Genomic DNA, 72,089 nt, shown 5'->3' with positions numbered 1-72,089 from the left:
AGTGAAAAACGTCTCACAGAAATATGGAACGGAGGCAGCTGTTTGGGTAGTAAAAAGGGCAGTGGGTTGGAAATCAGATGAACCAGATTTTTGCCTCAAGCTTTTTGACTATGACAAAGTTACCTCTCTTTGGGTCTTAGAGAAAGCCGATTGAGGTACATGCTCTGTATGGACTCTTCCACTTCAAATACGCTGTGTTCCAAAGCCCCTTGCCAGCTTTGACATTTTAGATTCCAAATTTCCTTCCAGCTCTGACATTTTATGTTGCAAGATCCCTTTTCTCCATCGGCGACATCCTATGTGCTAAAGGCTGTTCCTACTGTAACATTCTATATTCCGTAGTTCTTCGAACTCAAACATTCTATGCTCCTTCCATTTCTGACATTTTTTATTCTAAATTTCCTTCTGGGTTTGACATTCTATGTCATATGATCTAAAATCACTTGCAGTTCTAAAATTCTATGTTCTGTGCTATAAGGGCCATTTCAGATCTAAAATTCTAGATTCTAGCATCCCTTCCAGACCCAATATTTTATTTTTTATGTTTTAAAGGTCATTTTTCTCTCCCAAGGTCTTAATCCAATATTTCTTCTCGACATGGAAGTCACCGGGTTTCTCAAAGCCTATGCCAGCAGATTCAAATCAAGTTAACAATCATTTATTAAGCATTTATTCCATGCCAGGAACTTTTCTAAGTGTTAGGAATACAAATATAAGCAAAAAGAAAGATAGTCTCTTGCCCTCCAGGAGTTTATATATGTTTTCCTATATAAAGCCATTCATTTCCATTATGGATAGCTTTAAATTTAAAAAAAAATTGAAATAGTATTTTATTTTCCAAATATATGCAAAAATAGTTTCCAATATCCATCTTTGCAAAAAACCTTGTGTTCCAAATTTTTCTCCCTCCCCAAGACTGCAAACAATTGGATGTAGGCTAACAATGTGCGATTCTTCCGAAGGTAATTTCCATATTCCTCATTGTGTGCAAGAAAAACCAGATCAAAAGGGAAAAACAGGAGAAAGGGGAAAAAACCCCAAGCAAACAAACAACAATAACAACAACAGCAAGGTGAAAATGCCATGCTTTGATCCACATTTGGTCTCCATAGTTGGCTCTCTGCATGTGGATGGATGCTTTCCATCACAAGTCTATTGGAATTGCTTGAATCACCCAGGAGTTTATCTTTTAATGAAAGAAAATAAAACATAAAAGCAGGATACAAAATGGCATTTTCTTCCAAACTAGAAAGATTTTGAGGATATTTCTGATGACAGACTGAGGATGAGCCTAAGTAAGTTCATCACTCGTAGGCTGGCCAGTGATTAATGAATTCTTTGATCACAGCCACTCAAGAAGCAAAGAAAACTACAAAATGGCTCTCATTCCGGTGTAATCCCTTTCTATGGAGAGAAGTTATGAGAGGAGAAAGGGTCCTAAAAACGTACTGCTTTAAGACCATCTATAATATACTTAAGTTTTGCTGTTGTTACTCTCAATCTAAGATTGCCTAAATGTTGGCTACCAACAACAACAAATTGACATACAACTGGGGAGCTTGAAACACATCATTATTGATACTCATAAATGAAATCAAACAGCTTCTCCTTGGACAGACACGTGAGTTGGCAGATTTCAAGCCAAGGCGCCCAGCATTTAAGTGCCTATGGTGTGCCAGATATTATGCTAAGGAGTTGGCTGCATCGTGAGATCAAAGGCAACAAGAAGCATCATTTCAGGGAACACTTAGCCATATTGTCTTGTAGGACTCAAGAAGGGAAGATGCAAGGAGACCTTCACGAAGGTAATGATGGTTTCTGTGTGTCAATGCCTATTGCAAAGCATGAAGGGCTAGTAGGTAAATGCTTTAAAGATGAGAAAAATCCCTCAGTCCCATTCAACAAGCACTTATTAAGCACCTGTTATATACAAAGCATTGCATTCAGTGCTCAGGAGACAAAGGCACAATAAAAAGCCATCCCGATCCTCGAAATGCTTATGTTCGATTGAGGGATACAACACATACGGAGCTAAGTATGTACATGTTTATTTGAGGAGGGCTACCAGGGTGAGAGGAAGGGTCCCTGGAGCGAGTCTTTTTTTTTTTTTTTTAATTTTTTTTATTTAATAGCCTTTTATTTACAGGATATATACATGGGTAACTTTACAGCATTAACAATTGCCAAACCTCTTGTTCCAATTTTTCACCTCTTACCCCCCCACCCCCTCCCCTAAATGTCAGGATGACCAGTAGATGTTAAAATATATTAAAATATAACTTAGATACACAATAAGTATACATGACCAAAACATTATTTTGCTGTACAAAAATAATCAGACTCTGAAATATTGTACAATTAGCTTGTGAAGGAAATCAAAAATGCAGGTGTACATAACTATAGGGATTGGGAATTCAATGTAATGGTTTTTAGTCATCTCCCAGAGTTCTTTTTCTGGGTATAGCTAGTTCAGTTCATTACTGCTCCATTAGAAATGATTTGGTTGATCTCGTTGCTGAGGATGGCCTGATCCATCAGAACTGGTCATCATCTAGTATTGTTGTTGAAGTATATAATGATCTCCTGGTCCTGCTCATTTCACTCAGCATCAGTTCGTGTAAGTCTCTCCAGGCCTTTCTGAAATCATCCTGTTGGTCATTTCTTACAGAACAGTAATATTCCATAATTTTCATATACCACAATTTATTCAGCCATTCTCCAACTGATGGACATCCATTCAGTTTCCTGGAGCTGAGTCTTGAAGGAAGCCAGAGACTTTAGGAGGCAACCGGGAGAAGAGAGTACATTACAGCTACCGGCGATAGTCCATATGTAGCCATGTAGGCAGAAGAGAGAATGCACAGTTCAGGTAACAGCAAGTAAGCCAATTTGTCTGCAAAGTTGATGAGGTGAAAGGGAGGAATGTGCATTAAACCCAGAAAGGTCAGCTGAAGTCAGATTGAAAAGGCCTTTAAATTCTCCAAACTAAGTCAACACAGAGCTAAATATCAGCAACTTCAGTGAAAAGGTAAACAAAGGGGAGAAGGGTGAAAATGTTTTAGAAAATACTGTTCTCTTTGAAAAGAATCAAAGAGGCTAAAAACTTGCCAGCTTCCCAGAAACCTCATACTTATGTAACATGAATACTTTCTTTAAGAAGTGATTCAGATAGTGTTGGGCATGGTGAGTACAGAACATCACAAAAAATTAAATTATCTCAACAGGCAGGAAGCAATCAGTTACTAATGTGGGAGTAATTTCTGAATCAGCTGTCTATATGAAGTCAAAGCATTGGACTAGTTAGAGGAAATGTAAAAGCTAACACTAAATTAGAAAGGCTAAAGATGACAAGATACAGTATACAATTAGGATAGTTTCAGCTTGATCCATTCAAACAATGAAACTAAAACACTAAAAGTTAAATCCATAAATAGGACCTGGATAAAGGGAAAAAAGGTTAACATATACTGAAACTATAAATTTAGGCAATGTAAAGTGATTGACACAACAAGGAGGCCAAAAGAGCCCAGAAGCCTCCGAAAACAAATATTTGATCTCTTTGCATGGAAGGGGGCATGGAAGCTAGGGGTAACATGGCTTTAAAATTAAAGGAATTTGTAGAAGTTTTGGGAGGGGAATTAGTTGAAAATTGTGATCGATGTCACTAATCAGTAAGGGGGAAAGATCTGAGGAAAGCTTGGTACAAGAGCCAATTAAGCCAGGTTGCCTTTTTTTTTCCTGAGGCAATTGGGGTTAAGTGACTTGCCCAGGGTCACACAGCTAGGAAGTGGTATGTGTCTGAGGCCAGATTTGAACTCAGGTCCTCCTGAGTTCAGGGAAAAAAAATTTAAAGTTGAAATTAGAAGGAAGCAATTGACCAAAAAAATAAAAATAGACTTGTTAGAATTTCTATTGTGAACTCTTTTTTTGTTATTGTTTTTTCTCCTTAATAGTATTTTATTTTCCAGTCACATGTAAAGATAAATTTCAACATTTATCTTTGTAAGATTTTGAGTTCCAATTTTTTCTCCCTCCCTATCCCCTCCCCAAGAAAGCGAGCAAACTGATATAGGTCATACATGTATAATCACAGTAAACATATTTTCACATATAACAAACTTTTGAAACAATTGTGGAATCACTGTATTTCAATATAAGATCTCAGACATTGATGCCCTATGTGAGGAAATGGGAATAATAGTAATGAAAAGAGGACAGAAGAGCAGCTGGGTCAAACCAAATATACATAGAGGGGCTCCCTCTTCGTTCCCATCCTCTCTGTCCTCTGTTCTAAGGGAGCTCCCATCTCTGACGTCTTGGGTTCTAAGATCTCTTCCAGCTCTGATATCCTTTGGTTCTATGTCCAAATCATACCTCAGATATTTATTAGCTGTGAGCAAATCACTTAATCTCTTGTAGCTTCTCTTTCCTCATTTGTAAAATGTGAATAATAAGAGTCGCTACCTCACAAGGTTGCTAAGAAAATGAAATGAGATAATTTATGTAAAGCACTTTGGAAATCTTAAGGGGCTGAATACAGACTTGTGACAATAATGGTCCTCCCCAGTTCTCACTTTTTCCCTTTTCTATTCAAAAGATACCTCCAAGCTTTGACATTCTCTGTTTCAATGAGAAGAGGTCTGGTGCGGTACATGGATGGGTAGAGCTTTAAGTCACCTCAAACACTGAAACTCTTACCGCTTTGGCTGCTTTCATTTCCCTCAACCACCCCTGCCCCCTTCTTCCCAACATTCCTTTGTACTCTGGGCTCTTTTTGTCAGGCCATGCATGGTGGCTTTCTGTGTCTGGATTTCCAGCACTCATTTCATTTTCAGGAAGCAATGTTATTTTTTACAGCAGCCTATTTATTTCTTACTACCTTTCAGGGGAGGGAGCGGAGGCTGAGGGGGGCCAGTACTCAGAAATGTTTTCTTTGTAATTTATCGCCACTATCCATCTGGATTCCGTTGAATCCTGGAAACTATTAGCCTTCAGTGTGTGACACCCCGTAAAACGTCCGCATCCGTGGGTTGGCTCCACAACACCATTTGCTGTTCTCCTTGGGTTCTGTAGACATGCAGAGAAAATAGCAAGATGAGGCCAAGTTGATAATTTGGAATACCAAATGTGACTGAGGCAGCATTGCCTCACCAGGGAACACACAGCCTGACATTTGCATTGGAAAGCAACAGGCTAGAGGTACCATGACTGTATCTCTTTCTGGCAAAGAATCTTGAAATTTCTCCCGAGTTCTGTTCTAGTCTCTTTGGGGCTACGCTGATCCAGCTCCTGCAAGGCCTACAGGACTGGCACCAGAATGTCGATCTCCAGTGGACAGAAGATGGCCGTCCCGGGCTGAATCGTAGCTTGACCAAAGGGTAGGCATGGGATGGAAATCAAAAGTCATGACAGCGGGGGTGAAGACCGGCCAACCTCCTTCTCTGTGCTGCCTCTGCTTGTTATTTGCTGAGGCTCAGGCAGCCAGTAGCTGACTGTTCCCAAAGGTTTTTGGTGGTGTCCCGCTGTGGCTGACGCCATTCCTGGATTGTATTTGCAACCTACCACTGTTTGGACCTGAGAATGCCACTGTATTAAGTGCATATGTTTTGTGGGTGTTTCTATTTAATTTAGTTTTTAATTTTTATTTTTGGCTGTTTTCCTACCAACTTGTTGTAATTGTAATCTCATTAAGTTCTTATTTTTTGCTGGGGATGAGGCTTGATGGAGTGATTTCCCAGGGTGTACTTCCTACTGGGCTGATGGGGATGGCACTGTCGGATATCCTCTGTACTTGCTCGCCTGTGACCGGGTGACTCAGCAGAGTGGGAAGGAATTAGACTGGCAGACAAACCCTTCCTATGCCACCCAAGGAACTCACTAGAACAGGGGGGCTGTGTGAGCACGGTGACAAAACAAGACAGCAAAAACCAGTCCAGCCAGTTAGTAAAGTATTGGGCAGATCAAGACAAAACCGCACCAAAGGTTGTTGGGGAGCTGGAGGCCCCACTAGTAGGCTTGGGAACCTGCTAATCCAGAGTTGGACTGGCTTATACCATCTAGGTTCTCAAAGATTGGGGCCTGGGGGACTGAAAAGTTCCCAAATTCTAAAACCTTACCTGATATTATGCAAGGGGAAACATTGGGCTGCCTGTTAGAAGACCAAGGTTCTAATCCAACTAATTGAGCTATGTAATCTTATTCAAGTCACCTAAACTCTCTGATCTTTGATGTCTTTTTCTATAAAATTAGGGCCTTTGACTATCAATCAGTCAACAAGTATTCATTTTTGTTGTTCCGTCATGTCCAACATTTCCCATTTGGGGTTTCCTTGGCAAAGATGTTGCAGTGGTTTGCCATTTCCTTTCCCACTTCATTTTACAGATGAGGGAACTGAGGCAAACAGGACTTGCCGAGGGTCACACAGTTAGCAAATATCTGAAGCTAGCCTGGAACTAAGGAAAATGAGTCTTACCGATTCTAAGTCTAATGTTCTATCCACTGCAGCGCCACCTAATTGCCTGTAGATTTTCATTAAGGCTCTGTTATTTCCCAGGTGGGGCAGCTGGGAGGCAAGATGGATAGAGCACAAGGTCTGGAGTCCGAAAGATCTTGGTGGTAACCATCTGGAGTTAAGAGGACAAAAATAAAACATCATTTTAGCTTAAGCTATTTACATTCTAATGGAGTCACTAATCTCGAAGCTCACCTCCCAATTCATTGAGTCTAGAAAGGTAAAAGATTTGTCTCCCTACTACTCTACCTTCCACCATTTTGGGAATACAGAAATCTAGGCCTCTTCTATAGTACGTTATTTTTTCACATTAAACTTGCAAACTTATTGCTTTAGGGAACTCCTAATAGGGAAACTACCTCCAATAAGTCAGATACGCAATCTGTTAGTTGCCTAGGGCACTGAGAGTTGTCTTGGTAAGGATTACACAGCCAGCAGTTGTCACAGGCAGGACTTGTGCCCAGGACTTCCAGAATTCAAGGCAAACTAAATGCCAGGCACCGGGCTGCCTTTGAACTATTAGAAATCTCCCGATTCACTCTATCTTGGATTTCTGATCCTTAACTTACAACATCATAGCTGTAGAACTAAAAGGGAGAACATAGAGGCCACCTAGTCCAAACTCCTTCTTTTACAGATCCTTAACTTATAGCATCATAGATTTAATACTAAAAGGGAAAACTTAGAGGCCAACTAGTCCAAACTTCTTATTTTACAGATACTCAACTTATAGCATCATAGATTTAGAACTAAGAAGGAGAACTTAGAAGCCATGTAGTCTAAATTACTTATTTAACAGATAATAAATTATAGTATAATAGATTTAGAACTAAAAGGGACAACGTAGAGGCCCTCTAGTCCAATCTTCTTATTTTACAGATTTTTTATTTACAGCATCATAGCTGTAGAACTAAAAGGGAGAACACAAAGGCCACCTAGGCAAACTTCTTATTTTACAGATACTCAGCTTAAAGCATCATAGATTTAGAACTAAAAGGGAGAACTTAGAGGCCAACTGGTCCAAACTTTTTATTTTACAGATCCTCAACTTATAGCATCACAGATTTAGAACTAAGAGGGAGAATGTAGAAGCCATGTAATCTAAATTTCTTATTTTCCAGATAATAAATTAGAGTATCATATATTTAGAAGTAAAAGGGAGAACTTAGAGGCCATGTAGTCCAAACTTCTCATTTTATAAATCTTCAACTTATACCATCATAGATTTAGAACTAAAAGGGAGAACTTAGAAGCATCTACTCTAAACTTCCACATAATTAAATTGTAGCATCATCGATTTAGAACTAAATTGGAGAACATTGAGGCATCTAACCTAAACTTTTCTTTTTCTAGATCCTTAAGGTATAGCATCCTAGATTTAAAACTAAGAGGTAAAACTTAAAAGTCATGTAGTCTAAACTTCTTGTTTTCCAGATAATTAAATTATAGCATCATAGATGTAGAACTAAAAAGGGAACGTAGAGGTATTTAGTCTAAACTTCTCATTTTCCAGATGGTTAAGTTATGGCATCGTAGATTTAGAACTAAAAGGGAGAACTTAGAGTCTACCAAGTCCAAACTTCTTATTTTATAGATCCTTAACTTATAGCATAATAGACGTAGAATTAAAGGGAGAACTTAGAGGCCCTCTTGTCCAATCTTCTTATTTTACAGATCTTTTATTTACAGCATCATAGCTGTGGAACTAAAAGGGAGAACTTTGAGGCCCTCTAGTCAAAACTTCTTTAAAAATCCTTAACTTACAGCATCATAGGTTTAGAATTAAAAGGGAAAACTTAGAGGCCCCCTAGACCAAACATCTTTTATTATAGATCCTCAACTTATAACATCATAGATTTAGAACTAAAAGGCAGACCTTAGAGGCCCTGTAGTCTAATCTTCTTAATTTACAGATTTTTTTTATTTATACCATCACAGGTTTATAACTAAAAGGGAGAACTTAGAAATCACCTTGTCCAAATTTCTTATTTTTCCAGATCCTTAAATTATAGCATCATAGATTTAGAACTAAAAGTGATAACTTAGAGGCGCTCCAGTCCAATCTTCTTATTTTACTGAATTTTTTTTATTTACAACATAATAGCTTAAGAATTAAAGGGAGAATTTAGAGGCCCCTCTAGTCCAATCTTATTATTTTACACATTTTTTATTTACAACATCATAGCTTTAGAACTAAAAGGGAGAACTTTTCGGTCATCTAGTCTAAACTTCTTCTTTTAGAGATCCTCAACTTATAGCACCATAGATTTAGAACTAAAAGGGAGAACTTAGAGGCCCTCTAGTCTAATCTTCTTATTTTACAGATTTTTTATTTACACCATCATAAATTTAGAAACAAAGGGAGAACTTAGAGGCTATCTAATGTAAACTTCTTATTTTCCAGATCCTTAACTTACAGCATCATAGACTTAGAACTAAAAGGGAGAACTTGGAAGCCATCTAGTCTAAACTTCTTATTTTAAAGATCCTTAACTTGTAGCATCAGAGACTTAGAATTAAAAGGGAGTACTTAGAGGCCCTCTTGTCCAATCTTCTTATTTTCCAGATTTTTTATTTACAGCATTATAGCTGTGGAAGTAAATGGGAGAATTTGAGGCCCTTTAGTCGAAATTTCTTTTTCCAAAATCCTTAACTTACAGCATCATAGATTTAGAACTAAAAGGGAGAACTTAGAGGCCACCTATTCCACACTTCTTATTTTACACATCTCAAACTTATAGCATCTTATTGTATTATAAATCAGTTCCAATTGATCAATGATGGACAGAAGTAGCTACACCCAAAGAAAGAAGACTGGGAAATGAATGCAAACTGTATTTTTGTTTTTCTTCCCGGGTTATTTTTTACCTTCTGAATCCAATTCTCCCTGTGCAACAAGAGAACTGTTTGGTTCTGCACACATATATCGTACCTAGGATATACTGTGCCATATTTAACATGTATAGGACTGCCTGCCTTCTGGGGCAGGGGGTAGAGGGAGGGAGGGAGGGGAAAAGTCAGAACAGAAGTGAGTGCAAGGGATAATGTTGCATAAAATTACCCAGGCATGGGCTCTGTCTATAAAAAGTTATAATTATTAAAAAAAAGAATTTAAAAAATTATAGCATCATAGATTTAGAACTAAAAGAAAAAATTTAGAGGCATCTAGTCTAAACTTCTCATTTTCCAGATCCTTAAGATGTAGCATCAGAGATTTAGAACTAAGAGGGAGAACTTAGAAGTCATGTAGTTTAAATTTCTTATTTTCCAGGTAATAAATTAGACCATCATAGATTTAGAACTAAAAAGGGAGAACTGAGAGGCCACCTAGTCCAGACTTCTTCTTTTACAGATCCTTAAGGTATACCATCATAGATTTACAACTAAAAGGGAGAACTTAGAGGCCATGTAGTCTAAACTTCTTAATTTCCAAATAATTAAATTATAGCATCATAAATTTAGAACTAAGAGGGAGAACTTAGAAGCCATGTAGTCTAAATGTTTTATTTTCCAGGTAACAAATTGTAGTGTCGAAATTTTAGAAGTAAAATGGTGAACTTAGAAGCCATCTAGTCCAAACTTCTTCTTTTATAGATCCTCAACTTATAGTATCATAGATTTAGAAATAAAAGGCAGAACTTAGAGGCCCTCTAGTCTAATCTTCTTATTTTACAGATTTTTTTATTTACACTATCATAGATTTAGAATTAAAAGGGAGAACTTACAGGCCACCTCTTCCAGACTTCTTATTTTAGAGATCCTTAAATTACAGCATCATAGATTTAGAACTAAAAGGGAGAACTTAAAGGCCATGTAGTCCAAACTTCTTATTGTACAGATCCTCAACTTATACCATCATAGATTAAGAACTAAGAAAGAGAACTTAGAGGCCATCTAGTACAAACTTCTTCTTATATAAATCCTTAAATTATAGCATCATAGATTTATAACTAAAAGGGGAAAACTTAGAGACCCTCCAATCAAATCTTCTTATTTTACAGATTTTTTATTTACACCATCATAGCTTTAGAACTAAAAGGGAGAACTTAGAGGCCATCTAGTGCAAACTTCTTATTTTACATATCCTTACCTTATAACGTCATAGATTCAGAACTAAATGTGAGAACTTATTGGCCATGTAGTCCAAAATTCTTATTTTATAGATTCTTACCTCAAAGCATCATAGATTTAGAACTAAGAGGGAGAACTTAGAGGCCACCTAGTCCAAACTTTCTATTTTCCAAATCCTCAACTTATAGCATCATAGATTTACAACTACAAGGAACAACTTAGAAGCCATGTAGTCTAAACTTCTCATTTTCCAGATCCTTACCTTAAAGCATCAGAGCTTTAAAACTAGCCCTAGTTTAAAACTAATTAGATTTAAAATTAAATCTAAAATAGATTTAGAACTAAATGGGGGACCTCAGAGGCCACCTAGTCCAAACTTCTTATTTTACAGATCCTCATCTTATAGCATCATAGATTTAGAACTAAAAAGGAGAACTTTGAAGCCACCTAGTCCAAACTTCTTATTTTTATCGATCCTCAACTTATAGCATCCTAGATTTAGAACTAAAAGGGGGAACTTAAAGGCCCAGTAGTGAAAACTTCTTATTTTACAGATCCTCAACTTACACCATCATCGGTTTAGAATTAAAAAGATGAACTTTGAAGCCACCTAGTCCAAACTTTTTACTTTATAGATCCTTAACTTATAACATCATATATTTACAACTAAAAGGGAGAACCTAGAGGCCATCTAGTAGACACTTCTTATTTTACAGCTTTAAATTGAGACCCTGAAATTTTCACTGACTTTTGCACAAGTAATGAATAAAAAAAAATCTACCATACCGCATCCTATCATGGACTTTGGACACTAGAGATGATTTTTCTTTTTTCTCCCTCCCACTCATGTCTGTCTTTAAATTGAATAACTCCTGAGGGGATCTTGCAGGGGATGAGATAACAATTTTTCTTTCAGAGACAGGCAGCAAGATTTCAACAAAACCATCCACTGAGCACATATCTATCTGAAATGCTATTTCACTCTTCAGTGACTGATTTTTATTTAACTTTCAAAGTCTAGCAGTGATCCCTTCAGGCTATCTCCTCCAAGACGTCTTCCCAGACTTCACATTTTGACTTTTAGGCAAAGGGTCTCCCTTCTTCAGACTACTGGCTTTTGATTCTTTTATTAGTGTAATGAGATAATCAGCGTGACTCCTCTGATTTGCTGAACTATGACACTTCTTATGGAGTTAATCACATGTCCTGGATCCATGCTAAAGAATATTCATTTTGGACCATGCCCAAAGGGTATAAACTTGTGTATACCCTTTGATCCAGCAATGACTCTATTGGGTCTACATCCCAAAGAGATCATAAAAGAGGGAAAATGCCCCACATGTGCAAAAATATTTGCAGTGACTTTTTGTAGTGGCAATAGAAACTCAGTGGCTGCCCATCAGTTGGGGAATGGCTGAATAAGTTATGGTATATGATGGTTATGGAATATTATTGTTTTGTAAGAAATGACCAGCAGGATGATTTCAGAAATTCCTAGAAAGACCTTCATGAACTGATGCTGAGTAAAGTGAGCAGAACCAAGGGAATATTATATACAGCAAGAAGATTATATGATGATCAACTCTGATGGACGCCACTCTTTTCAACAGGTGATTCAAGGCAATTCCAATAAATTTAGGATGGACAGTGCCATCTGTATCCAGAGAGAGAACTATGAGCTGAATGTGTATCAAAGCACAGTATTTTCACCTTTTGTTGTTGTTGTTTGTGTTTTTTCTTTCTTTCTTTTTTGATCTGATTTTTCTTGTGCAGCATGACGAATATGAAAATATGTTTGGAAGAATTGCATGTTGTACATATTTAATGTATATCGGGTTGCTTGCTGTCTTGGGGAAAGGGAAGGGGAGGGAGGGAAAGGGAGAAATATTTAGAACAGAAGGTTTTGCAAAGGTGAATGCTGCAAACTATCATTGCATGTATTTGGAAAAAATACTATTTTTTAAAATAAAAGTTTTCTATCTTCAAAACATATGCAAAAACAGTTTTTAACATTCACCCTGGCAAAACCCTATTCCAAATTTTTCTGCCTCCCTTCCCTCCACTCCCTCCCCTAGACAGCAAGCAAGATGATACAGATATTAAACATGTACAATTCTTCTATACCTATTTCCACAGTTATCCTGCTGCATAAGAAAAATCAGATCAAAAAGAAAAAAAATGAGAAAACAAAAGTAAGCAAACAACAACAAAAAGGTAAAAATTCTGTGTTGTGTTCCACATTCAGTCCCGATGGAATAAACTACTATTTAAAAAAATAAAATTGAGGGGCAGCTAGGTGGTGCCATGAATAGAGCACCAGCCCTGGAGTCAGGAGGACCTGAGTTTAAGTAGGGTCTCAGACACTTAACACTTCCTAGCTGTGTGATGCTGGGTAAGTCACTTAACTCCAACTTCATCAAGAAAAAAAATAAAAATAAAATAATTGAAAAAAAAGATTATTCATTTTGGGATGATGAAGCAGTATGTGATTGGTTCCCAAGTGTCCTCTTAGCTGTGATTTGTATTAAATTTATCTGAGCCTGTGTTTCTTGATAGGAATAAGAAGAGGGCCAAAAATCAATAAGGTCTCATCACCTATAATTTTGAGTGGACATTAATCCATAGAATTCCCAAATTCCTAAGGGAATTTGGGAAACTTCCTAGAGATTCCTATGTGTATGGGGGGGCAGGAACTGTAGTTGTTTGGACCTAGAAGGCATTATAGGGAGGAAACTCAATGGTTTCTACTGATATAGAATAACTTGTACTTAAAAACTATGACAGAACTATGATATCATCAATATGGATCACTCCCTCTGCTAGTACAACTCAAGATCCCTCCGTTCCTTCTCATCCTGTGTTGTTTTTGTCTGTGTCACTCGAGAAACTTTGTTAGAGGGTCCATCCAACGTGCCAAAGGCTCCCCTCTGCTTTTCTTGGATATCTTTTGGATCTCAACATGCTACTGAAGCTTGCCATCTGTTATCCTCCCTACTTACGTCATGACCAGTCACCCTTCTTTTTACTCACATGTGTCTCGGATGCTGGTTTTAATGCCACTTGTAGTACACAAACTATAAACAACAGATTAGAGTCTCCATGAGTCAATTCAGGAAGCTATTGTAATAAATTGTTCAGACCTGGGTTAATAAAAGTAGGAACTAGGGTAGCAACAGCAAAGATCAAGAGGAAGGACAAATGGGAAGGAGACCGTGAGGGTAGAATTGAAAAGAGAGGAGAAAAGAGAGCCTTTTTGTTGTTGCTCAATTGTTTTTCAGTTGTAGCCTTACTCTGTTACTCCATTTATGGTTTTCTTGGCAAAGAGGCTGTAATGGTTTGCCATTTCCTTCTCCAGCTCATTTTACAGGTTAGGAAACTGAGGCAGAGTGAAGCGATTTCCCTGGAGTCACGCAGCATAGTCAGTTTCCTAGGTAGGATTTGAACTTAGATCTTCCTGATTCAAGGTATGGTGCTCTATCCACTGCAGCGCCCCCCCCAGCTATCCTAAAATAGTGACCTTAGCACTGAGAGGCAGACATCGATGAGCTAGTGAAGGAAATAATGGGATTCAGTGAAGAGAGTCCTGGCTTTGGAGTCAGTTCCAATCCTGACTCTTCCTTTCACTCTGGGTGTGACTTTGGGCAAATGACTTTGCCTATCTGGGTTTTGTTATGTCCATCTTTATAGTGAGGAAGCCAGACTTGCCCGTCTCTAAGATCCCTTCCAGATCTAGCAGGGAGGAAGGAAGCAAGCCAGGGAATCTCCAAATGGGGCCCCAGAGAGGCAGACCCAACTGGAAATGACTGAACAAGAACACAACTCCTTGAAACTGACTTCTCATTTTCTATCTCTCCTGAAGTGATTTTCTGTCACAAAATCGGATGTCCTTTTTTAGTCTTCATCATCCTGAAACACAGTGATATCGTAGATACTTCTGATCTGCAAGGTATGCTGCCCTTTCCTCCTGACCCGTCCCCTAGGATCCCGTGTGTGCGTACGTGCGTGTGTGTGTGTGTGGGCATGTGTGTGTGTGGTTTAGAGTATGTGAGGGAGGGGGAGAAAGGCAGAACAACTATATGACACTCTGAGAAGAAGATACATGTCGCTGGAGGCACACACTCTGAGAAATAGTCTTGACACTTGACAATTGATACAGGTTTGCTTTCTATGGAAACAGGTTTAGTCTCAGAACACTCAGAGGAGAAGATCCTTATGGTGGGATACATCGTCTCTGAGAACATTTCAATTTCTTCAAGCCGGATCTAAGCTAATCTTGTTTGAGAAAACACAGACCTCTCATCTTGATCACGTTCCACGAAAAATAAAAGTAAACTGAGGCACAAAAAGAGGCACATATGAATTCATAGAGATAATTCATGGCCCATTCATTTACAAAGTTGAACATTCATTGAAGAATGGCAGAAACCTTCGAGATCATCTCCTCTACCCCCTTGTACATATGAGGAAACTGAGGCCTAGAGAAGTCCAAGGACTTGCTCAAAGTCATACGGTCATTAAAATGGGATCCAGATTAAAAAATTAAAAATGGGATTCAAATACAGGCCCACTACCTTCAAACCCAGTGCTTTCTTTCATTGCCTTTCTGGCTGTTTCTTATAGATGATGCTCTCTGACTTCCATACCTTTGCCCAATGCCTCAAATGGACCGACTCCTCACTTTCCCCTCTTTTAAAGCTCAGGTCAACTATCATCATGCGGCCTTTCCTCATCCCTCTAACTCTTAGTATCTCCCACCATTCACAAAATGATTTTGTAAAATTACTTTGGTAGAGGCAGCATGCCATGGGGAATAGATAGCCAGCCTTGGATCCTGAAGGCTGCAGGTTCAAGTCCTATCTCTGAAACCTTCTTTCTGTGAGACCTTAACAAAGTCCTTAACCTCTCAGTGCTCCAGCTAACTCTAAGATTATAAACTGCAGAGAAAGTACTGACTTAGCTTTTTTTTTTTTTTGCTGAGGCAATGGGGGTTAAGTGACTTGCCCAGGGTCACACAGCTGGGACGTGTTAAGTGGCTGAGATCAGATTTGAACTCAGGTCCTCCTGACTTCAGGGTTGGTGCTCTAGCCCCTGTGCCACCTAGCTGCCTCCTGAGTTACTTTAGAAGATGGAATTTTCTCAACTGGAAGTTCCCTATACCAACAAAATAACAAGTGGAATTCTCACCCTTGATTTACTTTTATATATTTTGTCTCTGCTCATATGAAAATAACGTTTTCCCCAGACAGAATTAAAATCCTGAAGGGCAGGGACAGTTTTCAATTTGTCTTTCTATCTCTAATACCTAGTACAGAACTTGACACACAATAGGCACTTAATAAATGCTTCCTGACCGAGTGGTTAGCTGTTATATCACAACTGTCTACGTCAGGCCCAAAACAATATAGGTGCGGCCGAATGGTGGTGTGGCTGGCAGGAAGAATGTAGGGAGCATAGTTTTGCTCTTCAGCTTAAGTTTCTGCTTCCCAGGAATCAACATTCCCTAACTACAGTCTCCTCTCTTTTCTGCAGATGTTACATACAAAGTCAAGCCAAGGAAGATGTCATCTGGAAGCAGAGATAACAGGGCCCTAGAAGAGACACAAGCTGTTTTCTCTCCCTTGCAGGAGCTAGCTGGCCTCATTGAACAAAGGGCCAAGTGTGTTAGTGCTTGGCTTTGTTTCTTTTTTTTAATAGTATTCTATTTCTTCCAAATACATGTAAAGATAGTTTTTAACATCCATTTTCATAAAACTTTGTGTTCTAAATTTTTCTCCTTCCCTCCCTTCCCTCCTGCCTCCCCAAGACAGGAAGCAATCGGTTATGGATTAAATATGTACAATTCTTTTAAATATATTTCCATATTTGTTATATTGTGCAAGAAAAATCAGATCAAAAGAAAAAAACATGAAAAAGCAAAAAAAAAAAAAACAACAACCAAAAAACCCCCAAGAGAATAAAAAGGTCAAACTATGATGTTTCAATCCACATTCAGTCTCCCTAGTTCTCACTCTGGATGAGACTGGTTCTTTCCATTCCAAGTCCATTGGAATTGCCTTGAATCACCACATTGTTGAGAAGAGTCAAGTTCATCAGAGTTGATCATCACCTAATCTTGTTATTCCTGTGTACAAAGTTCTCTTGGTTCTGCTCACTTCACTCAGCATCAGTTCATGCAAGTCCTCTCTGAAATCACCCTCCTGGTCATTTCTTACAGAACAATAATATTCCATCACATTCATATACCACAATTTATCCAACCATTCCCCAACTGATGGGCATTCCCTCAGTTTCCTGCCACTACGCAAAGGGCTGCCACGAGCATTTTGACACATATGGGTCCCTTCCCTTCTTTAAGATCTCTTTGGGGTACAGACCCAGTAGAGTGTGTCAATGCTATTCATCCTAAGGAGTATAAAATAACCTTTGGGTTCATTCAAGGAAGGAGTGGGTTCTATCCCCAGACTGATGCAGACCACCGTACTCCAAAATCCAGAAGCTGGGGCCTGCGATGAACTACAAGACCATTGTGGCTATCCTTATCTAAACTGGCAGTGATTGTACTCACTTTCCAAAAATCAGCTGATTGACACTAGTCCCTTCAAGTCCTTGTAAGTAACCCTCACTCATTCTGTCACTGTCACAGTATCATAAAATCAGATCTGAAAATCTGGAACGGACTTTAGCAGCCCTCAATCCAACCTATGCAAAAAACAAAAATGAAAACAAAACAAAATAAATAAATAAAAATAGCTTATAGGATTCTTCCTACAAGTCAGGTCCCTGTAGTAATTTCTTGCACCCTGTGATTCAATCCCCAAACAGTGGCCAGCTTGTCTGATCAGGCCGTCACAGAGTCTCATTCCATAGTGTAGGAAAATATGACCCATCAACCTAATACTGACTGACAACTGGATCAGAGATAAGGGTCCCTCTTTCCTCTACTGACCTGATACAAATAGAAGTGATAGGTAGTAGCCCAGCATGCAAAGGGTCTCCTACTACTTTGGAAACTCCCAAACAACAGCAGCCTCAAGGGAATATCGACATGCCAGCTCCATTCTCCCCAAACACCTCAGAAATAATGAATCAGTGAATTTTAGCTGATCCCTAGGTCCTATGGCCCTGGTCAAGATATATTTTGCAAATATCTTCAAGATAGAAGCCTCCCACTGGAAAGCACATGAAAGAAAAGGCTGAAAATTCCCATGCAGATGAAACCCAAACTTTCCAATTGTTTTGCTGAAGTTTAGAATACAAAAATCTTGGTTTTTCAATGCCAAAAAATAAAGGCTTTGCTGATTTGGGTAGGGACATTATTGGAGATAATGAATCCAATTTATTCTTCTCAGTGCTGCCAAAATAACCTTTCTTTCCCATAAATCTGGCAGTCTCACTCATCCTTCGGTACAGACCCTTCAATGGTTCCCTAATGTCAACTGGGTAAAGTTCATGTCAATGAAACCCCGGGCAGTATTAAGAAGCGAAGTGTCTGGGAGAACAAGACAGCGTGGGGTGATGGATTGCAAGCTGACCTCAGAGTCAGGACAATATGGGGTCAAGCTGGGCATTTCACATGTAATGGTTGTGTGACCCTGGGCAAGTCAGTTAATCTCTCACTGCTCCAGGCAATTCTCAAGATCGTAAACTCTTAAAAGGGCCCTTTATGTGTGCAAACTCCAGGTCCAAAGCAAAAAGGAAGTGTCCAGGACTACGGAAGCATGGGGTCACCTCCGGTATCCCGAGTTCAGTTTTGGGTGTCACAATTTAGGAAGAGGTTCATTGATAAACTAGAGAATAACCAGAACGAGGTAACTAGGATGGGGAAAGACCTCGGGATCATATCCTTTAATGATACATTGAAAGAATTAGGAGAAAAAAGAAGAAATTGGGGATATTTAGCCTGGAGGATGAAAGATGAGGATGAAAGTTTCAACTTATTCTATTTGGTTGTAAAGGGCAGAACTAGGAACAATGGGCAGAAGTTGGCAGGTAGAGGTAATGGATTTCCTTTCATTGGAGGCCCTCAGGTAAGGTCGGAATGATCCCACTTGTTAGATATCTTGTAGATGGGATTTTTGTTCATGTAGAGGCTGGGTCTTGAAGTCCAACTGGACTGGATGGGCAGTATTTCAGGCCCTTCACAACTTGGCCCAATCACAGCTTTTCTTTCTTACCTTGTAATTGTCTCTTCCACATGCTTGACATGCTAGTGAAAGCGGTCTACTCTCTACCCCTATAATACGCTCTGCCCTGATATATCTGTGCCTCTGTTTACCATGCTCCCTGTGCCTAGAATATCATCAGCCCTCTTCAATTCCTGTCTGTTCTTTAAAGTGCAATTCAAATGTCACCTCTTCCATCAAGCTTTTCCTGTTCCCCTTGATTAGTAATTACCGTCCTCCTTGGATCTTACAAAGTTCATTTGTACATTTCTCTAACAAACGTGGACTGTTAGATGGCACAGAGGTGGATAGAGCCCTGGGTCTGGAGTCAAGAAGATTCATTTCCCTGTGTTCCAATCTGGCCTCAGATACTAGCTATGTGATCTTGGTCAAGTTGCTTCACATTGTCTCAGTTTCCTCATCTGTCAAATGATTTGGAGAAGGAAAGAGCAAACGACTCCAGTAGCTTTACCAAGAAAATTCCAAATGAGAAGGGGCAGCTAGGTGGTGCAGTGGATAGAGCTCCAGCCCTAAAGTCAGGAGGACCTGAGTTCAAATGTGGCCTCAGACACTTAACATTTCCAAGCTGTGTGACCCTGGGCAAGTCACTTAACCCAGATTGACAGCAAAAAAAAGAAAGAAAGAAAGAAAGAAAATTCCAAATGAGATCATGAATAACAACTAATATGCTTAATTAATATAGTGTATTATTATTATCTATGTTTGTGTGGCATCCCCAAATTAGACTAGAAGTTCCATGAAAACAGCAACCATGTCTTAACTGATCACCCTAATGCCTAGAAAGATTTGCAAATCTAATGTAATCCTAGGCTGTGTTTGGAGAGCCAAAATGCTGTGGTTTTTTTAAAACAAGTGCAGCAGTGAAGCTACTGTTTCTTCCCTGGTCCCAATATATGTGGATTATTAGGCGTGCTTTTGGGGACCGTAGTTTAGGTAGATCAACAACCAGGAGCACATCCCAAGGAAAGCAGTTCCAGAGACAGGGTGAACACATTGGAGACTGTATCACACAAGGAGTTTTTGAAAGAACTGAAGAGGCTTAAGCTTAGCAAAGATTTAAGGAACATTTGATTGCTGCTCTCAGATAGTTGAAAGGCCGCCATTTGGAAAAGGGAATAGACTTTTCCTGGTCTTCAAAAGCATAAGGAGGAGCAGGGAGTCAAATTTGCCAAGAGGCAGGTTTTAGGTCTACATAAGGAAGAGTTTCTTAACAGTTAGATCTATCCCAAAATGGGCAACTCCATTATCAATGAGTGGATGAAAAAGCATTTGTTAAGCAATTACTACTTGCAAAACACTGTGCTAAGTTGTAGAGATACAAATAGATAGGAAGGAACGCTTCTCCCCAGCTTTTATTCCTGGCAGCCAGCTTGGGTTCTGCTTTAGGAATTTTCAAGACTAACTCATCTCATTCAATGACTATTTTTATTTGAATTTTTCTTGTCCCCAGTGCCTGCCACAGAACCTCATGCTTAGTGGTTACTTGCTGAATTGGATTGCCTTGACCTGGCTCCCCAACAAGTGACTCTGTCTGGGTAAAAGGATCACAATTTGCCTCCTATCAAGTCAAAACTTTTGGGCATTATCATCCATTCCTGGAAAGAACACGAGGATTTCCAAACTTCTGAACAGAGCGCAGTTATTTACAATGGTGATCAACAAAGCAGCATGACTTCAAAGAAGCTACAAGACCTAGAAGGGGATAGAATTCCAGCCTCTCTGAGAGAGCGTAATGGTGCTTAGCGATCCCAGTCCCACTGAGGGCTAGTTCTTACTCTCGTTCCTCCCAGAATGGTTCAGTCTCGGGTTCCCAAAACTCATGCCCCCAATAGGGAAAGTCCCAACAGCCTGAGCACCCTGCAATTGCTGGTCCTGTGCTAAGTAGCATAAGAATCATTTGGTGAATATTTTTTCTTTCTTTGATTTTTCAAATATAGTCTCTGCAGGGCCAGGAGATTCTTATATACTTCAACAACAATACTATATGATGACCAGTTCTGATGGACCAGGCCATCCTCAGCAACGAGATCAACCAAATCATTTCCAATGGAGCAGTAATGAACTGAACCAGCTATGCCCAGAGAAAGAACTCTGGGTGATGACTAAAAACCATTACATAGAATTCCCAATCCCTCTATTTATGCCCACCTGCATTTCGGATTTCCTTCATAGGCTAATTGTACAATATTTCAGAGTCCGATTCTTTTTGTACAGCAAAATAACGGTTTGGTCATGCATACTTATTGTGTATCTAATTTATACTTTAATATATTTAACATCTACTGGTCATCCTGCTATCTGGGGGAGGGGGTGGGTGGAAGGAGGGGAAAAATTGGAACAAGAGGTTTGACAATTGGCAACGCTGAAAAGTTACCATGGGTAACATATAACCTGTAAATAAAAGGTTATTAAAATTTAAAAAAATAAATATAGGCTCTGCATTCCTGCCTGCTCTCTCCTTGACATCCTTCCCCTCCCATCAGCCCTTTCTACTACTGCAGTCACCATGGTCTTCCTCAGCTCTTAGTGACAGCTATTGCTGCCTGAATTCTCTAGTTTCATGCTACTTCCTTTGGCCAGGTCTGTGTGTGAAATAATGTGGAAGCTCTGATCGCTTACATTTTTTGGTTCTCTTCCCTTCCTCCATTTTCCTTTTTTTCAACAAAACTTTTCGTCCTAGCCATGCTATTCGATGTTTTCTGTCACGTACCTTTGGCCCACAGTATTCTAAGAAGGTCACATTTCTCCTGTTGGCAACATATGACCCGGGTCTCCTGATTTACTCTTTCTTCCGTGAACCCCAAAAGGACGGGGAAAAGGGAAAAAAATGTAGAGAAAATTCTTGCAGCTACCTGCTATAAGGACTATCTGGGGAGGTAGTTGATTTTGGGGGGGCAGTTAGGTGGCACAGTGGATAGACTATGGGTTTGGAATCAGGAGGACCTAAGTTCCAATCTGCCTTCATACATTTATTAGCATGTGACTCTGGGCAAGTCACTTCACTCTGCCTCAGTTTCCTCATCTGGAAAATGAGCTGAAGAAGGAAATGGAAAAGCACTCCAGTATCTCTGCCAAGAAAACCCCGAATGGGGTCGACAAAGATCTAGACGGAACCGAAATTATTGAACAGTGGACTTTCCATGCCTGAAGTTCTTATCAGGGATACGGTAGAGGAGATTCCTGCTGAAGTCCAGATCATACTGTGTGGCAACTTTCAGATTAAGCCCACATTGATCAGAGACTGTTAGCTAAAGTAGATCAGGCCCATAGACCCCAGTGATTTTAGATAAGGCCTGGACTGCATTCCATTGTCCAAAGAAGGGATTATGGGCAGAAGCTGTATATCACCTTGTCTACTGCATTCCACTCACCAAATAGGGGAAGAAAGGTTTATGTGACCAATCACAACATACAGAGGATGGGATTTTGGAGGTTCTTTGTCTGAAATGTATAAAAGCTGTGGACATTTTCAAGGCAGTGGCCCTCTCCTGCTGTGAATTTGGCTCCCAGACCAAGATGGGGTCCGCTTCTCGAGAGTCTAATAAATAATTCTGATTTCCATGAGTGATCTCTGCAGTAGTCACTTTGGGTAGGCCTTTTTGTCCCAAAAAATACTAAATGACCCCTAAGGAGCCTGCCTATTCCCAGATCCCAGATTCAGAGCTTGAAGGGACCTCATTCCCCTCATTTAGACATGGAAAACCTGAGGCTAGACAGAGAAAACAACTTACAAAAGACCATAGCTCAAGAGCTGAAAGGGACCTCAGAGACCATCTCGTACTCGTACAACCTCCTCATTTTACAGAGGAGGCAACTGAGGCCCAAGGAAGTAAAGTGATGTGTTCAAGGTCACAAAGATAGGGGGCATCAGAGCTATGGATTGGAATCCAGATTCCTTCTACTGCTTCTAACAGTGATTTGGGGAAAGGAAATGGCTAATTACAACAGTGGATTGGAAAACCATCCAATGAAAATTAATGAAGATACCAAGCTACCTAGAGCAGGCCATTCCACTCCACTGCAGCACAGCAGAGCCGGCCCGACCCAGTCCCTTTCCTTTAAAGGACATTTCCTCTGAAATGACAAATAATCAATCCCTGACGCAGGCCATTGGGCCCTGAGTTCATTCAAATGGCAATTTGCTATTTTCTCCCCATTCCTTTCCCGAGCCCATTGTTCATTAGTCTTCCACCATGCTGTGATTGGAACAATTTGTATCTGTCCCTCCTACATTGTTGTGCATCAGCGGAGTGTTTTCCATTTTTGCCTCACAGTGTAATTTCCTCCACGGGGTCATTTTTATCGTTCCCGAGCGAAGGGGGATCTAATTTGAGCGTTTAGTTGCATCTGTCGGCAGCTAAGGGGCATGTTTGCCTCTTGCCACCTGTGGCTGGGGGAGAGTTAAGATGATAAGAAGACTACTCGCTATCCTTCAGCTGAGTCAATCAAAAACTCATACAACTACCTTCCCTAGGAGGGACAGAGGAGAGAGGGGGGCTGCTTCGTTTGTTTGAACTCTCTGTTTAGAAGCTGGGCAAGAGCTCATCTAACCCAGCATGTCACACACGGGACCCCACAGAATGTTGGCAGTTTGTGCTACTTGAACGGGGAACCATGAATGTTGATGAGCCGTCTTTTCCCCTTGGAAACGTTGATGTGAAATTAGGTCTGTGAATCAAGAGAGATCTTACACATCACTTGGTCTGACATCCTTACTTTACAGGTGAGAAAACTGAGAACCGGAAAGGAAAAGAGAATTGCTCTGGGTCACCCATCTGGGAAGCAACAGTCAAGATTTTTCCAACTCCAAACTCAATTCTCATTGTGTGACAATGCATCTTGTGATCACGGATATAGAGGTGGGAGGAACCACGGAGGCCATCAATTATCTAATCCAGTTCTTTCATTTTACAAAAGAGGAATTGGAAAGAGCACTTAGTTTCATAGATATTGAACTGGAAGAGAGCTCAGGGTCTTGTTCCACCCTCCTCATTTTATAGAGTAAGAGACTGAGGCGCAGAGAAGTTCATAGATTTGACCCAAGTTATACAGGAAGAAGTAGCAGAGTCAAGTTTCCAACTCAAATGGTCTCACGCTAAATTTAGAGGCAACTAATAGTTTAGTGAATAGAGCACTGGTCTGGAGTTCGGATGTGAGTTCTGATCTTGCCCAGACATTTAATCTCTGTGTGATCCTGAGCAATTCGGTTAACCTCTCAACCTCAATTTCTTCACCTGCCAAAATGAGGAGTTGTACTTAGTGACTTCTAAGGTCCCTTCTAGCTCTAAAGCTACAATCCTCTGAAATCCAGTGTCCATAATAAAGGCCTCATTGCTAAAATATATAGAGAATTGACTCAAATTTATAAGACTACAACCCATTCTCCAATTGATAGAGGATTTGAAGACAATTTTCAGATGAAGAAATTCAAACCATTTCTAGTCATATGAAAAAAATGCTCTAAATCACTATTGATCAGAGAAATGCAAATTAAGACAGCTCTGACAGACCATTACACACCTCTCAGACTGGCTAAGATGACAAGAAAAAATAACAACGAATGTTGGAGGGGATGTAAGAAAATTGGGACACTAATACATTGTTAGTGAAGTTGTGAACTGATCCAATTATTCTGGAGAGCAATATGGAACTATGCCTAAAAGGCTATCAAACTGTGCACATCCTTTGACCCAGCAGTGTCTCTAATGAGCTTATATCCCAAAGAGATCAAAAGGAGGGAAAGGGAGCCACATGTACAAAAATGTTTGTGGCAGCTCTCTTTGCAGTGGCCAGAAACTGGGAATGGAATGGATGCCCATCAGTTGGGGAATGGCTGAATGAGTTATGGTATAGGAACGTTATGGAATATTATTGTTCTACAAGAAACAATCAGCAGGATGATTTCAGAAAGGCCTGGAGAGACTTACATGAACTGATGCTGAGTGAAGTGAGAAGAACCACGAGAACATGATACACAGCAACAACAAGATTATGAGATGATCAGTTCTGATGAACATGGCTCCTTTCATCAATGAGGTGATTTCAGGCCAATTCCAATAGACTTGTAATGGAGCCATCTACACCCAGGAAGAGGACTGTGGGAACTGAGTGTGGCTCACAACATGGTATTTTCACCTTTTTTGTTATTTGCTTCCTTTTTTCTTTCTCATTTTCTATCCTTTTTGATCTAATTTTGCTTGTGCGGCATGATAAATGTAGAAATACATATAAAAGAGTTGCACATGTTTAACATATACTGGATTAATTTCTCTCTAGGGGAGAGGGTAGGGGAAGAGAGGGAGAGAAAAAAATTGGAACACAAGATTTTGCAAGGTGAATATTGAAAACTATCTTTGCATATATTTTGAAAATAAAAAACTATTATTTTTTAAAAATAAAGTGATAGAGAAAACGTTAATGATAATAATGTAGATTAAACTTAAAAAAAGAAATCCAGTATCCAGAGGATTATAAGATCTAGAGCTCGAAGGTCTAATTCAGAACATTCATCTTATAGATAAGAAAATGAAGCTCATAGAGATTAAATGACTACTTGCTCCAAATTACACTGTAGTATCAGAGGCAAGATTTGAGACTGATTTAAATTTCCATACTATATCCATTAGAGTATGTGTAGAGCTGGTTTCTTAAATATTCTCCTCATTCTACAAATTCCTCTTTATACTGGAGGTATTCCATAAGCTAGACATAGGGGTCCTCAAACTACAGCCTGTGGGCCAGATGCGGCAGCTGAGGACGTTTATCCCCCTCACCCAGGGCTAGGAATTTTCTTTATTTAAAGGCCTACAAAACAAAGTTTTTGTTTTTCCTATAATCTGGCCCTCCAACAGTCTGAGGGACAGTGAGCTGGCCCCCTATTTAAAAAGTTTGAGGACCCCTGAGCTAGAGGCTCTTAGAGCTGTCAATAAATTGCAAGTGCCAGAATGGTGCATTATTATTGATGTCATTGTTGTTATTCTTTAATATTTTTGTTATTCTGAAATCAATAAGCAACAAATATTGTTAATCATTTCCACATACAGAGAGGAATAAGAAAAGAGTATTAAATGTGAAACCATGACTATCTATGAACTTTAACTTGGGTTTTTTATAATATAAAAGAAATTCAACACAGTTTCAAAGTCATCCTTCTTGTCTATGTCTTCTTCTGAAATACTTTCTATTCTTTTCTATGCATTTAAAAATGCTTCACTCATGCTCTTTTCTTTTTGGGGAGTAGGGGATTACCTTATCATTCCCTCTCCCCATTCTTCCACATTGTTATTATAAGCTCCCATTTCTATCATGCTCAAAAGGCTTACAAATGGCTTCCCCCACAACTCGGGGAACAAAGTTTCTCGGACATGTTTGCCATCCTGAGGCCTAGAGAAAAGAAGATTTGACCATGGTCATAGTGTAATTGAATAACAGTCAGGTTTCCTAAAGGCTAGTACCCTTCAGGCCTCAGTTAGTATGGACATGTTCATGGATATGCTAGTAAATGTTTCATAACGGCTCTCCGAAAGAAAATATATTCACAACACATTTGTAAGTTTAATATGTATTAAGATTTCCCCCACCACTTTCTTAAGTCTAGACAATCAACAGAGCAATAAATCAAGTCCTGATTTGTAGCATTTGCTAATTTCCGAGGTTTAAATTTTCACTTGGAAAATTTAACAATTGGTTATTATATCCAGCTCTTGGATCTGAGCTGGCTCCATAGTATGCTGCGGAACAGATTCAAATAAAGGTAAATTCACAGAGGGGTAAGAGGGTCCCCAGTTAGGGAGAAAGATGATTAGAATATAAGCATGATAAAGATACCAAAGAGATGGAAGAGATTTTCCTGGTTGGCAAAGCCATTAAAAAGATAAATGCTGGGCTTTCCAGTGATTGTGTAGAAATGTCAGAGTTGGGATTTTAGTTCATTCTGTTTTATTGCTGCAGTGAAAAGATATCATTATAATTATCACTTCATTGGAGTTCACTGTGTGAACTGGTTTTCCGGGTCAAAACACTAGAGGATATGTAGACTTGGTAGAGAGAGCACTAGAATCAGGAAGACCCGAGCTGAAATCCAGCCTTAAACACTTGTTGGCCCTGAACAAGTCACTTAACCTCTGCCTGCCTCAATTTCCTCAACTGCAAAATAGGGACAATAATGGTATAAACCTCACAAGGGTGTTGGGAAGATCAAATGAATGAATATTTGTAAAGCTGGCACATAGTAGGTATTATATAATTGTTACTTATTATATAACGTATATATGTATCTGCACATATATACATGCATGCCAATATTTGTGTGTGTGTGTGTGTGTGTGTGTGTGTGTGTGTATGCACACACATATACACTGGAAGTTAATGATGAGTTGCTGAATTATATTAGTGGAAAAGAGTTTCTGTATTAGAAATCTTTCTACTCCAAGAAACCAAAGGACTATCGTATATTTAGAACTGGAAGACCTTAGAGCTAATACCTTTTCGTCTAAACCTCTTGTTTTTCAGGTGAGGAAACTGTGTCCCAGATTAATTAGGTGACTTTTTTCCATGGGAAAAAAGAAAGGCAGAGAAAAGGGAATAAACATTTATTAAGCACTTACTCTGTGCCAGACACTGTGCTAAGTGCTTTACAACTATTTTTTTCATTTTATTCTCACAACAAGCCTGGGTAGTAAGTTCTACTATTATCTTCATTTTACAGCTAAGGAAACTGAGGCAAACTGAGATTAAGTGACTTGCCTAGGATCACACAGCTGGGAAGTGTCTAAGATCAGATGTGAACTGAGGTTTTCCTGACTTCAGATCCAGTGCTCATCCACTGTGTAATCCAGCTGCCAGGGTCACATCGATAGCAAGTAGCAGGTCCCGATAGCAATAACAACAAAACCAAAATCTTAGTGAGCTATAAAAATGTCAGCTGCTATTTTTTTTCTGAAAGGGGAATGGCACTTTCCTGTACAATTTCAATCCTGGCTCTGGTCTAGCTCCCACTATATCCTGGTTTTTTTCCTGGCTACTCAGGAGAGAACTAGGACCTAACCCTGGATGTAACTGGGACCTTGCTGTCGCACGTACCCTTCAGCATTATGGGGGAAAAGGTTCCTTTCCACTAATGGATGTTATATTCAGCCTAGGCTTTGAGCTTTTTGGTCCATGGCTGACTTTAGCCCATTTGGGAGTATAGGCCCAAATGAAGAGACTTTGCTCTTAAACTACTTTCATTCATTCATTCAATAAGCATTGATTAAGTTACACCCATGCCAGGCAAAGGGGAAATACCAACGTTAGTTAAGACCTAATCTGTGATCTCAAGGAAGACTTCCTAGAGCAGTGACAGCTGACCTGAGACCTGAAGAAAGATAAAAATGATGGGAGGAAGAGTGTATACAAGTGTCTGGAGGTGGGAGATGGATTGTCAAGTTTGGAGAACAGCTAATTTGACTATAGAAGACACTCTTATGGGAATATAGCCTTAAACTATAGTCTTGATTGTGACTTGAGACTATAATAATAACTAGACCTATAGCTAAAAGTTGCAGGTGCTTGTCCCCTCCTGTTTCCCACCACCTCTTAATTAGCATTTAAGAAATTCTTTTAAAGGTGATGATGGCTTGGAATTCTTTTATCTGAGGATATCTGCTTGTATAGCAGTTTTCTAGGGAAATTTAAATAAAGAGTTGATTATTATTATTGGCTCGTATTCTTTTGTTTCTGGGTGAGATTTCCTCGATTAGACTGTAAGCCCGGACTCCCCCAAACAATGGGAGAAAAGACCACGTTAGGGGCTGGGGGTTTCTGTGTTCAGGGTATTTTGTGTTTTGCAGTTTACGCTTTGTACTTTTTTACTGACCTACACCTTGTCAGATGGGAGATGCCCTTTCTTGCCAGATCATAATAATTCCCTTTTTGCTTTTTCTTACTCTGAGAATCTCTGATTGTTTTTCTGGTCGCTGCTGTCCCACACAACTGGAACCCAAGGTATAGGAACGAGAGTGCTATGAAATAAGGCTGGAAAGCTGGACTGTGGAGAGATTGTCTGAGGCCTTAAGTACCAAATCTAGAAGCTTGTATTTTATTTCAGAGGTTATGGAGGGCCACAGTGAAGGCTTTTAAAGAGAGGAAAATTACTGTGGCAACTGTGTGGAGGATAGATTAGAGAGGGGAGAGACTATCCATGGAGAACAATTGGGGGACAATCACAACAGCCTAGTCTAGGTAAGTAGTAACAGAAACTAGTCATGAATAGAGAGAGATTCAAGAAGACTTGCATGTGACTAAGGGAGAGGAGAGACAAGGAATTAGAGATGCAATGATCAAAAGAGTGAGATGGCTAAGGAAAGGGAAACTATAGAGTTGTGAACACTGGAGAGGGTAGGGGAGAGGGGATCCTGGTACCTTCCACAGAAGCAGGGACCAGACAGAAGGGCTCTGTGGGGATAAGTTCAATTTTAGAAATATTGAGGTACATCAATCAGCAAGCAATTGCCAAGTGCTTATTGGGTACCTGGTGTTGGGGAATATAAATACAAAAATTAGTCTCTATCCTCAAGGGCCTTACAATTAAAAATATTAAACTTTGAGTTCCTGATTTTCTTCCTTACCCCCCCCACTGAGAAGGAAACAATTTGATATAGGTTACGATGTGTAGTTATACAAAATATTTTCCATAAGAATCAGGTTGTGAAAGAAAACACAGACCAAAAAAAGCATCAAGAAAAAGAAACAAAGTAAAAAAAGCTGGCTTCAATCTGTTTTCAGGCACCATCAGTCCTTTCTCTGGGATGGATAGCATTTTCCCTCATTAGTCCTTCAGTTATCTCGTGTCAGTGTATTCCTGAGAATAACTAAGTCATTCAGTCCTGATCATCTTCCATTATTACTGTTACTTTGTACCCAGGATATTTCCCTTTGTATCAGCTCACGGAAGTTTTTCTGGGTTTTTCTGAGAGCATCCTGCTTATCATTTCTTATAGTAATAATAATCATATTTATCGTCATAATTCCATCCCACAATCTGATCAACCATTCTCCAGTTGATGGGCATCTTCACAATTTTCCAGTTCCCCGCCACCAGAAAAGAGCCGTGAAAAATATTTTTTGTGCATATAGGAAAGATCTTACATTTTATTATCTGTGGATATAACATATATACATAAGAATATAGAGATTATATGCTAAATAAGTCCAAAGTAATTGTGAGGGGCAGGACACTAGGAACTGGGGAGGAAGTGCGGATCAAGGTTAGGAGTTCAAGTGACTTGCCAGAGAACATTCAGGCAATAAATAAGTATCAGAGGCAAGATTGGACCTCAGGGCCTTTGACTTCTAAACCAATACTCTTCTTCCCATGTTATGCAGCCTCTTGTTCCAAAATTGGAGATGCCCAAATTCAATTCAATTCAATTCAACCAACTGAGTAAGCCCTAAGTGCAAGGTGGACTGGGAATCCAAAGGAAAGAAATCCCGTCCTCAGAGAGTTTTAAAGAGTTTAAATACACTCTTTCCCTATAACTTCTAGAGGAAAAAAGAAACCCAGGTATGGGTGGGGAAGGGGGAATCAGGAAATACTTGGATTCAGAGGTGACTTTCAAGCTGGGCTGTGAAATAAATGATATCCTAAAAGATGTACAGGAGGAAGGAACATTTCCAATGTGGAGTCCTACTTGTGCCAAGCCACAGAGATGGGAGATGGAATTCTGGGGAGAAGAGGCAGCTTGCAAGACAGTGTTAATGGCATGGAACAGAGGCCACATGGATACACGGACCAGGTGGACATTTTGGGCAAGCTGAAGAAGGAAGCCTTTCCCTCTCTTCTCCCACTGTAAGATAGTGTTTGGGTCTGAATTCTCCAGAAGAATATTCCTGCGGGGCCTAAGCAACCTGAGACCATCAAGCGTTTTCTCATAAAAAATCTCAGAAACTTTTTGAATGTCAGCTCATCTATCTTAGGTGCCCCCTTTGCATCGTCAAGAAGAAGGAAGGAGTGGGGGAGGGTATGAGAGCTCGTGGAACTGAGGGTGGGAGGGTAAGAGGGCAGCCCTGGAAGAGAAGCTGGCTCTGATTAGAAAGAAAAGCTGCTGCAGGCTGGGAAAAGTCAAAACAAAACCTTGATTATGATCTATTCCACTTAAAGAAATGAAGATAATATCATCATTATGGTAATGAAAAGGAAAAGGAAATTTAACTCTTTGAATGGAGTGGAAAAAATGGAGGCTTTCTCTTTTCTAAGGCTACCTGAGCATGCGTTGGAGGAACTGGGCTTTGTAGTCTGGGAAGAAGGCTTAGGCAAGATGTGGAAACTGTCACCAACTATTTGAAGGCTGATGACATGCAGGTCCTGGGGACGGGGCGGGACAGCGGTTTTGTTCCGCTTGGTCCCAGGGAGCAGACTGAAGGCTGAGTTGAGAAACAACTTCTTCAGAAAGAGCTGTCAAGGAGGGGAATGGATCACTTTGGTGCATGGTAGGCTCACTCCTTTGGGAAATCTTCTAGCATCTTGGTGCTGGATGACCACTTAATAGGGAGAGGATTCTTATTTGAACCAGGAAGCTCCTGAGGATCCTCCCTGTGCCCTCCACTTAGTTCCCACTGATATTCGGATCCCCTAATGCCACTCCAGCTCTAAATTCTACCAAAAACTGGGCTTGGAAACCAGGAATACTGGCTTTTCTCAGTTACTACTAGTATTTGCCCAGAATGGCTCTTCTCTCTTCCCAATCTCATCCAGCTTTCTCTCTATGGCTTCCATGCTGTTGATCTCTCTCCTGGTTTTCCTCCTCCTATCTGTCTGACTTCCATTCTAATCCCACCCCTGCTCCATCTCAGTTCTGAGGGCCCTGCCTCCCACAATTACCATATTTATTTATTTTCTCTCTGTTTCTATCTTTGTCTTTGTCTCTCTCTTGGTTTGTGTACATATATATATATATATATATACACACTACATATATATTTACTTTATATATAATATATATATATACATCTACACACACACATACACATATATACATATATAACCTGCAGAAACTTATTTGAGCGCATGTCTCCCTTGACAGAACATAAGTGCCTTGAGGGGAAAGAGAACTTCATTTTTGTCTTTTTGCCTGCAATACCCAGCACAGTGCTTGGCACATTTTATTAAAATGGGTGCTGATTGATCGATAGAAGGGCCTCAATATGTCTCACATCGCCCTGGTCTTTTGTTCACTTCTTTCCAATGAGAGCAATTTCCTGGCATTCCGTGTTCCCATTTGCCATCCTAGTCCTGCCATGAAATATACCTTTATATAATGTACAACTCAAGTTTCTGTTCCAAAGGCTCTTTCTCCTCCATAACCCTAAATGAATTGTCAGCAGCATTACTGTACACTCCCAGACTCATTCACCTCTCTCGCTGTTTCCTCCCTCTGGCAGACAAGGGACATCTTACATCCCAGACGGGTAACTTAATAGTTCCTGGGAGATGGTTGCACAGAGAACAACGTACCTTGGGTATTCCTCTTTGGAGCCCCAGACAATCTCGCATGCTCTGTCCAGTTAATTTGTGCTGTTTCCAAATGGTACCTATGTGATTGACTGCCCGGTAGTGTGATCAGTTTCCTAAAGTTTCTCCAGGGAAGGAAGACGAGAATCAAGCTCCAGATTCTCAGCTGAAATGCTTTTGTTTTAGGTCCGGTCGATTGCTCGGCAAACATTTGTTTGCATTCCCTCATACGAAGGGGATACAGAGAAGAGTAAAACACAGTTCTTGCCCCTAAGGACTATGGTAACTTCTATGGCTGTGTTCCATAAGTATTTTTAAAGTACCTTACAATTCCCCAAAGGCAATTCAGCTCATTCTCCTCCTGTACAATTCTGAGCCCAGCTCATGGCCCATTTGTGGGGTCTGTGCAAAGTGTCTGTACTAACAGATGAGTCCCTATGGGTTGCTCATCCAGTGGGTATCATAGTCTGGTGACTTTTTCATCTACCTAGTTTTTCTTGTTTGGATACTTTAGTTAAACTCATTTGTGTGGTTATGCATCTCATTTATCTCTGCATTCATCTCTGCATTGTTCAAAGACTCTACACAAAGCATTACCCTAAAACAAAGGCTACCTTAAATGGTTTTCTTTAAATGACATTGAAAGTCATGGAACACTGTGATATCCAAATAACTAAAGGTGAGAATCACCCAGAAGGCAATGGTGGCTGTGGGCAAGTTGCAACACATCCCAAAGGAGGAATTACACAGAAGAAGGTATGTAAAGTATATCACCAGAGACATGAAAGATTGGAAGATTATTGCCATTTTCAGATGAGGAAATTGGGGATTATACAAGTAGAAAATCAAACAGATAGTAACGGTTCGAGGCAAGATTCAGACTCGCATCACTCTTGTCCATTGATAAGTATGTTAAGCAGAATGAAGGTAAAGACAGAACTCAGAAGCTCTCCATTAGAGACCTCCCTCCAAAGTGACATCCACCCATTTTGTGTCTACTCTTTGGGACTGACAGGAAGACTCAGACTTGAGTCATAGATTTCATTTAGGTATGAAGAAAGCCTTAATGAACTTGGGAGCTTCACTAGATAAAACTAATGGGGTACAGCTTCTAGGGGACATATAGCAATAATGCTGAGGTCCCCTGACCTTAGAGTGCTATTGTACTAACAATCTGTCTGTCAATGCTTCTAAAGTCTTCCAGCTTTAGGATAGTCCTATAGACATTGCTGACTGTCACACAGATAGTCTGCTGGTCACTGATAACCGAGTTCCTGAGACAATAGTGAATAGACCATTCCTCTGTTCTATCTCTGGGCCATAAAATTAGCATATCAGTGACACAAAAAACCAGATCTCCCTAGCTTTTCCTATAAATTTGTCTTCTTGCTCCTGATTCTTTGCTAAATTTTTTGGGAACTGAGCCCGCTTCAATTGGCATTACAATTACAATAAACTTTTCCCCTTAACTTAGAGATGGGCTCAAGCCTGCAAACTCTTTTGAGACACCTCACGACACTGGTCTGCGATCCTAACCTTTTGGGGTTTCCTTTTGAACCTCAACAAAACCAAATTGCCACATGGGGAAACTATTGGGATTGGTTTAAAGAATCAGAGACATCACTGGGCCTATGTATGTTCCGACAAGCCAGTTCAGAATCAAGTGTCGCAGCAGGAGCATTCCAGCAACCTGCCATTCTAGTTGTGATTGATCAAAGTGTATTGTTGGATGGGAGGAGAGGAGGATTGAGTTCTCTCTCCTCTTCCCCTCCCCTCTAGCTAATGATGATTTTGTGACTTTAAAAGATCCTAAGGTTTGGACTTCCACCATCAGCAGCAGCATGGTCTCCAGAGCAACAATGGCTACTGACAACTTCACTGGGCTGATCAGAAAGTCATACCAAAAGGGAACTTCCTGGAGACACAATGAAAAGGATTTCCAGTAATCTAGAGTTACGAGTTCCAATTCCTTTTGTCACACGTGCTCTTGAAGATTGAGACCATTCTCTTTACAAGACCCTATTTGTACCTGTCGGAGAGTACGGCCCAGACCTTTTGGGAGAATTATTTTTGTATCAACTATCCCTGCTACATTTAGCAAATCTATAACCTTTCTAAAAGCTAATTAAGTCTGGCTGAAAATGAGTGGAGAATTCACTGGATCCGAGTTCATGAATGACAATAGTAGAAATGACAGACCCCAAAATCATGATTGCCCCTAAAACCACGAGAGGAAAAGTATTCAGCTGCCCTCTGGAGATCCAGATAACCAATGTGAATGGGAGTTAGTTAAGGGATAAACTTTAGAGGGTGTGATACACTGGAAGGTCAAGAATTGTTTTGTTTTTATCTTGTTACCCAAAGAACCAACACAGTCTGTGCTTAGTAAATATTGGTTGAATCCAATTAGATCATTTTCATACTCCAGGATGTAGTTTATCTGAGCCAGATGATTTGAAGTTCCCAAGAAGAGGTTTCTCTTTCTAGCTCCTTTTTACCTTGGGCTTCACTTCCTCTCTACTCATTTTTCTTCTGTCTTTTACATTTCAAAAATCATTCTCCTTGGCCAAAAGCAAGCAAACAAACCAAGAATTAAGTAGATTTTCCTAGTAGTGGCAGCATGGTATAGTGAATAGGGGATTGGACTCAGAAAGATCTGGATTCTAATTCTGTCTCACTTAGTGGCTGTGTGACTGCGGGCAAGTCACTTTATCCTGTTTGCCTCAGTTTTCTCATCTATAGAATGAGTTGATTCTGTCTTCTATCCATGGCACTAGAATTTGGCCAATGAGTTCCCTGTGCAGCCAAATCAGTCTCTTTAGACAGCTATTCCCTTTTTCTCTCATTGGAATTGTTTCAATTTGGGTCTGTAGGATGTAATTTTTAGAGGTATTGCTATAGTAAATTATATCATTACATTTCCTAATATTGTCTTCCCTTCATCTTTCCACGGAGTCATCTCTTACAAAAATTATTTTTAAAAAGAGAGGAAAAAAGAATACAGTAAAACTAACCAATTCATTGACTAAGTCTGACATAGGTAGCATTGGACAGCCATAGTCTTTCTATCTTTGCAAAGAAGGAAGAAAGGTACATTTCCATATTTTTTTGAGGCTAAGACTGGTCATTATAACATCACAACACTCAGTTGGGATGGCTTTGTTGGAGTTCCCATTTATATTTCTGTAGTCATTATGCATGTTATTTTCCCAGTTCTGCTTATTTCATTTTATATCCATTCATATAAGTCTTTTCCATGTTTCTCTTTCTCCATCATATTCACTGTTTCTTATACCACAGTAACATTCTATTAAATTCATGTTCTTAAATTTGTTTAGCCATTAACCAATCTGTGGGCATCTACTCTTGTGGCTAGTTCTCAGTTTCCACAAAAAGTGCTGCCTGCTCTAATTATTTTGACATATAAATATTTTTATGGGTCACTCCTTTTTTAATCATTGACCACCTTGGAATAGATGCCTACCAGTGGGATCTTAGGGTCAGAGCCATAGACATTTTAAGTCACTTTCTTAGCATATTCTGTGTATCGTTCTTGAGAACTTCCCAACTCTCAGATTGACTTTCCCTGTATTAACTTATTCTTTACCACAATCCCTTGAAATCCATTCTAAATCCAAAGCTTTTCTCAGAATATGCTTAGGACTTTCCTCTTCTATCCCAGATTCTACAATGGAGTGTTCACTCCTTTCCAAGATCCCCTTCATTTCTAACTCATCAACCAGTTCATCCTTACTGATCAGAATTAGGACTAAAGTTTTCATTTCCTCTTGTTATTTCTTCTACCTTTAAAGGATGAAATTGCTAGTATGACACACCAAGAAATCATCAGCTCCTCCGCTTTGGGCACAGAGAGCTCTAGCAGATGTCTGGATGATTGATATACCAGATCACTAACACATCACGCCTCCATGCCACTTTCTTGAACCCTTCATCTGTTTACTCCTTCTAGCCTAGTGCTTTGGAGTATACACTAAGGATGAGGTGTCCCTACTCCACCAACGTGTTGGATATGAGTGCATAGGCAAGAATAAATCTAGAAGTTGGAAAAGAGAAGTTACAAAATAACCGGAATTAGGGGCAACTAGGTGGTGCAGTGGATAGAGCCCCAGCCCTGAAGTCAGGAGGACCTGAGATCAAATCTGGTCTCAGACACTTAACACTTCCTAGCTGGGAGTCACTTTTCCCCAATTACCTCAGCAAAAAAAAAATCAAGAAAAATAACACAAATTGGCTGAAGCAAAGTGAAGTCTAAGTCAAGACCATAGATAAACTGGAATGGGCCAGAGATATGGGTTAGAGTCAATGAGGATTAGAATAAGGAAAAGATAAGATGTGATCTTGACCTTGAAGGACAGTAAGATTCATAAGAACAGAACGGGAGAGGGAAGACATTGAACATTTAAAGTTGAGTTTCTGAATCATAAGGTAAGTTGCATTTGCCAGACAGTGAAGCATAAAGCATAAAGAAATCTGGTTAGGTTAGACAGGGCTGGATTAGGGAGGAAATTTTGCCAAAGCCAGACGAGTTTAGACCTGTTTAGGCACTAGAGGACCATTGATGATTTTTGAGCAGGGTAATGACATGATAAAAGTAGTCTTTAAAAACAACCAATCTAATAACTGTTTGTGAGGATGATTAGCGGCAGGGGAGGAGACAGAAAGGCCAACCAGAAATCCAGGCTAGTAAGTTGAGAATAAAGTGATACATGCTGGGTCTAGAGTGTGGGGAAGTAGTGATGGCAAGGAAGGAATGGATACAATAGACTCAATGACCAAAATGAATCCCTCTTTTAGTAGGCTTTCGAACTTTAGTCTGTGCTGATGTCTTTGACTGATGGGATGTTGCCATGCCCCCTTCGGTCCCCTCAGTAAAGGGCTCATGTCTTTGGGAATCCAGTGTTATCTTTCATTCATGGAAGCAGGTGTGTGATCCCAACCAAATCTGTAAATAGCTTTGTTGGGGCAGAGCTAGAGAACTCTAAACATGTGTATCTTGCAGTTTATTCTAACTTCTTCCTTTTTTCCCATCAATGTAGTTTCCCCGATTTTTAACTTCATTTATATAAGTAGTACTATGTTGACGCAAATATAGGCTGCCCTCCCCAATAAAAGTTGCATTCTTGTGGCGCAGTAGATAGAGTATCAGCCCTGAAGTCAGGAGGACCTGAGTTCAAATCTGGTCTCAGACACTTAACACTTCCTGGATGTGTGACCCTGGCCAAGTCACTTAACCCCAATTGCCTCAGGGAAAAAAAAAGAAAAAAGAAAAGGAAAAAAGTCACATTCTTCCAATAAAATATCTTGAAAAGAAAAAGATCTAGGTATGCAATGAAAATTAATGCTGTACTCATCCTGTATTCAGCTTAAGCAAGACTTAAAGGTGAGGACCCTATAATAGCAACTAGGTGGTACAATGGGAAAGAGCACTGGGCCTAGAGCTAGGAAGAGCAAGACCCAATTTCAAATCCAATCCCAGATGCTTAGTGGCTATATAACTCTGGGCAAGTCACTTAACCTCTACCTGAATTAATTTCCTCATCTGTAAAATGGAAACAATAATAGCACAGACTTCCTAGAGTTGTTGCAAGGATAAAATTTGTAATAATACAATATTTCTATTATTTGTAATACAATATTTGTAAAGCACTTTTCAAACTCTGAAAAATTATATAAATACTAGCTATGGTTATTACTGGTCCAATGTAGTATTTATTGAGCATTTACTATGTGCATATCCCAGTGGGACAGACTGGGATGCAAGGGGAGGGATGGTCTAGATCAGTGATTTCATTGCTGTAAGGAACTCCTGATATGGAAACTTCCTCTATCAGTGAAAATTAGAAATTTTACATATAATGTATAACCAGCCCCAAACTCCATGGTACCTGGGGTATTGACCCTGAGGCTGGACCTCCATCTAATGTTAGGGTACAGGGTAATAATAATAGCTAACATTTATATAGCGCTTACTGTATGCCAGGCACTACGCTAAGCACTTTACAATTATTATCTTATTGGATCCTCACAACAACACTGGAGATAGCAGCTATTATTATCTCTATTTTCAGATGAGGAAACTGAGGCAAACAGAGGGACAGTGACTTGCCCATGATCACACAGCTAGTAAAGTATCAAGTCTTTCTGCCTCCAAGCCTTCTGCTCTGTCCACTACCCCTATTTCTCTGGTATTTCATAGTTGAAAATACATTTTCCTCATCCATTCCTGGACTGAGTCTAGGGTCACATAAAGAATAAGTATTGGGGTTTGGATTCAAATCAGGATGCGCTAACTCCAAGCCAACGGTTACCCTTCCTCATGCACAGGTCCTGATCTCAAGTAGAAAAGACATGGAAACTCATTTTTTAAAAAAATGGGAGCAGTTTGGTAGGGCTCTAGACCTGTGATTTCATAGGTGTATGGGAATTCCCTGGTCAGGTAGCTTCCTCCACTCAAATAGAGTCTCAGAGAGTTGCCTGAAGTCCAGAGAGACTAGTGACGCAGAGGTCATAGAGGTCAAGTCATAGAGCTAGCAAATATCAGAAGTGAGTCGGGTTTTTTGGGAGGGAAGGGTGGGTCTATCACTTTTTTTTCACTTAAATACAAAAGATTAATAAACAGAAATAAGCAATTATAACCACAAGCTAACATTTAGTGAAAAAGAGGCAAAAGCAGGAATAATTGACATTATTAGAATTCACCATAAACAGAGGTCACACATTTCCATCACTGTGTGTAATCTGTGATGGGTAAAAGCACAGCCACGCACACAGAAAGCTGGCAGTGAGGAGGGAAAATTCACGAGTAGATTGAGGGCCTTAATGTTCTTGTTCTCTTTAGAGAACAGTCTGCCAAGTGTTACCTGCTCGGCTCTCCGATCCGCTCTCCTCACGGCTCTCCTGCTGTGTACCTGCCATTCAATGGTGTAGGAGAATGACAGGGTAGAAATTGCATTGATGCAGAAGATCCCCAATTCTCCTCATACCTTAGTCTTTGAGAGCTGTCTGCGGTGCTGAAAGGCCCAGGTAGGTGGGGCAGGGCAGGGTCTCCTGCCTCTGCTTTCCCCACTACATCCTCAGAGAGAGACCATACATTAAAATGAGACAGGACATGATGGCACATAATCAGAGCCCAATAAACGCGCGTTGGCTCATTGATATGGCCTGTAAGGATGAAGTTATCAAATCCTATGGGCTGAAAGTCCATTTATTAGCTTTATGTGTGTAAGGTGAACTCTATCAGCTTGGTGACGGAGTGTCTGCGAGTCCATAGCTAAAATAGCCTGCCTGGATCCACTGAGCCTCTGACCTGCAGAATCTACTGCTTAGTTCTGTTCCAGAATCCAGACCAATCTTAGGGAAGGGAAATAGGGGCATCCAGAGTCTGATTCAACAGCCTTGACACTCAGCACCAAGTTAGCCTATTCTGCTCTGACCTTTCCAGCCCAGGGTTTCAAGGACTGGATTCCTTGTCTTATCCTTTCTCTTTTGGTCAAGTCTCTGCAGTTTCTCATCCTGCCCCTTACTTCTGCCACTCCCCACCCTCCCACGATTGAAGATGCGCCTAAGTTCTCCTGGGACCGAGTCTCTACATTGGCGGCTAGGTCCCTTTGTAACTGAACTTCCTTCCCTGCTAGCAGACATGCTTGATTCTGACCACCGGTTCATCTGAGAGGTCACTGATGGTTTGGGGATCAATACCCCTGGAGTTTGGATTCTCTTTGGCTCGACCCCATTGTCTCCCCATTTCTCTCTTTCCTTTTCTCCATGGACCATCTCTTATTCTGGGTCTGATGTTCTAAGGCGGCTAGATGGCATTGTGGGTAAAGTCTTAGTCTTAGGGTCAAAATACTTAAGTTTGCATCCTGCTACAGACATTTACTAGTTATTTCTGTGATCCTGGCCAAATCACTTAAGCTCAGACTTGGTTTCTTCACCTGTAAAATGGAAATGATAAGAATAGTCCCAAACTTACAGGGCTCTTGTGAGGGTCAAATGAGATGCAATATGTGTGTGTATGTATTCATATATGTATACATATGTGTATATTAATGGGGGTGTATACGTGTGTGTATCTTTACAAACATTAAAGCTCTATGTAAATGTGAATTATGTTATTCATGTTCTTGGGAAACTGACTTAGAATAATAGAGGCCAGACCTTATTCCCACAGTCAGACCCCCTCCTTTAAGCCTTCCATTGCTCTTCAAGGTCTGTCTGGATTCCCGGTTCTGACTTTTGCCAATCTGGTGTCACACGCTAGGAACTGCTGGGTTTTGGGTTTTTGTAAAGGCAGATCTTTTGGAGTTTAGAGGGACAAAGCTAAGTTTAATCAAAAACACAACTACTCACTCAAGTCATTGACTTAGAAATGGTGGCAGATTCAGACTGGAATTCAGAACCTCAATTAAGGATGAAGAATTGGATGTGAATGTGTAATTCAAATAATTACTTATTTTATTAAATAGTTATATTCAATAATTATGAACATATTAATAGACATTATTATATATATAAAATTAATGCATAAAATAATTAAGTAATTAAAGACGTACTCCCTACTGTGTAGAACATCCACACCAGTGATGTACCCTAAATAATGTGCCAGGCTGCTTGTTCACCCATGGTCAGGGTCTAAATCCATCAGGAGTTCATGGACTTAGTGAAAAAGATACTAGGAGACCAATGAAGGGTTTCTTAAAGGCCTGCTGTGGTACAATAGAAAACAGTGGAATTCAAATCAATGAACATAGGTTCCACTCTTGACTCCACTACTAGCTCCAATGCTATTGTCCAATTGGACAAGTAATTTCACCTTTCTGGGCCTCAGTTTCCTCCCCAATAAAATGAGGGGATTAGACATTATGACCTAGCTCCATCTTGGGCTCATTTTTTATAATGGATAATGACTACACTATACTGAAAAATACATTAGCTCTGGAGTCAGAGGACCAAGGTTCAAATTTCACCTGTTCCATGTTACTTATGACCATAGGCAAAATCATTTAATTTCTTTGTACCTTAGGTGCCTTCTCTATAAAATGAGGGGTTCTAAGGCTTGAACAAAATGGCATGTGAAGTCCTTTCCAGCTTAAGCTGATAACCCTGTAACTGCAACAGTTCCTTAATGATGCTTGTAGAATGTTACATTTTCATTTGGAACAAATGCATTTGAGACACTTATGTCATCTTTACCCAAATAGATCAAAGAAAAAGGAAAAGGATTCATATGTACAAAGATATTTATAACAGCTCTTTCCAGAGAGGTAAATTCAAAGACCATCCCATTTGTCATTTCAAGCAGCACAATAATGTTCCAGCATATTCATATATCATAATTTATTCATCCATTTTCCCATCATCAGACCTGTAGTTTGTCTCTAGTTTGTTGTTATTTTTCTTGCTTTATAAATAGTACTGTTAGGATCTGTTTTTATAGGTGTTTTTTTCCCTTTGTCATTGTCTTACAGGTATGAGACTAGTAGTAGGATAACTGGGTCAAAAGGTATACACATTTTTGGTAGCTTTCGTCATGTAATTCCATAATTTAAAATCAAGCAAAGACCTGGACAGTAAGAAGGCTTCCATGCAAATGGGTGAATGACTAAACAATTATGGCATATAAACAATGGAATGTTACTGTGTCACAAGAAAAGAAATAAAGGATAGATTCAGAGAATCCTGGCATGCTCGCTCGCTCGCTCTCTCTCTCTCTCTCTCTCTCTCTGTGTATATATATATATATATATATATATATATATATATATATATGTAAACTGATGCAAAGTGATAAAAACAAGAAAAACAATTTTCAAAATAACACTATTATAATTAAAAAACATCAACAACTGTGAAAGACTTGAGAACTCTGTTCAATATCATGACCATTCATGATTCCTTCCATAAGATCCATAATGAAGCATGCTGCCCACCTGCTGAAATTTTTGTCTTTTGTTCTTGAAGAGGACCAAAGATATGGGGGATAGCTTGAATTCCTTTTTTTATTATAGCTTTTTATTTAGAGAACTTCTGCATGGGTAATTTTTCAGCATTGACCCTTGCAAAACCTTCTGTTCCAAATTTTCCCCTCCTTTTCCCCACCCCCTCCCCTAGAGGGCAGGTAGACCCATACATGTTAAATATGTTAAAGTATATCTTAAATACAATATATGTTTACATATCCATATAGTTATTTTGCTGCACAAGAAAAATCAGACTTAGACATAAGGTAAAAATAACCTGAGAAGGAAATAAAAAATGCAAGCAGACAAAAACAGAGGGATGGGAAATGCTATGTTGTGGTTCACACTCATTTCCCAGAGTTCTTTCGCTGGGTGTAGCTGGTTCTCTTCATTATTGAACAAATGGAACTGATTTAGTTCATTTCATTGTTGAAGAGAGCCACGTCCATCAGACTGATCCATCATACAGTATTGTTGTTAAAGCATATAATGATCTCCTGGTCCTGCTCATTTCACTCAGCATCAGTTCATGTAAATCTCTCCAAGCCTCTCTGTATTCATCTTGCTGGTCATTTCTTACAGAACAATAATATTCCATAACATTCATATTCTGCAACTTATTCAGCCATTCTCCAGTTGATGGGCATCCATTCAATTTCCAGTTTCTGTCCACTACAAACAGGGCTGCCACAAACATTTTTTAAACATACAGGTCCCCTTTCCCTTCTTTAGTATCTCTTTGGGGTATAAGCCCCATAGTAACACTGATGGATCGAAGGGTATGCACAGTTTGATAACTTTTTGAGCATAGATCCAAATTGCTCTCCAGAATGGTTGGATTTGTTCACAATTCCACCAACAATGCATCAATGTCCCAGTTTTCCCACATCCTCTCCAACATTCAGCATTATCTTTTCCTGTCATCCTAGCCAATCTGACAGGTCTGTAGTGGTATCTCAGAGGTGTCTTAATTTGCATTTCTCTGATTAATAATGACTTGGAGCATCTTTTCATATGGCTAGAAATAGTTTCAATTTCTTCATCTGAAAATTGTCTGTTCATATCCTTTGAACATTTATCAATTGGAGAATGGCTTGATTTCTTATAGAATCAATACTCGATATATTTTGGAAATGAGGCCTTTATCAGAACCTTTGACTATAAAAATGTTTTCCCAGTTTATTGCTTCTCTTCTAATCTTGTCTGCATTAGTTTTGATTGTATAAAAGCCTTTTAATTTGATATAATCAAAGTTTTCTATTTTGTGATCAATAATGATCTCTAGTTCTTCTTTGGTCACAAATTCCTTCCTCCTCTACAGGTGTGAAAGGTAAACTATCCTGTGTTCCTCTAATTTATTTATAATCTCATTCTTTATGCCTAGACCATGAACCCATTTTGATGATATCTTGAATTTCAAGTGAATTGGATTGAAATGGGGAAGAGCTGTGCAGGGTCGGCAGCCTTACTTTCTCCCCTAAAGTCACTAAAGCCCACTGACCAGACTTGATGGACTCAAGATGCAGAAGGAAACATCTATTTTTAGACATAACCAACGTGGGAATTTGTTTTTCTCAACTATGACCGTTTATTACAAGGGCTTTATTTCTCTTTTATTTTTTTCCAATGGGGATAGATGGGAGGGAGAGGAAAGACAGGGAAAAGGCAACCAAATAAAGAAAAAGAAAATAAGACCTCTGAAATACCCTTTTTTTAAAAAATCATACCGAAAAGAACAGAAAGAAGGTTAGAATGAAACAGACAAGGTGGACAGCTTTGAAAGCTTTATATTGATTTTATTACTTACTCAAGAAGAAGAGCTAGCTATTCATAATAAAGACACATAAATTCATGTACCATCCTCTTTTTCTCTTCAACTATGTATATGGAAGTGCCCATTTTATTTGGTGTTAGGTTCAAGTCAGAAATAATTTTTTTAATTGGAAAGAGAAAAAGATCTACAATTCTCAAACAAGGGATCTCTCCCTAAAAAGAAGGGATCCTCCCCAGGAAGGGAAGGTCCAAGTGGTACCAAGTAGTGTGTGTGTATGGTATGGGGAAGATGCTTACTTGCCTGTGTGGGTCATTGGTAAATTGTAGATAAGAGGTAGAATGGTGTAGTTGCACTTGGAGTTAAGAAGACATGGACTCTAATCATAGATCCTAAATCCAGAGCTAGAGGTAACCTCAGAGGGCATCTAGGCCAAATCCTTCATTCATAAAGAAGGATATTAAGGCTCAAAGGGGCAAAATGACTGCAAGTCATGGACCTACCAACAGCAAGGGATCTTAAAAGCCATCTAGTTCAAGTGTTATTTGTTACAGTAGAGGAAACTGATGTCGAGGGAAGTTAAGTGATTTTAGGATCATAGATTTTGAGATGACAGGGACCTCAGAGCACCATATGGTCCAATCCCTTCATTTTACTGTTGTTCATTCATTTCAATTGTGTCTGATTCTCTGTGATCCCATTTAGGGTCTTCTTGGCAGAGATCCTGAAGTGCTTTGCCATTTCCTTCTCCAGATCATTTTACAAATGAGGAAACTGAGGCAAATAAAGTGAAATAACTTGCCCAGAGTTATATTGATAGAAGTGGGGTTTAAACCCAGGTCTTATGGCTCCAGACAGTTCTCTTTCTGCTGCGCCATGTTGTCTTGCCTCTGAAATTTAGCCATGTGACCCTGGGAAGATTGTTTAATCCTTCTGGGATTCAGTTTCTTCATCCTGAAAATAGGAAGATGTTACTCACCTCACAGAATTTCTGTGAGGGTCAAAGGAAGTAATCCAGCAAGCATTTGCTAAGCACCTCATATATGCAAATCACTGCATTAGTTCCTAGGGATATAAAGACAAAATCAAATCTCTCTCAGTCCTTAAGGAGATTACATTCTACTGATACTATCTACAAAGCACCTTGCAAATAGTAAAGGACTTTATAGATGGCAGTTATTTTGTTATTTTATTTTTTAATTTTTTTTTTGTTTAGGCAATTGGGATTAAGTGACTTGCCCAGGATCACAGCTAGTAAGTGGTAAGTGGTAAGTGTCTGAGGCCAAATTTGAACTCAGATACTCTTGAATCCAGGTCTAGTTCTCTATGCACTGAGCCAACTAGCTGTCTCAATGGCAGTTATTTTCATTGTCAGAACGGTTTTTAAGTGTCTGTTCAATAGGAAAGGGAAGAAATACCCTTCTTTCTTCCCTCTATGAGCAAAACTGCCTGGCTCTCATGAACTCCTTTTACTCACTTTGAGTCCATTGCAGATGAGGAAATGGTACCACAAAAAGTTCTGTCTTTGTGTAACAGTACACCCACTTTGGGTGGCTGGCAAAGGTATATGGAATGTGACAGTAACTAATCCACCTCACTAGCCCCAAAGGGTCACCACTCATTTTCTGCTATACAATTTGGGTAGTTGAATGGACGGAGCAAGGGACCATGAATAAAGAGACTGAAAGAGTCTTTTTGCAATTCTGTCACCAATTTGTTCAGGCAACTTAAAGCAAGCCATTTCCCCTCTCTCTTGTCCTCAGTTTCCCCAAAAGTAAAATGAGGTAGTTGGATGAAGGGACCAATAAGGGCCTTTCTAGCTTTAACATTCTATGAGGCTATGAAACTAATTCTTCAAAAGCTCCTTGGAGACATTAAACAATTGGGGGAAGTGTGGGGAGAGGGAGAACGCAATAGAAATGCAAATTATTGTTGAGAATCTGAGAGAGAGCTCTGCTATTTCACTAATGTTATGAAGTAGATAAAACCGTCTTTCTTCTCCTCAAACCTTCAGCCTTACATATACTAGAATCCCCAGAAGGGTATCGTTTATACAATTGGTTGCTACTGGGAACAGGAGTGGTTTGTTCCTTCCTTAACACTGAGAACGCTGCGTTTTGTGTCTAATCAGAAAGGAAAGATCGGATGAAGCATTTCCTGGCACTTTGCATCCTCAAAGCTCTTTAATTATTGCTGTAATTAGTCCACTGAGTAGCCTCGAGAAGTTAGAGGTCAGTCTGATTTGCCCTCTTTTAGCCAAGAAGGAGATAAGACCTTAGAAGATTAACATTTTTATCTGAGGCCCCATAATAAATCAGTGACAAGACCCCCAACCCAGACCTTGACGCATTTGCTTTGGACTTAGGAGCTGGCCCGTTGATTCATGAACCACACATATTTTTCAGCTTTCAAGGTTTAAAATGCACAGTCGAGGCAGAGGGGTGGGGAATATTTCTTTTTATCATTACTTTCTCAGGATTCAGTCCCACTAAGCCTCCCCATCATAGATGATGACGGATTCTGACCGGGGGACTTGGTAGACAACATCCTGAGTGGTATGACTTTCCCAGATTTTTCTGGGTGTGAGCAATGAGCCAAGGAAAGAGAAATGTTCCCCAGATATACCCCGGTCCACATAACAGAAGAGCCTCTGACATTAGCATTCTACATATTTTTTCGCTCTATGGTTTTTAAATGAACACATATTAGCTTCTACTGACAAATATCAGCATTCAGATATATGAACAATAACAAATGAAAGTATAAAAACGAAAACAAAGCAAGTGATTGCAATGATTGTTCATGTAACAGAACACTTGGGTTATTTACTGGTTGTTAACAGAAGCAATAACTGTGTATATTAACTTTAAAGTGAGTGCAACAAATCCATCCTGTGTATTTAGCATGAATTTGGTTGCTGTTTAATATCGTCCTTATTTACACGGCCCAGCGGTGAGTGCATTGTTCTTTGGGTTCTGCATCATTTGGATGTCTTCCCATATTTAAAAAATTCTTCATATTTGTCATTTCTTACAGCACAGTAATGTTCCAATATATTCGTATATCATAATTTATTCATCCATTTCCCCATCATTGGGCCTGTAGTTTGTTTCCAGTTTGTGATTATTGTTCTTGCTTTTTGTTTTAAAGATAGTGCTGTTAGGACCTGTTTTTATAAGTGTCTCTTTTTTTCCCCTCGTCAATAATGTCTTTCAGGTATTAACTTGATGGTAGGATTGCTGGCTCAAAGGGTATGCACATTTTTGTGACTCTCGGTGTATAATTCCATACTTCTTTCCAGAAAAGAGGGCAAATGTATCAGTGTGGCAGTTTTTCTATATCCACTCTACACTTAGTTCTACCATCCACTGTATTTGTCAGTTTGGGCAAGTGATGTCTCCGAGTTGCATTTCTTCCATTATTTGTCATTTTTCATACTTTTTCTTTTCTCTTTTGAGAATTATGTTTTTACAAACCGACCATTTGTCAATTAGGAGATGGCTGTTATTCATAAAATTTTACCAGTTCCTTAACAGATTTGAGATATCGGACTCTTATCTGAAAGAGTTAAAAAGCAAAGTCTTATTTCCCCCAGTTCAGAAAGCATCTTCTTATTTTGATGATATTGATTTTAAGTATTTTTTAAAGCTCTTTATTTTTATAAATCAATTTCAACTATTTTGTGTCATACATTTCTCTAATTCTGTGATTAAGAATTTTCATCCATCCCCACAGTTGGATAAGATAGGACATTTCATTCATCTCTTTTTTTGTGGTGAGAGTTGTTAATATTTAAATTATTGATCCATTTGGAATTTAGTGTGGTGGTTGGCAAAAGATGACATTCTATTCCTCTCTCCATCCCTTTTGCCAAATTGTTATTTAGTTTTTTCAGCAGTTTTTGTTGAATTATGAATTTCTTTGCTTTTGATTTGTGTTCTTGGTTTTATGAAACATAGCTACTCTATATATCTAGTTTGACACCTTGCTTAAATAATCTCTTTCACAGATCTTTTAAAAAATCTATCACCAGATTATTTTATTATAATTTAAAAGACTACCTCAGAATATAATTTAAGGTCTGTCAAAATAGTTACCATTCCATCTTCCTTTTGTACTGCATTGCATTGTATGCTGATGGTTTGTGAGTTTGTTTTACATCCTCCATGTTGCTGAAGCTATTTATTATTTCAATTATCCTTGTTTACTTTCTTGGGTTTTCTAAGTAAACCATCATATTATAAGCTGAGTCAGCTTGCTACAATGTACTGAGCATGGACTTTTTCTACCTTGGGGTCCGCTAAACTGGCCTCAACCAGTTTAAATTGATCTAAACCAGCTAAAATCAGTTCTAAAGTGACCTGAACCAGTTACAACTAGTCTAAACTGACCTAAACCAGTTTAAAGTGGTTCTTATTGGCTAAAACCAGTTCTAACTGGGTATAACCAATTCATTATGTTTAACTGATTTAAACTGGTCTGACCTGGCTTAGCTTACACTGTCTGAACCAGTTTAAAGTAGTCAAAACTGGCCTGAAGCAGTTAGAGCTAGTCTAAACTGCCTTAGACTGATCTAAACTGGCCTGAACCAGTTAAAAGTAGTTCAAACTGACCTGAACCAGTCTAAAGTGGTTTAAACTGGTTAAAACGAGTTCTAACTGGGCAAAACCAGTTCTAAACTGGCCTGAACCAGTTAAAACTAGTCTAAACTGGCCTAGACTAATTTAAAGTGTTTCAAAGTGGCTAAAACCAGTTCTAAACTGGCGTGAACCAATTACAGGTACTCTAAACATGGCGTTAGACCACATGACTTCTAAGGTCCCTTTCTTCTCTCAATCTATGATACTATGATCACCTACAAACTGAGATATTTGAGCCTCTTCCTTGCCACTGTTTATCCCTTCAATTATTTTTATTTTGTCATTATGAGTGACAGAATTTTTATTTATTTTCTTTCTTTTTAAAAACATTTTTTTAAATTAAAGCTTTTTATTTTCAAAACATATACATCGATAATTTTTTAATATTAATCCTTCTAAAACCTTGTGTTCCAAATTTTTCCCTCCTTTCCCACCTTTTCCCCTAGACAGCAAATAATCCAATATAAGTTAAACATGTGCAATTCTTCTATGAGTATTTCCACAATTATCATGTTACACAAGAAAAGTCAGATCAAAAAGAAAAAAAAATGAGAAAGAAAACAAAATGCAAGCTAACAATAGTAAAAAAGTTAAAATACTATACTGTGATTCACATTCAGTCCCCACAGTCCTCTCTCTTGGTATAGATGGCTCTCTTCATCACAAGACCATTGGAACTGGCCTGAATTCCTGGCTGCTGAAAAGAGCCATGTCCATCAGAATTGATCATCCTATAATCTTGCTGTTGCTGTGTATAATGATCTCCTGGTTCTGCTCATTTCACTCAGCATCAGTTCATGTAAGTCTCTCCGGGCCTCTCCGAAATCATCCTGCTGGTCATTTCTTACAGAACAATAATATTTCATAGCATTCATATACCATAACTTACTCAGCCATTCTCCGATTAATGGGCATCCACTCAGTTTCCAGTTTCTAGCCACTACGAAAGGACCGCCACAAACATTTTTGCACATGTGAGTCCCTTTCTCTCCTTTAAGATCTCTTTGGGATATAAGTCCAGTAGAGACACTGCTGGATCAAGGGGTATTCACAGTTTGATGATCCTTTGGGCATAATTCCAAAATGCTCTCCAGAGTGATTGAATGAATTCACAGTTCCACCAATGATGTATCAGTGTTCCAGTTTTCCCACATCCTCTCCAACATTCATCATTATCTTTTCCTGTCATTTTAGCCAATCAGAGAGGTGTGCAGTGGTACCTCAGAGTTGGATAACAGTATATTTTTATAACTTTCTCAAATAATAAAGGTGAGAATGGGCATCCTTGCTTCACCTCTGTTCATAGTGGGAAAGTTTCTAATACAAATAATACTAGTTTTGAGTTTCTGAGAGATACTTTGCAGCATGCTAAGGAAAGCAGTGTTTTGTTTTATGCGTTTTAGTGTTTTAAACTAAGATTAGTGTTTTATTGTATTGAAGGTTTTCTGCCTTTACTGAGATAATCATATCTTTTATTGTTTTCAGTCTTTGTATGATTTATTATGTTCATTGTTTTTCTAATGTTAAGCAGCCCTAGCATTTTCTTGCCTAAATCCAATTGGATCACAATGAATACGTCTTGATGTATGGCTCCCTTCTATGTGCCAGTATTTTATTTAATATATTTGCATCAGTGTTCATTAGTGATATTGGTCCATATATCTTTTGTGGCTTTAGCCTTCCCTAATCTAAATAACAATACCATATTTATATCTTAGAGAGAATTGAGTTGAGTTTTTAAAAATAGTTTGTATAGTGTAGAGATGATTTGTCCTTTAAAGCCTTTGATAGAAAACAACTTGTTTATCCCTGGTGGAGGTTTTTGGTTTGTTTTTTTAAAGTGGCAGCTCATTTATGTATGGCTTATCAATTTTTCTGTCTGAAATCCGATTATATGTTATATATCAACAGATTCAATAATCTGAGTATTTTAAATTTTTGTTGACATTCATGCATTTCATTTTTGCTGGAATAGAACTGAAATAATAGTTTCTGATAATTTTCTTCATTTCTTGTCTATTTGTTGTGATGGCCTGTTTCCCATTTTTTATTTTAATAATTTGTTTTTTTTATTTAAAAAAATAAATTAGCTAATGCTTTGGCATTTACTGTTCCTCAAAAGAAAAACATCTCTTTATTTTATTTTTAAATTCAATTTGTTTTGCTTTCAATTCCATTTACTTTGTTTTTGGACTTTTGCCACTCCACTGAAACACTCTCTACTGAGGTTATCAACTCTCTTAATTGCTAGATCCAAAAGCATTATTTCAATCTTTGCTCTTGACTTCATTTCATATTGCTGATCACCCTTTCCTCCTGGCTATTGCTGTCTCCTGGTTCTCTTCATACTTGTCTAATGGCTCCTTCTCATTCTCTTTCACCTGATCATCATTCATCTTCCATAGCCTAACTTTGGGTGTCCCCAAAAGCTCAATCTGAGCTCTTCTCAACCTCTCTTTATACTCTTTCTTGGGAAATTTCATCAATGTTTGAGGGTTCAATTGTTATAATACATTATATTACATATAAATATAATATGTATTATTCACATGTGTGCTTATCTATCTACACACATATGTATATATACACATGTATGTATGTTTCCTTCCTTTCCTGAACCCCAAGTTCTACACCAAAAACTACTTGCTAGTCATTCACACCTGGGGGTCTGATAAACATACCACAATCAATTTCTATAAAATGGAATTTGGTATCTTTTCCCTCAAAATATCCCTTTGACTGCCTACAAAACCACCACCTTTATCATCCCTCAAGTTTGCAACCTGGAATCATGCTTTTGACTCTTCCATCCCTCCCACCCTCCCCCATCCAATGGCCAATTTTTGTCAATTCTGCCTCAAAATATCTATTGCATCTGTTCCCATCTTGCCACTCACACTGCCATTATTGTAGTTTAGGCCCCTGTGGCCAGAAGTGCAGAACAGAAATAGCCTCCTGATTGGTAGCCCTACTTCTGATCTCTCCTGTTCATGGTGTGTTATTCAAAGCCCTCCACACACCTGATTCTACACTACCTTGCTAGGCTCATTTCATACTCCTCTCCTTCATATCCTTTGAATGTTACCCGGACTGGTCTTCTTGATGCTTCCCAAACTTTCCTGAAACCATTCCTATCTCTGTGCCTTTGCACCAGTTATATTTCCCACGCCTAAGTCGGTTTCCTTTCTCTCTTTTACCTGTCACGATGCCTACTTTCCTTAAAGGCTTTGCTCAGGTACTACTTCCTGCTGGAATTTTCCTCTAATTACTGTGTGTGGGTGTGTACATGCATTACATTATTGTATATGTGCAGTTTTTGTATTCCTAGTCCTTCCCCCCTCCCTGAAAAGGCGAATGTAAACTGCTTAAAAACAAGGACCGTTTCAGAATCATAGAATTTCAGCATTCTAAAAAGCCTCCTTTACCATCTAAGCCAAGCCCAAGTTGAAAAAAAAATCTTCACCCCCATACACTCGATCAGGCACATCCAGCCTTTGCCTGGAGAAGGCAGGGAGGATACCGCTCTGAGGCAGCCTAGTTCACTGCTGGACAGCTCCAATTGTCAACAGCGGTTCACTTTTGGTTTTGTATTCACGGCACTGAAAAGTATGGCCTCTGCTAGACTAAGTTGGGAGGAGCAGTGTGAAAATAGGGGCAAAGTGCTAGACTTGACATCAGAAAGACCCAGGTGCAGATCCTGGCTCTGACATTTATTAGCTATGTTACTCTGGCTCAGTCACTTCAACTCTCTTGCCCTCAGTTTCCTCATCCTTAGAATGGGAGGCTGGCACACCTACCTCACAAGGTTGTGGTGAGCTTCAAATGAGAGTATTTGAGGGAAACTGCAAACTTTGTGTATTAAATATATAATAAATGACTTTTGAATCGATTCAGTGAAGAAACAGTGCGAATGTGCCCTGCTCTGTATTAGCAAAAAGGAAGGGGAATCATTTTTGTATAAGAAGGGTAACATTGAAGAATCTATTTTGGTTACAATTATATATTCTATACAATTATATACTATATATATATATATTATATACAATTATAATTGGGGATTGGCTTGAGGAAAAAGGATGTGAATTGCATTCTCAGCTGTCACTCTTTCCTTTTTTGACCTCAAATAAAGAGTCCCTGAAACAAATGCAATTGGATTTTCCTGAAAATGACTTTCCATTTGTGTTACTGATAGAAGGTACCTTGGGGACCAAATGGAAGTGATGCATTTCTTTTCTTTACAGGCAAGTAAACCATTCCGTAGGTGAAGGCATTCACAAATTTGAGCAACAGTAGTTAAAGTTATTCAGAAACTGGTAGCTGAAAGCGATCAGAAAAGAGGGAAAAGGACCCACATGTGCAAAAATGTTTGTGGCAGCCCTTTGCGTTGTGGCAAAAAATGGAAACTGAGAGGATGCCCATCAGTGGGAGAATGTCTGAGTAAGTCAGGGTGTATGGATGTTATGGAATATTATTGTTCTATAAGAAACAATGAGCAGGATGATTTCAGAGAAGTCTGGAGAGACTGACATGAACTGATGCTGAGTGAAGTGAGTAGAACCAGGAGATCATTATACATAGCAACAGCAAGATTATAGGATGATCAACTCTGATGGAAATGGCTTTCATTTCCTCAACAATGAGGTGATTCACACCAGTTCCAATGGTCTTGTGATGGAGAAAGCCATCTGCCCCCAGAGAGAGGACTGTGGGGACTGAGTGGGGATCACAACATAGCATTTTCACTCTTTGTTGTTGTTTGTTTGCATTTTGTTTGCTTTCTCATTTTTTTTCCTTTTTGATATGATTTTGTTTCTGGAGCAGCATGATATTTGTGAAAGTTTATATAGAGGAAGTGCACAGGTTCAACATATATTAGATCACTTGTCAATTGGGGAAGGGGGTTGGGAAAGGGAGGGAAAAGTTAGAACACAGGATTTTGCAGGGGTGAATGTTGAAAATTATCCATATATATATATATTGAAAATAAAAAAGCTTTAATTAAAAAAAGAAATGATTTTAGGAAAACATGGATAAATCTGCACAAAACAATGAAAAATAAAATGAGCAGGAGCAAGAGAATGTTGTATACAGTAATAGCAAAATTGTTTTAAGAACAACTGAGTGAGAAAGTCATTTTGACTATTGTAAATAGTCAAATTAGCTACAAAGAACATATGAAGACACTACTTGCATCCAGAGAAAGAATTGATCATTGGAATGATTTTGCATATTATATATATTTGTGTCTGATGTTAGCCATCTCTAGGATGGGTGATGGGGGAAAAAAGAAATTTTACATGACCCCCTTATTATGTATTTAAAAGGAATAGCAAGGGGCAGCTAGGTTGCACAGTAGATAGAGCACCAGCCCTGAAGTCAGGAGGAGCTGAGCTCAAATCTGACCTCAGACACTTAACGCTTCCTTGCTGTGTGACCCTGGGCAAGTCACTTAACCCCAACTGCCTCAGCAAAAAACAAACAAAGGACATTTTAAAAACCCAAATTACTTTCCAGAATGGTGGAATCGATTCACAGCTCCACCAACAATGTATCAATGCACCTGTTTTCCTGAAACTCTTCGAACATTTATCATTTTCCTGTTTTTGTCAACTTTGCCAATCTGATTCATGTCAGATGAATTCTCAGAGTTAGTTCAGTATATATTTCTCTCTTAAAAAAAAGAAACTGGCAGGTGGCTGACACCCCCAAGCTTTGGCAATCCTCTTAGACCCATGCAGAGATCCTGCTTTCAGCTTTAAGAAGCTACTCCTCCTCCTCCTGTCCCTGGGTCTCTCATTAAGGGTGCCTCTGGTTCCGGGTTTCTCGGGTGCCTCTGCCTGGGGATTGCACTTAAAGTTACTGAGTGATGCTCAGGAAAGTACCCCAGGGTGGAGAGCGCTGAGAGCAGGTAGCCTGCTGAGGGGAGCCCCTTGGGCCCTTAGCTAGAGATTCTGTGTCATGGACCTTTTTGTGGTGAAGCTATGTGAACTCCTCTCAGAAAATCATTTGCGAATACATAAAATAAAATATATAAAATTATAAAGTAACCAATTCTGTTGGAATAGTTATCCATCCATCTATTCACAGACATAAATGTGTGTGTGTGTGTGTGTGTGTGTGTGTGTGTATTGGATTGAAGTGAGGGAGGGCTGTGCAAGGTCACCTGCCTCACTTTACCCTCCAAAGCTATCCAGCGGCCAGATATAGATTAGGACAACTGGAGATGGCTAGGAAGCAATGGAAGATCTTGATCTTTGCTCTATTCGCTATATATATTCATGGACCCCAGGTTAAGAACCTATGATGGAAAGAAACCCTCAGACCTTACCCACCACCCATCCTCCAGAGCTTAGGGATCATCTGCTTCCTCCAACCTTTCAGTTGGGACTCCATTCGATCAATATGAGCACAGTTGTATTAATAATAAAAGCCACCATTTATTTAAAGCTTTAAGTCTTAGAAAGGCTTACTTCCTCACACATCAGGGATGAAAAGTAGCAGAAAGATTATTATCCCCAATTTGCAAAGACAGAAACTAAGGCTTAAGAAGGCGAAAGGACTTAAGATGACAGAATCATAGATGTTAGAGGGAGGGGAAACCTTAGAGGTATTTGGGGACAATCCTCTCATTTATGAGAAAAGGAAACTGAAGTTCAAAAGAGGTGAAGGGACTTAGATGACAAGAGTATAGACTTTAGAGCTGCCAGAATCTTCAGAAGGGAAATTTTACCCAGAATGCCTCAGCTAGTAAATATAGTAGTGAAGTCTCACCACCCCAAACCCAAGTCATAGGCTCCTAAGATTTGGAACTAGAAGCTGCCAAAGAGAACATATATTACAGCCTTTTTGCTTTATAGAGGAGGAAACTAAGGTCCAGAGACAAGAAGGGACTTGACCATAATCACATCGCTAGGAAACGTCTGATCTGAGATTTGAATCCTAGGTCTGGTTTCTCTCCACAAAATCACCTCCTGATCCAATTATATAAGGTGAACTAGGCTTGGTTGAATATTTTTTAATTAAAAAGGATAAGCCAAGAGCAAATAAAAGAAAATCAGGTTGAGAAAAGAGCTTAGCTCCCAAAGTGTCAAAAGCCTGAAGCAATATGGCCCCGAGTTAACCTTCTGGTATAGTCTTTCAGTCTCATCTCTCCCTCTTGCCCTTCTATCTCCAACTTCCACTTCACTCATACAAGTCACTGGTCCGATATTCATTCTAATCTTCTAGTGCGAAGAAAATCTAGCTCCCATTCAGGTTAGAATTCATTTTTCCAAAAAATCTATCTGAAAATGCACAGATAAAAAAAATGGCCTGGATTGGGAGTGCTTATGCTTTTTGTATGTGTGATTTGCCCCCCCACCCCCCACACACACTTTGGCAGTCTAGGGAAGCCACTTCACAGAATTATATTTTTAAATGAATAAAATAAATACAGAATATTACAAAGGAAACCAAAGGTTAATGACAGTAACGATGTAATTTATTTTCTCGTCCAAGTTCACAGACTCCCCTGAAATCTAACCGTGGACCTGAGGTCAAGAGCTGTGTCCTCTAGGGAGGGACGGACACTTCAAGGATTCCAGCCTAGCTAAGCACGGAGAGTCCCATCATCAGCCCAATGGGCACTTAGTCATGACCTATTTGACCATACACAAACTCAAAAGAGATAAGAAAAAATGGTCTTTGGTTCCATTGTAGTTCCTTCAAATTTCAGAGTGATGGTGGGGGAGTGATCCAAAACACTGATGAGGTCCCAGAGAGATGATGAAAAGTGCCCCTTGTAGGGAACAGAGACAAAAAGTTTTGTACGGAAGTGCAGAATGTGAGCATATATCCCTCCTAAATCTATTTGAAGAAAAACTAACTTAGAACAAATGTATCCTCAAAGAATCAGTATGGTAGTGAGGAGACAGCTGACCAAGAGCCCAGAGACCTGGCCCCAAATGCAGCTCTTCTCTTAGTCAGGTATGACCCTTAATAACAACTACCATTTATGTAGCATTTTAAGGTTTACAACCCGGGTTTACTATAGCTTGATCCTTTCAAAAGCCCTTTAAGGTCAGTATTGTTATTATCCCCATTTTTGTTGTTGCTCAGCTGTTTTCATTTGTGATCCCATCGGGGCTTTCTTGGCAGAGACACTGGAGTGGTTTGCCATTTCCTTCTCTGGCTCATTTTACAGATGAGGAAACTGAGGAAAATAGGGTAAAGTGACTTACCCAGGGTCACAACAGATGATAAATTTCTAAGGCCAGATATGAACTCGGGAAGATGGGTTTTCCTGATACTAAGCCCGATATTCTATCCACTGGAACACATGTGCATGAATAGAATGAATGAAAGAAAAAGTCAATCGAAAGTCAAGACAGCCCCTGATTTCAATGAGTTGAAATCTGAATATGGGAAGACAGAATGTGGGGAGTTTTATCTGTAAGTTACATGGAAAAGACCTCCCAGTCTTTCGGATGTGGCAATACAGCAGTATCATTCATCCTAATATCCATCTCAGATGCTGAACTACTTGATATGTGCCATGGACTTGGCTGCCACAAACTCTTGATCCTCAGTAGCAAAAGAGACAGGATGGCAGAACTTACAGAAGCACGTGCCATCTTATCTGCCAAGTAGTCAGGGAGCACCCAACCACACACTAGACACTGTGCTAAGTATTTCAAGGGCCAAACAGAGGACTCTCTAGTTGATCCCAGAGATCATAGAGAACCATCAGAGTTCATTGAGCAGGGAGTCCACATGAACAGAACAGCATTTTCGAAAAAATCTCCTTGGTCTCTGAGTGAAGGAAGGGATCAAATGGGGAAGAACTTGAGATGGTTTAGAAGGCTGTTGTAGGCCTTGTGAAAAAGACTCTTCTAGGTAAGAAGTGTTGAGGGCCTGAACAAGGGTTGTGGAGAGAAGGGGATAAATGAGGAAGATGTGAACAGAGAAATAATGTATCTCATATATATTAGATTGCATATTAATAGAATCATATATTAATATATTGAATCAACACGGCAGATAGTAATGCATCTTTTAGTGTCATTTCCACTAACAAAACTATATCCATTTGACCACTGCTGAAGCATTAGATGACTTTGGCACGAAGGACTTTGGCACCCTAAACTTTACATTACTATCCACTGTGTTGCTACAATATAATATATTATATAATATATACATAGATTAGTATTATATATAAAAATAGAGAGAAGGGGCTATGTGAGGGAGACGTAAAGGTAGAAATGATAATACTGGGAAATACATTGGATGTGTGGGGTGAGAGTGAGGAATCGAGGATGACGCGAGGTCTTGAATGTAAATGGTGATGAAGATGCTGATAGCCTCATCATCACTACCAATGAGTACATTTGGAAGGGGGTTGAGTTTGGGAAAAGAGATAAGAAGATCTATTTTGGACATACTGAATTTGTCACGCCTATGGGACATCCTGGTAAAGCTATCTAAAAAAATAATTGGACATGTATGACTGAAGCTTGGGAAAGAGACTAGGTTTGAACATATCGACCTGAGAACCATCTACAGAGAGACAATAACCGAACCAGTGGGAGCTGATAGATCACCAAGAGAACACAGAATGAAAAGAGAAGGGAACTCAGGATAGATACACACACATAAGGGGTGTGATGTGGATGAATAATCAAAAAAGACACCAAAAAGGGGAAGTCGGGTAAGAAAAGAAACAGTAGAGAGCGTAGAAAGAAAGTGATCAGCAAAAGCCGCTAAGAGGTCAAAGGGTGCCATGATCAAGGAAAGATCATTAGACTTGATAATTAGGAGATCCTGAAGGAATTTTGGAGAGGGGAGTTTTAGTTGAATGATGAGACAAGAATATAGATTGCAAGGAACCAAGAGGAGAGTGAGAGGAAAAGAAGTAGAGACACTGGAGATGGCTTTTTTTTGTGGAGTTTAGCCATGGAGGGGAGGGGAGATAGAGGACAATCTCTAGTGGACTTGGAAGATCTCCACAAGGAATTGATTTCCTTGATGGTGGCTGATGGTGTGGATAGGGGAAGTGATACTGTTATTTTCAGGGTTATTGAGTTCAGGAGCCTGGGCTATTCTCCAATATGGTCTGAAGGGATGTGATAGTTGAGGAGGTGGTTGAGGAGGTGGTGGTGGTGGTTTGATTCACCTGATAATGCCCCGTTTCCTGTGTCTCCCTTAAGGTGCCTACTTTTTTCAGTTGGACTAACTTACCTGTCCTGGGGGTGACAGTTGGTCAGCAGTTGGTAGGGATGGCTGCCCCCTCCAATTAAGAGATCATTTCAAGAAAAATCATCATAGCAAACATTTACGGTTCTTTAGGGTTTGCAAAGCACCTTACAGATATTTCATTTGATCTTCACAATAACTCTCTAAGGCGAGTGCTATATCCATCCTCATGATGTGGGTTCTGCACACACCCAGCTCTTGATCCACATTGTCTTCTAGTTGCCACTCGACCCAGTCCAAATGAGATGAAGAGGGTCTGAGCCAGAATTGTACTTTTAGGGTACAGAGCTGGAAAAGATCTCAGAGGCCATCGAGTGCAATCCCCTCATTTTACTAAAGGGGAAACTGGGGCTCGGGGAAGTCAAGTCACTTGTCCGTGACAGTTAATAAGTATCAGAGGCAGGATCTGAACTGAAGTCTTCTTGACTCCAAGTTCACAGTTAAATCATTATACCATCTATTACATGGGTGGAGGGAAGGGAGCAGAGATGCTGCAAAGGCAGAATAGGAAAAATTGTGACAACCTGTTGGATTTGGGGCTAAGAAAGAATTTAAAATGCAGCCTTGGGTGCCTGAAAATACAGTTGTACCTGGGGCAGAAATAGGAAAATTAGGAAGTATTTGCTTGTTACTTTTGCAGCATAAAATCCAATCATATGGAAAGTCTATTCATCCGTTGCCTCTGCTCACCATAGCACCAATCATGAACCACCATTCTCTCTTCTCAGATTCTGGTCCCATTCTGAAGGGCATCTTCAATCAGAATTGCAAAACTTCAAACATTCTGGATTTAACTCTCCTCCATACCACAGTTTGAAAAGGTCACAGACTTAATGGCCGGTGTGTAATGTTCACCTTATTACTTCCTTGCCTTTTGAAATGTGACAAATCATGAAACACAATGGAGGAGATGCTCGGGAATATTTTCATCTGGTCTACCACTTCAAAAGGAGAAGCAGCAGCAACTTCCCCTCCCTCCCACTCACCCCTCACTTTTTTATTTTAGAGGAGAGAGATCAGCCTGACTTCCAAAGCAGCAAGAGAAATCTCTGACATTTCACTCATGGCAAGTGTGTTCTGCCTTTCTTAATCAAGTATCTAACAGTTTTTTTCATTTGTAGCTTCTGCTCTGGTTCCAATGCCTGATTCATCAATTAGTCCAATCTACTGGGAATGAGAACATTTTAATTAACTCTGCCATTAACTGGAGAATGGGCGACCCAACTCAAGAATTAATGTAGGTAAAATCATATCGGAGGAAGGCAATTTTTAAAAAACGAAGCCAGCAATTAAAATCTGGTTCTCAGAAGCCAAATAATGACGCCAAAGCTCATTATCTGCAAGCTACTCATACATCAAGTCAATATCACTGATTAATTCTCTTTTAATTTAATAGCTAGGTACCTTTGTCTATTAATAGTTGACATTTTGGGGTACAAAAATATGCAAAAGTACACAAAAACATGCACATCTGTTGTTATATATATTTATATATATTCTCCTCCTCTTCCATAATCAAATTGTATTAGCTTAATTGATTTGAAGTGGCTCTTGGACATTTCAAGAGAAGCTGGTGGAAAAATACAGGCAGGAAATAGTGACCAGGGAAAAGAATCGGTAAATACTCCATATGCTTGTCAATGTTGGTACTTTCAAAGACCTATAGGTTAGCTGTAGACTTGGAGTCAGGAATACTAGGTTCAAATCTCACCCGAGACACTTAGCTATGTTATCTTGGGCAACTCATGTCTTTGGGTCTTGATTTCATAGTATCATAGATTTAGAATTGGAATGGATCTCAGAGGTCATTGAATCCAATCTCCTTATTTTATAAATGAGGAAACTGAGGCTCAGAAAGGTTAAGGAGTCTGATCAAGGTTACATCTGAGACAGTATTTTTGAATTTCGATTTCCTGAATTGGGAGTCCAGCAAGCTCTACCATCTATTGCTTCCTTCTCTGTTAGATGAGACCATTGGACTAAATGGCTTCAAAAATCCCTTTACCTGTAAATCTGTGGTTCTGTATGTAACCTTGAGCAAGTAACGTTCGCTTTCTGGGGGGGCTCAATTTCCTTAGATTCAAAATGGGATTGGACTAAATGCCTCCAAGATCCCATTCAGCCCATCTCTGTGATCCTGTGTTAACAGGATCCATGACACGTGATGACTCCATGGCAATTCTCCCTATTGCCCGTATACCAGACTATTGCTTCTCTCTTCAAGCCAACATTCCCACAGGCTACCAACATCCTCCATCAGTGACTCCTTATTTCTGGCTCTACTAAGGAAATATATGCCTTCTATTGGGACCTTTGTCATCTCTCCTATTCCATGCCCGAACATCCCTCTCCACTTTGGGCCAACTTCTCTTGCTTTGCCTTAGTCTTTGAGGAAGAAAAGACTCCTCTCCTTGCCAACTTAGCTACCCCCTCTACCTGTGTTCTTTATCTCACAACTCCTGTGTCTTCTAGATTCTAGATCTTCTAGAAGATAGAAGATTGCCCATGAAGATATTTTTTGTTTTCTTCCCTTCTCCCCTCTTCTCTCTCTCTTTCTCTGCCTCTCTCTCTGTCTTTTTCTCTGTCTCTCTCTCTCTCTGTCTCTTTATCTCTGTCTCTGTCTTTCTCTCTCTGTCTCTTTATCTCTGTCTCTGTCTTTCTCTCTGTCTCTGTCTCTTTCTCTATCTTTTTCTTCTCTCTCTGTCTCTCTCCCCCTTTTCCCCTTCTTCCTTTTTCCCCCTAATATTTACTTTCATATTGTCTACCACCCCCTCATGCTCCTCTCCTATATCCTTCATTTCACTTTGAAACTTTTAGAATGATTAATCTACCCTCTTAATGAGGTCATTTGTAGCCCTTAACACGCTACATAAATGGTAGCTACTATTATTATTGTTATTACTGTTATCATTATTGTTATTACCTTTAACTCCATCTCAACACCCACTCAAAGCCTTGTCATGTGGCTTCTGATCTCTCCACTCCACCAAAGCCGGCCTCTCCAAGATTGCTGACGTTTTCTTAATCACTAAAATGCGTGGCCTTTTCTCAGATGTCATTCTCCTTGACCTTTCTGCAAGCTTTCAGCTGTGATGACCGCCTTCTCCCTCATCCTGGATATTTTCTCCTTCCCTCCTTTCTGCAACTTTGAGCTTTCCTAGTTCTTCTCCTACCTGGGTGAACCCCAGTCAGTCAATCAGTTAACACTGACTCAGCGGTCACCATGTGCCAGGCACTGTGCTAACCCCCAGGAGCCAAAGACTGGCCAAAGACAGGCCCTTCTCTCCAGGAACTCACAGTCTAACAGGGGAGACAACACACAAACTGTATCCAAACAAGAGATGGGTGAATAAATTCGAGATAATCACCAGAGTGAAGGCACTAGAATTAAGGAGGATCAAGAAAGGCATCCCGCAGAAGGTGGGATTTGAACTAGGATTTGAAGGAAGCCGGGAGGTGGAAATGGGGAGGAAAGCGTTGCAGGCAGGGGGCACAGCCAGAGAAATCGTCTGTGAGTCAGACCATTCAAGGAACGGCAAGGAAGCCACGGTGTCACTGGTTCCTAGAGTCCATGTGTTTGTTTTGGGAGGGCCATAAAGAAGAAAAAATATTGTAGGAGGAGGGAAAGACACATTAGGAAGGGCTTTAAATGTCAAAGAAAGTGTAAACATACATATATATATATATATATATATATATATATATATATATACATGCACATGTATACACATATATACACTACACACATGCACATATATACACACAAATATCCCAATACGTGTACATTCATGTACACACGTGTATGAATGTATATATATGTAAATATGCATAAACATGTATAGATATATAAATGTGTATATGTGTGTGAGTGATGATAAGGAGCCACTGAAGCTCCTCGAGTAAGGGAATTGCATAGCATCTTGGGGGAAAAAATCATTTTGGCAAATGAATCGTCCAACTTTTTTGTTTCCTAAGCTTGGGCAGAGTGACATAGTCAGACCTGAGCCTTGGGAAGAGGCACTTAGGTGCCTCCAGAGTCTGGGAGCCCTGAGCACAGGGTTAGCACTTATTAGCTATGTGACCCTGGGCAAGTCACTTTACCTGTTTGCCTCAGTTTCCTCAAACATAAAATGGGGACTGAAATCGCACCGACTTTCCAGAATGATTGCATCTATCCGACGATATGGTATTTTTAAAAAGTGCTTAGCACAGTGCTTGGCACAGAGCAGTCCCTGGATAAATTCTTATTCCTTTCCCTTTGGTTAAGGGAGAGCTAGGAAGCAGGGAGATAATTAAAAGAATACGATCATAGTAGAGCTGAATGGTGGCAAGAAGCTAAAGCCAGCCTAAGCATCCCATGCTGGTCAATGACTTGAATAAAGGCAAAGATGGAATGCTTAGTAAGTATACCGGAGCTGGAAGAGAGAGCTATCCACCGGTTGTATTTGGGGTACAAAATGATTTCGACAGGCTGAAAGACCAGAGCCAAATCGAGAGCTAAATGCAGTCTCACCCTTAGGGGAAAAAAATCAGCTTCAGAAATACAGGATGAGGGAGGCGTGTTTGTCTTTTTCAGACAAACTGAAAAAGATCTTGGGGTTCTAGTGGGCTGCAAGCTCGATACGACTCAATCACGATAAGGCAGCCAAGAAAGCTAATGCAATCTGAGGCAACACATGAGAGAATCACAGCATCCAAGATAAAAAGGAAGCGATTTCCTGGTATGTTGCACCAGTAAGACTTGTCCTGAGGGTTTTCAGTGTTGCATAGAATGTCAATTTCCGGGGGGAGGTATTGATCTGTTTTGCTGATTTTTTTTCCTTATTTCTCTTTTTTCTTTTGAAAATGTCTGGTTGTAAGGAATGGCTCTGTGTGAGAGGGGAGAGGAAAGGATACGGGGGCGGAATCTAGGCAGTGGGGAACAAAAGATACCAAGAGATTTTCATAAGCATTTTTCAGCTCACAGTTACAGGTTTTAAGGTCATTGATGAGTTAAGAGCACCTAGAGACAGAGGAGCAGGGCTTATAAAAGGGCTGGGGTTCATGCCACGTGAGGAGTAGTCGAACAAAATGGGGGTATTCGGCCAGAATGACAAGACAGAAGGGATGCAACAGACATCTGCAAGCATTTGAAGGGCCGTGGTGTGGAAGGGAGATGAGACTGGATCTGTTTGGTCTCAGAGGGCAGGACTGGGAACAATGGGGGGAAGATGCCTCGGTCTCTCTGTCTCTCTGTCTTTCTCACTTTTTGTTGTCTTTGTCTCCGTGTCCCTGTCTCTCCTTCTCCTCCTCCTTGCTGATTGTCTTTCTCTGTGTCTCTCTTCTTTTTATCTCTGTGTCTCTGTGTCCGTCTCCCCCTTTGCTATCTATCTTCTGTCTCTGTCCCTGTCTCTTCCACCTTTCCCTCCTTGCTTTCTGTCTCCCTGTCTCTCCCTTCTCTCCCCCCTTGCTGTCTGTCTCTGTGTCTCTTCTTTCTGTCTTTGTATCTCTATGTCCCTGTCTCTCCCTCCTCTCCCTCCTCACTGTCTCTCTGCCTGTCTCTGTTTTTCTCTCCTTCCCTTCCCACCTCCCTCATCCTTCTCTAGTTCCAAATTTTCAACAACTCAATGAACATATTCACTTGCACTATAGCATCGGAGACGTGGATCTGTAAGGGGCACTGCAGGCCATCCAGTCCAATCCCCTTCATTTTCCAAAGGAAGACATGGAGGCTCTGGGAGATAAAGTAACTTACCCAACTGCCCACAGGTAGTAAGCGCCACAGGCAGTATTTGAATCCACATTTTGTTGTTTTGTTTTTACTGCACTATCAGTTCTCTAACATATAACATGGCCTCCAAGGACACATGCTTACAATGGAGCTTATAATCTTCTCCCTCAACTCAGCCACATCCAGACTTCTGTATCTCCCAATCAGCCCAGTCACACCTGAGCCAGCATCGAGTCTTCTTGCTCCCCAAGTCTCATTTCCAGCTCTAGTCCTCGTCTTTCTACCGAGTTTCAATCCCATTCCACAAGTATCTCAAACCCAAGTTATCTTTCCCCTCAAAGCATAATCCTCTTACTAAGTTCTCTCTTTCTATAGAGGATCCACCACTCTTTTGGTCACAAGAGTTTGAAATCATGGAGCTTCTCTCAATCTTCTGTCACCCTCAATCACTGTCAATCTTAACAGTTCCCCCTCCATAGCCAACTAGTTGCCAATCTTAACAGTTCCCCCTCCACAACATCACTCAGATAGAATCCCTTTCTCTACTCACATGATTACCACCCTTATTCAAATCTTTATCATCACCACTTGTTCAGATTATTCTAATACCCTCCTTTTTGGCTTCTCTGCCTCTAGTTTTTCTCCATCATGTAGTTTTCAAAATTATCTTTTTAAGGCCCAAGTCTTACGACATCATGCCCCTCGTTCGAAGATTTAGCACGGTCCTTGAATCTGCCCCCAGTCCTCATTCTGTACAGATGGAAATGGAGATCTGAAGAGCTTCAGTGAGTTGATAGAAGTAGAGTCATGATTTAAATCCAGGATCTGTGATTCCGATTCCAGTGTCTTTCCCATTCCAATTCCACTGACTCCTGCTGCCTGCTAAAAAAAACCTTCAGTGGTTCCCAATTATCTCTAGGATAAGACACAAAATTCTTAGCCTGATGTTCAATGTCTTCCACAATCTAATTCAACTTACTTTTCTAGTTTTTATTACTTCTCATCACACAATCTAGAGTCCAGCCAAGTTAGATTTTTATATGTTGGATAAAAAACTATGCCATTTCCTGTAATTGCAAAGGTTATTCCCCAGTTTGGGAATAAAAGTATTCCCTCTTCATTTTCACCTTCAGGATTCTTACTTTCCTTCAAAGCTGAACTTGGGTGCTACCTCCTCTGGGAAATCTTCCATAATCAAGATGTAATATGGAGCAATGGAAAGAACATTAGCGTTGGAGTCAGAGAAATCGGATTTAAATCTTATCTCTGCTGCTTATTACCTGTGCGACCTTGGTTGGATCCCTTAAGCTCTCTAGGACTCGTGTTCCTTGTCTGTAAAATGAGAGCTTTGGTCTAGATGCTCTTGGAGGCTGCTTCTAGTTACAGATGTGTGATTCTATTGTTCCCAAGCTGAAATGGTCTCTCCCTCCCTCCCTCCTGTCAGATCACACTGTCTAGATCTCTTTTGTATACTTCACTCGCTGTTGTTGTTATCTTTCAGTTGTGTCCAACTCTTTGTGACCCCATTTGGGGTGTTCTTGCCAGAGATACTGCAGTGGTTTGCCATTTCCTTCTCCAGCTCATTTTACAGAGGAGGGAACCGAACCTTGCCCAGGATGGAGCGACTTGTCCAGGGTGACACAGGAAGTGTTTGAGGCCGCATCTGAACTCGGCTTTTCCTGACTCCAGGTCTGACATCTCACTCCCTATGTTATCTGTATCGTATTCCTCCTCTCCTTCGGGGCCATTTTATTGTTGTTATTGTACCCTAGCTGCCAGGCACAGTTTCTGGCACAGCATATATTTAGTCGAATTTAACTGATTTCATAGATTCCCTGTACATTTCTGCCTGAGAAATTCATAGAATCAAAAAATCATCATGTGTCCGAGCCGACACAAGTCTTAGAGTCCATCTATCGATGTCCTTCGCTGTACAGATAAGGAAACAAGTGACTTATCCATAGTCACACAGTTACGATAAGCACATTCAGGCCTCTTGACACTCAGTTTAGGTCTCATCATTCTGCTTGTTTTTATAGTTCTGAAATCAGGATATACTACATTTCAATTTGGTATCTTTGTAGAGTAATCCCAAAAGGAACAGAGAAGTGTTTTTGTCATTAGCACCATCAGTCATTTTGTGTCCAAGGATCATGGTTCCTCACGAGATATCTCACTCCATCTAATCATGTTATCATATGTCCGAGGATTTCAGTGGATCCGGGAGAGCTCTGGCCAGCCCTAGAGGCACAAAGTCCTGGAATCAAGTCTTGGCTTTGACTCGCTATAGTCAAGTCCCTTAACCCCCCAAAGCTATGAGCAGCTCTCGAAGACAGAAATTCTCCATCTTTTCAGGGTTCTGGACCCTTTGGGCAGTCAGGCTGGTAAAGGCTATGGACCCCTTCTCAGAATCAGGTTTTTTATTTTAAAAACCTGATTTTTTATTTTTAAAAAATTAAAGGATGTTGAAAGAATTCAAGTAGGTAATGAGGAAACAAAATGAAATTCTATTTTGTTTAGAAGTTATTGAAAATAAGGATATATGTATATAATGCATACACATATAGGTTTGTTTTTTTTTCATTCCAAGGTCATGATTCCTTAAATTATTTTTTACTTTTTTTTTTCATTCCAAGATCATGTTTCCCTAAAATTTATCTATGGATCCTTTGGAGATTTGTGGATCCCAGGTTATGAATCTCAACTCTAAGACTAGAAGTTACAAAGGAGTTGCTGATCTTCCTGGAGGAAGTGTTGTTTTCACACAGATGAATTCCCAGGTAAACACCAGACAAAGAAACAAAATCTTGACATGCTTTGGTTTCTCAATTCATCCACAGCAACTTCTTGGGCTCCCCTTTTCAAAACTTAACTTGGGGCCCTATGGTATTAACTTAAACCTAATTTGGGGCAATACTAACCCCAACCCTCGGCATCCCCAGAGAGTCAATAGAAAGTTAAGTTCTATAATCTTTGCTCTGCTACCAGCTTGCTATGTGAATTTATTCTTAAGTCTTGTTCCCTTCTTTCAGTCTCAGTTTCCCCATCTCTAAAATGAGGGAATTGGACTGCCTGAGCTCTCAGATCTCCCTAAGCTATGGCAACATTGATGCGAGTGTGTTTCTTTTCCTTTTAACACAAACATTTTTAATGATCCCTTAAATCACCCCTGAGGAAGCCACGAGAGATAATAATGAGATATCGTGTTGGCAAGATAGCCGCAGGTCATTCTCACATGAAATTGTGCTGGCCTTTGTGCTGTTGCTATCCTGGAAACGTCTTACTCTCTCCCGCTCCCAGGCTAGAGCTGCCCAAAAACGTCTCCGTTTATCTTAACTTGGGGACACTAATATTAGATACTGCCCACTCCATCCCAGCTTCACTTTCTACCTACTGAAGTCTTCGACTTCTGGGGATGCTCTCAATAGGACCTGCAGGCAGTGAGGGTGGGCTGCCCAGGTAAACCAAGGAGCGTGTTTCATTCCCTGACATCATCCCTAATTTACAGACCAGGGAATTGAGGCTGAGATGTTGGCCCACGGTCACACGTCTAGTGTCCAAGGGAGGTTTTCCTGAATTCCTATTTGGCATTCTAGCCACAACTCTGTACTGAGCATACACACTCTGCCCTAAAACTGTACACCATTTACCTCTCCAACAGCATTGGTCTCCTCTCCTACCTTTATTTGTTTTTTTCAATTAAACTTCAGATTTCCTTGGTGCGGGAAATTTCTTCTGAGGAACTTGCTTTATGGATGTAAATCTTGGCAATTTCTAATCCTAGAGTTGTCTATGGGCACCGAGAGATCAAAAATCTTGCCCAGGGTCACAGAGTCAATATGTCTCAGAGGACTGACTCGTATTTGTACCTTCTGGATCTCATCCTGGCTATTTATCCACAATGTTATATTACCATTCTCTCCCAGTATCAATGCTGTGAAGGTAAATGGATCCAGAAGTAGCATCTGTAATGTTCAAGTTTCCAGGCCTGCTCTCCCTCTACTATCACCCTACAGATTTCATGATGAAGGCACTGAGGGCTCAAGTTCTCCACCCTGGGAGGATTTGGGCAAGTCAGGAGGGGAAAGATGGCAGCATAGGTAAGCCCTGCAAAAGACTATCTGACCAACCTTGTGCTGAGAGACTGGGACAGCCCAAGCCCTTTCCCTCCTCTCCCAACCTCCTTTATCCCCTGACCCTGCTCCTTCACATTTTCCCAGAGTCTACCTTCTTCCCCTCAAATCTTTGGGGGTATGGATCAGCAGAAAACTGAGTAGCATGGAAGAGGTGGGCACCAGCTGGGGGCCTTGAAGAAAGGATGAGTTCTGGAAAGGAGAAAGGAGAAGGAAGGGTATCCCTTAGAAGGAAGAGGAATAGCCTAAACCAAGTACTCAAATGAGACCGTGTATGCAAAGTGCGAAAGGGTAAACTATTATTCTTAATAATAGAAATACTAAAGAGAGGAAATGGGCAGAAGCGGCTCCACCAGGGAACCCTAAAGCCGAGGGGCCAACTGCGATCTGCTGCTGTGGCTGCTGCAACACCAGTGAAGGCTGCCTGCTTTTGCAGATACAGAAGCATAATTAGACCGTTAAGTCTGTGACATGGCGGCTGTGAGTCACCCACACCCCTTACGACCTGACACCCTAATGATGTGTTATTTTTACTTCTCTTCCGGATAACATCTCAGAGGAGTGGAGATTATGACCAGGAAATTAATCTCCTTTGAGTTTGGACAAGAAATAAAAAGAACAGGAAATAATTCCGCTCTGAGGCCCCATCGTTGTCAAACAAAAAGTTTGGGCGAGACATTTCGGATGTCTTCCCCTGCTCCCATGAGGAAGGAACTGACCAGAGTGAGCGGGCTGTAGCGTGTCTATAATAAAATGTGTCTTATTCTGCTCGACATCCCCCACCCCCCACTGAGAACAAGGAAGGGAACACTGGATGGGAGACACAGGGAGCCAAGATTCAACTCAGCCTAAGGGAGGACCTCCTAACAACTGGCATTGCCCCATGATAGAAAGGAGGGTGTCTCTGTCCTTGGAGAGTTCCTCGCAAAGGCCAGCCGGCCATTTGCTTGAGGAGCTTTAGAAGGGTCTCTCGTCGGCTCTGAGGTGGTCTCGACAAGCCTCTGAAGTCCTTTTGAGCTCGGAGATTCTGGCCAGACTAGAAAACGCACGTACATAGTTTTGATCTAAGACCTGTAGAGGCATGACCCCGCTGTGCTTTATGAGGGTAAGTTATTAATTATTTACAATTCTTAATAATTAATAATGAGATTTGAAGGTGGTGTTCCTAGGGACTTAAATTAAGTCAATCAATCATAGAATCTTATCATTTTAGTGTTAGAGGGGACTTCAGAGATCATCCAGACCTCTCTTCCCCCCAACTCTCCCCCCACCCGGACCCCCAGCTACACATGAGGTAGCTGAAATGCAGAGAGAAGTTACACATTCTTGTTAGCTAATCTCAATTGGGTCCTCCCTGCTGCTCATCAATCCTTTTATCATTCTCAGGCTGAATCTTTATTCCATTTCCCCACAGTGGCCCTTCCAAACTTTTTCAGCTCCCTACACCTCCTTACACAAGCCTCCCTCCTGTCTCTCAGTAGAAGCCCTCACCTCTTACTTGATCGAGAAAATAAAAGCCATCTTTCATGAGCTTCCTCTTTTCCCTGATTCTATAACAAAATTCCTGTACATGGTCACCCATTTTCCCTTCCTTTCCTCCAGTCCCTGACAGTAGTGTGGCCTTTACTCTTGGCCAGGCCAAAATCTCAACACGTGTTCTTGCTCGTGATCCCAATCCCCTCACATCTCTTCTGGAAATTTGGCCTGTCATCTTTATCTCTTTATCTCTTTCTATCACTATCTCTCTCTATATATCTCTATCTCTGGCTCTCTTAATTGTCTCTCCTTCTGTCTCTTTGCGATTCTCTCTTTGTCTCTCTGTGATTCTCTCTTTGTCTCTCTGTCTCTCTTTGCACCTCTCTGTCTCTGCCTCTCTCTCTCTTTCTTCTACTCCTTCCCTCTTTCTCATTCCTAATTTAACTCTCTTCCTCCTTCCAAACTCTCTGTAAACATACTCAGGTCTCCTCCATCATTAAAAAAGCCCTCTCATTGACCCCTCCTACTCACTCAAGCTCTCATCTTTTTCACTGCCCCGCTCATTTTTAAAAGCCATCCAATCATCGCCTCCCCTTGCTCACATCCCACTTTCCGCCTTTGCTAATCAGGCATCTGAGCCTACCACTTAACCGATGCTGCACTCTGAGGTTACAGTGAGCTCGATTGCTGAATCTTACGGCCTTTTCTCAATCCTCATCCTGCTTGAGTTCGCTGCAGTTTTTGATATTGTTGGCAATCCCTTTCTTCTGAATATTCTCTTTCCCCCCTTGGTTTCCATGACACTGTTCTATGTCCTGGTTCTCTTCCTATCTGTCTGATCCTTCCGTCACCATCCCTTTTACTAGATCATCATCATCATACATGTCTTATTCACTTATTATCAGCATCGACCAGGGTTTCCACTGGGTTTTCTTCTCATCTCTCTTGCGTACCCCACCACTGACAGACTCGTCATCTTCCCTGGGCTCAATTATCACATCTGTGCACATAGTTCCAGAGCTATATATTCAACCCTCGTCTCTCTCCTCAGGTTCAATCCTCCATCACCAATTGTCTATTGGATATTTTCATCTGAATGTCCCAAAGGTATCCCCAATTCATCGTATCCAGAACAGAGCTCTTGGTCCTGTCCCCTACACTTACTCTACCTCCCAGCTTTCTTATTTCTCTTAAGGAAAACATCATGCCTGCAGTCACCTACGTCTAACAGTTTGGAGGTATCCTCCAGTCTCCCCTCTCCCTCACCAACCATATACGATCAAGTTGCCAAGTCTTGTCGGCTGTACCTTCACGATATTTTTCATAGCCATCTCTTTCTCTCCAGTTTAGATGTACCGCCTCAGATCACACCCACACCAACTCTCATCTGGACTATTGCAAGAGCTCTCCTAATTGTATTCCCAGCCTCCAGTTTCCTTTCTGTCCAATCTATCTTCTGCATAACTCTCAAAATAATCTCAGCTACAGTTTTCACCATGTTACTTCCTGATTCAATGATTCCCTGTTGCCTCTAGGATAAAATAAAATGTAAAATTTTCATTTTAACACTTAAAGCCCTTCATAATCTGACTCTGACTCACTCTAGCTTCAGACACTGATTAGCTGTGTGACCCTGGGCAAGTCACTGCCCCATTTGCCTCAGTTTCCTCATCTATAAAATACGCTGGAGGAGGAAATGGCAAACCACTCCAGTATCTGACAAGAAAATACTCAAATGAGGTCATGAAGTGTTGGATATGACTGAAAAATAACTAAATCACACCTATCTAAAGATAAGTCCCTCAATGAACTCTTTTTCATCTCTTTGTATCCTTAGTACCTAGCACAGTCCCTTGCACATAGGTACTTAACAAATGCCTGTCAAACTCTGA

The sequence above is a fragment of the Sarcophilus harrisii genome, chromosome X, assembly GCF_902635505.1.
Source record: "Sarcophilus harrisii chromosome X, mSarHar1.11, whole genome shotgun sequence".
NCBI lineage: Eukaryota > Metazoa > Chordata > Mammalia > Dasyuromorphia > Dasyuridae > Sarcophilus > Sarcophilus harrisii.
Note: the sequence above shows the minus strand (reverse complement) of the source record.